At 47.0% G+C, this 60,948-nt stretch overlaps 1 protein-coding gene across 1 annotated transcript; it reads right to left on the bottom strand.

The window, feature by feature from the left end:
* Positions 1 to 745: 745 nt before the first annotated feature.
* On the bottom strand, positions 746 to 38,968 carry LOC144104973 (venom metalloproteinase BumaMPs1-like). Its single transcript, XM_077638197.1, has 14 exons — positions 38,819 to 38,968; positions 37,982 to 38,154; positions 32,537 to 32,629; positions 31,159 to 31,279; positions 30,443 to 30,502; positions 30,264 to 30,382; positions 30,116 to 30,187; positions 21,943 to 22,085; positions 20,347 to 20,396; positions 18,837 to 18,945; positions 16,660 to 16,830; positions 3,773 to 3,926; positions 3,556 to 3,678; positions 746 to 890 (listed from the first exon to the last, which is right to left on the bottom strand). The coding sequence occupies exons 1-14, from the start codon at positions 38,886 to 38,888 to the stop codon at positions 813 to 815; spliced, it is 1,536 nt and encodes a 511-aa protein (XP_077494323.1). The 5' UTR covers positions 38,889 to 38,968; the 3' UTR covers positions 746 to 812.
* Positions 38,969 to 60,948: the final 21,980 nt, after the last annotated feature.

Raw genomic sequence — 60,948 nt, 5'->3', positions numbered from 1 at the left:
GGTATATTGGTGGGCGCAGACTGAAAATAGCAGTGGACACATATTGCATAAATAATGTTATATCAATTATAAGTATATCCGTATAGAGTGACCACTTTTTATCAAGAAAGCCAAGTGCGCTAGAGCATACACTCTCAGTGGAGGCGGCAGTGCTTGTTCTTCTTTGTTCTTCTTTGAGGATCTTCCTTCTTCATATGAAAGGTTTCATAGGCGACTCTTGACTGTGCCAGAATCATCAAATCCCCTGCATGAGTTCTTTTCTTTATAAAAACTATTAATGAGGGCGAATGCAGGCGGCCTCACTGTTGCTGCCATAATACGTAAGGACTGCGAGCTTGCGTGACTTTCAAAGTGTGTCGTGCGCAGTGCACGCATTGAGCAGATGAGGACAACCAGGAGGAAACAGGGGACCGCGGATGAGACTCTGGCTAATTTCTAGTATCTCAGAATCACGGACAAAATCACTACTGCGCCTTGACCGAACTATTTCATTCTAGGAACAAAATTAAACTAATCGAATGCGCACAGGGCAGCAAAACAAAGGCATCAATTCTGACTTTATGTTGGCCTGCCTTGAAAACTCTGAGACTGTCCATGCATAACAAAGCTCCAAATCGCATTTACCTGTGCCGGAAATGGTTTTGCACAGAGCAAACACATTCGTAACCGATGAGCAGTATTTTTATTATAACACACATACTGTAGGTTGAGGTCTACAGAATAAGACCCCGTCTGCGCCACTAATGTGGTGCGAATGCTCGCCAGCCCCATTCGCCTTTAATAAACTCAAACAGGAATGGCTTTTGCAAGCTTTAAGACTGCTTTTGTCTTTTCGACGCTCCAGTATTGCGTCTTTTTCTTTTAAGCCTGCATTCTCCGTTTATGCATCCCTGTAAAGGAAGGACGACCAGTTTCAGATCAAAATATATCAAGCGGGAAAAAGAGGTAAATATTTTTTAACTGGCAGCCCGACAAATTTTGTACGACAAGTGCTTAATGTAATTCGAAATATTGCTTTAGGTTTCACTACTAAGAACTTTATCTTGCAAAGCGAATATGAGGCAATGCTCGCAAAACGCGCATTTGCTTTCAAACTACACATAATGACAGTTGACAAGGAGCCATATCAGCACACGCCTATGCCGCTCAGGCAATATTTCGAGCCATACATCCACAATGAGGTGGTGAAAGAAGTGCACTCAAAAGGCACAGTGCAGAAAGTAGAAACCCTTCACGAAGCATAGAAATATGTGGGTCTGTCACCTCATCTAGCTTTTCAGCATGCGGATGAAAGCACCATATGTATTACATCATCGCAACTCCACCCATAAAGTGCTCTTTGTGTTTCGCGTATTCATTTCCCTCAATGTGGCCTCTTGCTGCCCACTAGTCTGGTTCCTCACTTACTGCGAGGTAAAAATGTACGAACGTCTGGTACTGTTTACTCTCGTCAACGTACAAATTGCAGCACACGATACAATCCGTGCGTCGACGCCAGAACCATTGTTAATTTCGCTAGCATTCATCTTCCTTGCTAGCAGAAATCCAGTATCCGTCAATCTGATCCGTCCTCTGACGATGCTGATAACTCACTCGGACATGGTTTAGAGAGTCGTAGTCAGTATCTTCAACGTTACACCTACTATAGAAGAATGACCTACCCGCTAATATTAGAATATTTGTCTCTTACTTCCGCCACGGCCATATATATTCTGGAAATTTTCTTAACTTCTCAATGATTCTTTTCCCGATTTCGAGACCGTTGCACTTCATCTTGAACCCACTCTAACATTTGAACAAAGTCTCTCTTCTCTGTGTCATCTCACAGCCGAATAAAGCTCGCGCCGATCAGTCCTCGCTCTCTTAGTATTTTCTATGGCCACATCTAGTTATCTCTAGCGTCAAACCGGTGCCACTTTCATATTGCTTGCAAGATTCACTGCCAGTGAAAGCAAATTTTTCTTCCAGAGTACTGGACATTACATTTCTTCACATTCTTTTTGATGATAACGTTTCACACTGCGTGTTTATGTCCTCAACTGCGCACTGCAACTTCTTCCCTTATTTATTAAGCAGGACAATTTCATTTCCAGGCTGTTAGTATGTTCTCCGTTAAGTCCCATACTTAATGCATCCAAAACTGACCCTTAAGCGTACGTGCTTCTCGAAGCACGTGCGCAAGCCTTACATGCACCGATTCACGGAATATACCGTAAGCACTAGAAAAAAGCCAGTTTAGTCCAAGCCAAATAAACTGTTTAGAGCTGAAAGCGGGCCTAGTTGGTGATATTTAGATTCAAGGCACATGGGAACAAACGCTAAAGTCAAGGACAGAAGAGAGACGGACACCACTTACTTTAGGATGTGATCTTTTGTGCATATCTTTTGCCTATATTGAATGTGTCTGTCTGGAATAAAAACAATTCATGTCTAGCGTACGTGGTGTCCGTCTCCCCTCTGTCCATGTATTCAGCGCTAGTTACCATGTGCTTTTATTCCAAATAAACACGCGGAAGAAATTACAACTTCTGCGACCGTGCAATAAAGCGCTGGGGCATATAAAAAAAAAGGGCACTTTCCTTCCTCTAGTGCACCGTGGTGAAGGCGACCAAGCGCCTCAGGCAACAAGCCGAACGCGGAAGTTACACCGCAAGGGGTAATGGGGCGGCCGGTACAAAACGGCACAATGCTCGCCCCGGCTGAAAGCGGCAGAGGTAAGCGGGCTCTGCCTGTTGCAGCAACTCTTACACGCTCTGAAATGCCTAAGTGCTGCAGCGCATCTCGTTCAAAAGCACAAACCGAATCTAATCCACTCCAAACAACAACACGACGCAGCGCCGAACTCAACGCGATACCAAAGACGACACGACGCAGCGCCGAAATCAACGCGATACCAAATACGGGGCTCCGGGCGCCCGAGATCCACATGCCATATACCGCTTCTAATGCACGGGAAGACCACTTGCCTGAATGCATCGACTAGAAATACGTCAGAGATTGGGATGGGCTGGTGTAACCGCAATCTGCGACTTCGGTGCGGTCTCCAGCCATCCCCGTAAAAGAAAGTTAATTCCTCCTCTCCACTCTTTTTGTGTACTGTGTATGCTCTGCAATCTCTGTACAGTGTTTCCAGCATGTTTACGTAGGTTTACTCATACCTGGTCTACGCTTTGATGGTTTGACTCGTAATATTTCAACCGAATCAAATGCATTTTCGAGATAACAAGAATAGAGGTATAGTGGCTTTTATTTACTCTGCATTTCTCTATTATTTTCAACGCCACTTGCGGTCAACAGCATGCTTCATTAGTTGAAAAGTGGTGCCTCACAATTATTTTTACAATTACTTAATCCAATACCTTGTTATCATCAAAAAAGATTGTAATTGGTGTCTAGTTTTTTAGGTTATGATAATTTCTTGTGTTGAAAAATTGCATATTTCAATTCCTCCGCTATTTTACCCAAACGCTGTTTTCATTACCGCCCTTTCCTTTCATCAAATGTGTCCTCCTAAAGCACTCTTGAAAGACAAAAAATGAGCGTCTCGGCGCATACCCATTCTTTACGTTGGTCGCATGGAGTGCCATCTATCAGCAACATAGGCCAATGGTGGTCAGAGGCTTGGAACTGCCAGCCTGGAACATAGCACTGAGCTATGCAGCGACGGATTCCGAGTTCCTGCGTAGATAAAACGTATCGGGAGAAAATTATCGATTATAATTCAATAACGAAGCAATGTTTACTCTCAGCACGATCACCTGGAATTACTTACCTTCATGTAGTAAGTTTTTTTCAGAGTTGGATACGTAAGTTGACATTGCTTGTTAAGGCTTAGTATATCTCCTGGCAGTGGTACTACTTTCGGCCACTTAAACCCCTTTTTCGTTGTCGAGTCATTGCGATGCAAGCAAGCTGCCTCTCTTGACCTGCATATGCAAACGTGTCATAAGATCTACGTTCTCTGTACTGACCAAAATTAGCAACACAGTCTGCTCCAGTAGGTTGTCACATTTCGACAAAAATTTTTGATGTTCGCAGTTAAGCGCTTTTTGCAGAACTGATCACAGTCATTGTAAGTGATGTGTGAAAAGTGAAGAAAGCTTCTGTAGATAGAGGACGAATCCTTGTCACAGTGCTGAAGCGCAGATATACTTCTCGGTAGAACGGGGGATTAGCGTGTAAAAATGACATGCTGAGCGTGAAAAAAAAAGAAACCAAACGGTAATCAAAATAAAAAAGTCGTGATCAAATATGAACATGAACGTCTTCGTAACGGACGCCAACGTTAAAATTTTCATTTGTTACGCAACTCAAAATCTTCGGACAGGAAATGAAAGCTTTCAGTAGGCACCAATGCGACGGTAAAGGGAAAGAAATCAATATGCTTGTCCCTGATAGTGGCGAAGAGGGCAGGTTACATAATTTAAGATGTGCCGTTGGTACCTTAATAGTTTCGTTCAAATGCATATAGATACCCAGCTGCTGTGAATCAACAAGTTATGAAATAATATATATTGAACTTTCATAATATAGGTTCGGGCCCAACTACATCACGACAAAGGCCCCATCAATTAAACCTCTTCTGGGCAAGCCGCGTACATCCATTCCCCTAGAAGCTGCCTCACCGGCCCCCTGACTTCCTGTTGCCTCGTGGCTTGCTTTACTTCTGGTCAAGTTAATCTGCTGCTGTAATCGACCATTGGCCATCCTCTGTCGGCGCCACATTCAATTCCCGTCCAATTTCTCTCCTAGGCTGCCCCTAGGTTATCATTCGCTGAATTTTCTATGAAAACCCTCTGAGCACCCTTTCAGTTGACGCCACTCCTATCATATTACATCGAATAGCTCTGTGCAATATCTATAATTTATTTTATACGCTTTCTTTAAGCACGACGTTTTCGCACTATAGGTAAATAATAGACAGATATAATTGCCATATATTTTCCTTTCAAAGCATACCATTAATCTGCTGTTTATTACCTAAAAGTACTCGGCACATGGACACCAACTGATTCTTATTTTCATACATATTTTATTTTCATGGACAGGATCTGAGGTCCTACTTTACCGCTGATAATTCAATTGAGGTGAATGATTATAGGGGCTGTGGAATCCTTACTTATCTTTTCTAGCCCATTTACATATTTCTATTGCATTCAGCTCAAGCAATGTCTGCACTTCTGCCTGCGTTTCTATTACATCAAATGTTTGCTCTTAATTCGTTAGAGTTACACAGAGGCTAGTTATATTCCTGGTTCATGTTTTGAGTATTTGTGTTTTGAAATTCGGGAGACATTTCAAATTGCTTCTTTCAGAACCTGAAATGTTTTTTTTTTGAAAGAATGGTTTAGTTTTTTCTGGTGTTATATATTAGCACATTTGAGGTCAAACGCCGCGCGTACCTTGTCTTGTATTTTTTAAGAATGAATATTTGTTTTCCCTCAAATTAGCGTGCATATCATTGTATATCGAGCAGTGTTAGCTGTTGACATGCCGTTGCAAGTAATACGAAAAAAGAACAGCGTAGGAGTTAAGTGAATGGCCGTAAAGTGAAAGCATAAGTGGAAGTTAACATACCACTACTGTGTTGCGAAAACTCATATGAACGAAAGCAACGTGTGAGCAACACGCATGGTGGTACAGGTGCTTGTGAATCTTAGGCATGTGGCGCAAGACCACTTCACCTAGTCGCCTTCATGTCGAGATCACTTTGCGATAAGTTCACACGTATTTCATGTATGCAATTGACCAGTCACTGCTTCATTCACGTTGCTAACCATGAAGGAAAAAAAAGATTGACTTAGAAAAATCTCAAAATAGAAAGGAAGACAACGTTATCGGAGCAGAAATCAAGAATGCTACAGGACACAGCGCATCACGTGGTCCGCATGAGGACTCAACCCTCGCGGAAGCCAGGACATGACACTCTTTAGCGACGCTTGTTCATGGTTTCCAGTAAACGGTGGCTCGTTACGGTTCCAAACGTTTCAGTGTCTTACATGCAGTGCACAAGCCTGCTTAAAGGGGTATTTATTTTAAAATTAAGCTTGTGTGCTCTATGGATTAACCAATGCTACCGTTAAAGGCGCTACAGTTAGTCAAAACGGAGTTTTTACAAGGTACAACAATAGAGTTCCTTACTATTAACTAGAGGGAAAGCTGGCGGCGCTGCACCTCAGCCAACATGGGCGCTCAAAGCATCATGGGGCAACGAGCTACTTGTTGCGGGACAGTGGGTTCTTTTTTCGGGAATACACGATGGCGTTACTGAGATGTCCCATTCCGTCCATGGCACACCCCGCGCAGATTACTTCGGGGCAAACGTAGTGCGCAAAAGCAATAGTAGCGAAAACACAACAGCGTAAGACGCCAATAAAAAGTTTTTCTTTTGCGAATTGCCATTAAAAAACTCTTAAAGCGTTTAAGCGACAATAGTTTTCTGAACACATATTTCTTTCTAAAGGTGGGCCTGTGAAGCACGAAATATTGGCTTTCGTGGTCTGCAATACTTGGCCAATAGGAGAGCAAGGCATCCCATATTTTTGGAAAACTTTACATTTGCATGCTTTTCTGCTCGTTTGTTGCAATTTATAGACAGGATGTTGAATGTTAGCGCATTCTTGATTATCGAACAGCGTTTGTTTTTTTTTCATTATTTTAGGCCAAAAATTGTGGTTCTGCAGTCGGTAGCTCTCCGCCCCATGCTGCTTAGAGCGCCAATGGTGGCTCAGGTCACGTGGTCTTGAGGAAGCTCCATGCAAAATTCCATAGACGCAGGGCTCCAGCTTTCCCTCTAGTTAATAGTAAGAATCTCTATAGGTACAACAGAACAAAAACTAAAATACAGCTGTCGCTATCACCAACCGATTTCGCAAAAAAAAAGAACTTGGGTATGTGGACACAGTATTTCTGGCGTATATATATCCGAGAGGCTAGGCAACACTGCCCGTCACTGCCAAAGTATGATCCCGCACTCTTTTGCGGTGTATACACCACAAGTTTCATTTGAATGGAGGAAAAGTTTTACATTCTATTTTGTCAGGAAAAATGCGTCTTCTGCTGCCGTATAAACATTAACAAAGTTTTAAAGAGTCATAGAATCTATTTTTACTCGACACAAAAATTGGATGGAGTTACCCTCATTGTCATTTACTAAAGAAGCGGCTCTAATCGGGTGACGGAATTCTTTGCAAGCAGATGGAATTGTAGGCTAGCACATGAAACTCGCTGAAAAGAGGTAGCCTTACCGCCTGCGCCGCGGTGTGTCTAATATCGCACAGCTCAGCAATACCTCCAAAGGAGCAACAAAATATAGTTCGACTATACCTTTATCTCACTGACCTTCTGGCTCCCGCGCTTCGTTAATTAGTTATTGGTGGAACTCGTTTGCAACATCTAGCAAGCTGCTGTGTAAATATCAAGGGATAGTGGCCATTTTCAAGTTTAAGCCGACCTTCGAAAAATAGATTTCGTGTGCTGCTCCCGGTTTTTTTGGGGTTCAAACCAAAACAATCAGCCTCTAGTTGTATTCTCTCAAATTCTGTGTGAAATTATTCATTAAGGTTCTGTAAAAGCCCCAAAAAACTGTTCTCTTGAGCGAGCAGATGAAATTGGTGGCAGAGTGTGCATAACTGATGATGAAGATGCCATAGCTATAATTGAAAAATCAATAAATAAATGCGTGGAACAATGCCGATAAAGTGAATAAATTCCAAAAATAATTTACGTCATCATGTGAAGAATAGTACTGCATTATAAGAGCACCGAACAATGTGAAGCTGTTTTCCGAAACGCCTGGAGTAATGTTTTGCATGCTTCCTGTCGGAGTTCCCGGGTTTGAACCCGACCGCGGCGGCTGCGTTTTTATTCAAGAAAAACGCTAAGGCGCCCGTGTGCTGTGCGATGTCAGTGCACGTTATAGATCCCCAGGTGGTCGAAATTATTCCGGAGCCCTCCACTACGGCACCTCTCTCTTCATTTCTTCTTTCACTCCCCCCTTTATCCCTACCCTTACGGCGCGGTTCAGGTTTCCAACGATATATGAGACCGATACTGCGCCATTTCTTTTCCCCAAAAACCAATTTAAAAAAAATGCTTGCTGTTTCCTTGCCATTTGAATAAAGGACCAGCATACAACATTAGGCACTGAAATAAATCACGCGCGCTAGCAAAGTACTGCGACTGTCGAATACCTCGAGAGATTCGTTTACAATTAATAACGCTTCATTAACATTGATTTTATATAATCCTCATCACTCTTTCTGCTGGCCCTGGATGTACAGCATGGTTTCCCCTACAGCATTCCGGGGTGGGTGCGTGCTGTACGTTAACGACTGACAGGGCTAGAAGGGTCCTTGGAGTGTTGAAGGTGCAGACAGCAGAACTGCGCTATTGATCAGAAGAGGCGTGTGTGATCAATTAAACTCTGGATTTCTACTGAACACTTTTCAACAGTAAGGCACAAATCAATTGAGGAATTGCTACATAGAGACCTGCGTTTTCCTTATGCTCCAAAGAAGATGGGCTATTGGGAAGTAATCACGAAGGCATGAACTTTGGCGAATGGCTACGAATGGGAGAAATAAAATGGCTTACGAATTGGCTGAAGCCGGAATCGCTGGGCACACCAACAACCTAACTTTAGAGCAGCGTCCATGCAACAAGAACACGCAAGAGGGCGCTTTGTAGTCCATCTTGACTAATTAACACTTCCAGTCGTGCACATTCACCTCTTGCCATGTTTTCTCAGAAAAACCTCCTATTCAAGACCAAAGCACACTGTCGAACGGACTTATTTCGCGTTTATATTCTGTGCTTTTTGGCTGCACCTTCGAAAAAAATTATTAGGAGGCTTAAATCACTTTAAGAGTGCAATGCTATAGCGGTGTGTTGTGGATCCGTGACACTAAAAATGTCTACCACGAGAGTGAGATAGTCGTCGGTAGTTCTTTTCTACAATCAGTTCTATTTCTCAGTCAGTGATTGTATATGTAACTTCCCGACTGCTGATATTTGTTGACTACTGTTCCTTTGTGTTTTCTGCTCGTCATGTTTCCTTTATAGCGCTGTATTATCTGCCACGTTTAATCGTTTATTTGCTAGTCGCCGCATGTGTATTCTATCCCTGCCGTCTGTTAGTGCTGTTCCGTCCTTTCCTTCGAGGCGAACCCGCCAGAACGGCTCAGTCCACTTCTTGAATTCACTACGTGTTCATTGAATGTCATGTGCTTTTTTCTTCATTCTTCTTTTCGGATCATGATTTTTGTCTGCGTTCAGCCCTTGCGCCTGCCCCTTTTTAACCCCTTAGAGGACTTTAGCGTAAATAAATAAATAAAATAAATATATTAGCCGGAACAAACCGATGGGCGTTGCCAAGAACGTAAAAAGTGCCAGTAATTTCTTGATGGTCCGTAGGGTTCTTGGGAAAGGCTCAGACACTTCCAAACGTGGACTGTTCGGCGATCATTAAGCAAAATGGGCAGATGCCCAAGGTCGCAGAAGGATTATATGTACCTGAATATACAAGGGAAACCCGGACTGACAGAAGCAAGTTCACGCAGACAATCTAAGAAGACTGTAACTTAATGGGAAATTCTCACCCAGAGAAAGCACTCTAAATCATCTCACTTATCGCCCAAAGGTTAAAGCGAAGGTACTGTTACGTTTCGCCTACGACGCGCGGTATAGCCGGCGCGGATGCAACGGACACCGGGGCTTCGTTCAAAGTGGCGGTCATTTTGGGCCCGTTCAGTGCTGCCGTAACGCCTCCCGCCAAGCGCGTCCAGGCAGGTTTCAATGCCACGTGTCGTCGTGTGTGCGTGTGTGTGTGTGTGTGCATGTTGGTGCCCACGCTTGTCAAAGCGCGGCAGCCGGGGAGAGGAGCTCCCCAACTGGGAGGCGAGGAGGTCTGACCGGCGCCGGCCCGGCGGACGCGTCACTTCACGTCTCAACATGTCCGTGCGTCGCCGTCTCGTGCGACTCATCCCTAGCCGTTCCTTCTTGCCCTCGACTCCGAGGGTATAAAAAGCAGCTGCTTCGGACGCCAAAGAGAGACTTCGATTTCTTCCTTCGAGTAACGTGGTCGCCCTGACCGGCTGCTCTTTTGCGATGCCAGAATAAACAAGTTGTTCTGTTGCCAGTCGACTCATCCTTTGCCGGGACCTTCGGATGTTTCCAGCTGTGCCCCAGGCCGCCAGGCCAACGCTACCCTTGGGGCTTGCAACCCTTTTGCAACAACTGGTTGCCAGCGGTGAGATCCCGACAACGGAGGCCAGCAGCGAAGATATGCGGTCAACTGTATGCTGAGCAGCACAACGACCATCCGGGAGCAGTGCAACGAGCCCTGTGTGATGACTGGTTGCCTGCAGCGGAACGACTGCGCTGAATTCTTGGCTGCGAGGTTTGGTGAGTGTGGGACTTTCTTCTTCTGAGTTTTGCCAGGCTTTTGTTAGTGTCAGAAACAGAGCTGGTAATTGTGGTTGTCGTTGCTGCCGGGTTAGTTTGCGGCAAGACAATAGTAGGCAGTAGAGAAAGCAGCATTCGGAGCAGCCATGGATTTGAAGTCGTTGCGCAAACCGAAATTGCTGGAGCTTGCAAGAGAGTTGGGTCTGGATGTCTCAGACAAAGTCAGAAAACCAGAACTGCTAAGGGCTATTCTTGAGTTGGAGGCTGAGGATGACGAGCTGTCGGAATGCCTTGAGACCATTGAGGAGAGGGAGCAAAAAGAGAAAGACGAGCGCGAACGTAAAGAACAAAAAGATAAAGAGAAAGAAGAGCGCGACCGTCAACACGCTTTGGAAATGAAGCGTCTCGAGGTAGAGATGGAGCGCGCTCGTAATGGAAGTCAGGCACACGGTGCAGGAGAACGGGTATCGTTTAAAATGACTGACCTAATGCGGCCGTTTAAGCTTGGAGAGGACATTGGTTTGTTCCTGGTTAACTTTGAGCGAACGTGCGAGACGCAGGGGTTCTCTCGGGAAACGTGGCCACAGCGCTTGCTCACTTTGTTACCCGGCGAGGCGGCCGACATAGTCGCTCGCTTGAAGAGAGAGGAGGCAGAGGATTTCGACCAAGTGAAATCGAGTCTGTTAAAAACGTACAGGCTGTCAGCGGAGGCGTTCCGTCGGAAGTTTCGGGAAAATGAAAAAGGCAGAAGTGAGTCATATACAGAGTTTGCCTACAGGCTTATGTCAAACATGCAGGAGTGGCTCAAAGAAGAGAAAGCGTTTGGTGACCACGAGAAAATTCTGCAGTGTTTCGGGCTGGAACAGTTTTATAGTCGGTTACCTGAGAACGTGCGGTACTGGGTCTTGGATAGGCCAGACGTTAGTACAGTGGCTAAAGCCGCCGAGCTAGCCGAGGAGTTTGTGACGCGTCGGGCTCGCGGAGCTAAGGACGGTCAAGAGGGTGAATTTGGCTCCAAGTCTGAGAGGCCGAAGTTCAAACCCATGAGAGCAAGGGGGGACACACGTAGTGCGGATGCGAGTGAAAGCAGTCCGACCGAATGTAAGGAGACGGCGGCAGCCGAAGCCGAACGCAGAAAGCGGTTCGAGACGAGGCAAGCGCGCGTGTGTTATACGTGCCAGAAGCCGGGTCACTTTTCGGCGCAGTGTCCAGAAACAATAACAAAAGTCGTGTTTTTGTCATTATGCAGCACTGACGAGAAAATGAAGCTTCTCGAGCCTTACATGCGAGACTTCCTCGTGAACGGGAAAGAGTGCCGAGTGCTTCGTGATTCCGCAGCTACAATGGATGTAGTTCACCCCTCTTACGTAGAACCCGATATGTTCACGGGCGAGTGCGCATGGATCAAGCAAGCCGTGGAAGCTCATAGCGTGTGTCTGCCCGTAGCAAAAGTGCTTATTGAAGGACCTTTCGGAGCAATTGAGACGGAGGCCGCAGTGTCATCTATGCTGCCCCCCCAGTACCCATACCTATTTTCGAACAGGTCCGATCACCTCCTGTGCGAGAAGGGGCTTTTGTTTGGTGAGGCTAGCGTTCAGGCCTTAACCAGATCGAGAGTTCGGGAGCTCGCTGCAAAGGCGGTAGTTGCGGGGCCGACGTTGTCGAACAATGATAAAGGTTCGGAGGCGCAGCAAGCTGATACTCAGAGCACATCCGAACTGAATAAAATTGAGCCTGTAGCGTTGAAGGCACCAGGTACTGGAGAGGAAATGCCCGACACGGGAAAGTTAGAAGAGCTTCCGGTCGAGCTTCCGGGACTAAGCTCAGTGACGAACAGGGAAGACACCGATCAGGTCATTAGTGACTTAATCAGTAAAGCACCGCTGTCGCCTGAGCAGAAAACCGAACTACACCAACTCTTACAAGAGTTTCAAGGTCAGTTCTCTGAGAGGCCTGGTAGGACTTCTGTCCTTACTCATGATATAGAACTTACCTCCCCAGAGCCAGTATGATCCAAGGCGTACCGGGTGTCACCCCGCCAGCGCGATATTATGGAGGCTGAGGTAAAGAAAATGCTACAGCTCGGTGTTATTGAGGCGGTTGAGAGTGATTATACCTCCCCTTTGATTTTAGTTGAGGTACCGGGCAAGGAACCTAGTCCTTGCGTCGACTACCGCAGGCTTAATTCCATCATTAAGGATCAAATTTATCCGATCCCTAACATCGAGGAGCGCCTTGAGAAAGTTAGTAGCGCTCAGTTTATTTCCACCCTAGATCTTGTCAGGGGTTATTGGCAGGTTCCACTTACAGAAGAGGCTAGTAGGTATGCGGCGTTCATTTCACCAATGGGAACATTCCGTCCAAAAGTTTTGAGTTTTGGTTTGAAGAACGCGCCATACTGCTTTTCAAGCCTCATGGACAAAGTGTTGCGGGGACAGGAAGAATTCGCTTTACCGTATTTAGACGACGTAGCGATATTCTCCGCATCCTGGTCTGAGCATATGGCACACTTGCGGGCAGTGCTAACCCGCCTGCGCGAAGCGGGCTTGACAGTCAAGGCTCCCAAGTGCCAATTAGCACAGGCAGAGGTTGTCTACCTCGGTCACGTGATTGGACAGGGTCGTCGCCGCCCCTCTGAAATAAAGGTGGCCGCTGTGCGAGACTTCCCGCAACCGCGCACGAAGACCGATATTCGGTCGTTTTTAGGTGTCGCCGGCTACTATCAGAGGTACATCCCCAGGTACTCCGATATCGCGGCTCCCCTGACGGATGCTCTAAGAAAAACAGAGCCCCAAACAGTCGTCTGGAGCGAGACAAAGGAAAGAGCTTTTAGCGCCCTAAAGAGCGTTCTAACAAGCCAGCCTGTGCTACGATCGCCAGACTACAGAAAAGGGTTCGTTGTTCAGTGCGATGCTTGTGAGCGAGGCATGGGCGTAGTACTGTGCCAAAGGGAAAATGGAGAAGTGGAACACCCCGTCCTGTATGCTAGTCGTAAGCTGACCTGTCGTGAGCAGGCGTACAGCGCCACCGAGAAAGAGTGTGCGTGTCTGGTGTGGGCCGTTCAGAAACTGTCATGCTACCTAGCCGGCTCGAGGTTTATCATTGAGACGGATCACTGCCCTCTCCAATGGCTGCAGACCACCTCTCCCAAAAATGGCCGCCTCCTCCGCTGGAGCCTCGCTTTGCAACAATATTCCTTTGAGGTGCGTTACAAAAACGGGAGTCTCAACGGTAACGCCGATGGCTTAAGTCGAAGCCCCTAACGTAGGAATCCGCCTCAAAGTTGTTTGTTACTGATGTTTTCTTCCTGAGGCAGGATTTTTAACATATTGATTTTGTTTAGTGTTTCAAAGTGATTATGTGCTTTCTAGTACAATTTTCCAATTTGTGGACGCGTTCTGAGTGCTGCTTGACCACTGTAAGGAACTAGGCAGTAGTATAAAAGGGGAAAGAGCCTGGCAGAGCTTAGTGAGGGTTGTCTCGTGCTTGCTGACTGGGCGGTTGTGTTTCGGCGTAGTTCTAACGCTTGCTGGGAACGAACACAAAAATGGCAACTCTCCCGAAGTCACTTTGCAGTGTCCTGTGTGATCCTGAACCTGAGAACGAGGCCTTCTCTGTGCGCTGCGCTCAAGCAACATCGAGGGACGACCGGTTTCGATTACGAGCATCATCGAGCGACATCCCTCCGGACAGCGGATGCAGTCCCCTGACCACCGGGATCTCCTTCTCCCGGCGGGGCGGTCTGTTACGTTTCGCCTACGACGCGCGGTATAGCCGGCGCGGATGCAACGGACACCGGGGCTTCGTTCAAAGTGGCGGTCATTTTGGGCCCGTTCAGTGCTGCCGTAACGCCTCCCGCCAAGCGCGTCCAGGCAGGTTTCAATGCCACGTGTCGTCGTGTGTGCGTGTGTGTATGTGTGCATGTTGGTGCCCACGCTTGTCAAAGCGCGGCAGCCGGGGAGAGGAGCTCCCCAACTGGGAGGCGAGGAGTTCTGACCGGCGCCGGCCCGGCGGACGCGTCACTTCACGTCTCAACATGTCCGTGCGTCGCCGTCTCGTGCGACTCATCCCTAGCCGTTCCTTCTTGCCCTCGACTCCGAGGGTATAAAAAGCAGCTGCCCCGGACGCCAAAGAGAGACTTCGATTTCTTCCTTCGAGTAACGTGGTCGCCCTGACCGGCTGCTCTTTTGCGATGCCAGAATAAACAAGTTGTTCTGTTGCCAGTCGACTCATCCTTTGCCGGGACCTTCGGATGTTTCCAGCTGTGCCCCAGGCCGCCAGGCCAACGCTACCCTTGGGGCTTGCAACCCTTTTGCAACAGTACTTGTAGAAGTATGTTTCAAGCACGGAGTCATCACCCAGACTGCTGTCCATCTTATATTTTATACGTTTCGCAAATAAAGAAGTTACGGCGGCCATGTTCCGAGGTGCGTCCTAGACTTTGATTAAGCAGTGAAGCTTTATTTCAAAGCTTCTACAGTCACCGAAGGTTGGGCAACAACCTCGAACCCATGCCTACGCAAGAAAAAAAAAAGAAACACATCAAGAAAACATCCCGACCACCCTCTGCACCAGGACTCCTCGCCCTCTCCGCGTGATGTTCTCTCCCATTTAACTGTAAGTGCGTTCTCGCGTCCGGCTTGTCGCCGCCGCACCTGCGTGCCACTTCTTCAAGGATGACGAGTTCTTCTCGCTAACTGACAGGACGAGTAATTTGCTGGCTTAACACAGAAGCGTCGGGTGACGAAGGCAGGAAACGATCCCTTCGACGCTTTGGTGCTGGCATTAATGCCTGCAGACGAAAGGATTCCTGGCAAAACTCCTTTCAGGTCCGCATGTTTTCGCGGGAGTGGTACGCGGATTCTCTGGCTTGAGAGCGGATCGAGCAGCGCCGCCTGCCGCCTAGCGCCGTGTGTACGCGCCACGCGGGCTTTGTTGGGGCGCTGACGGATGCGCGCGTTTAATAATGCTAGGAGTCCCCGGATGTCACAACGGTGCTGTTAAGCCGCTAATGACTTTCGCGATTTTGTGTATGCTTGCGGCTCATGCGAGGGCGATTATCTCCGAGAACACTCCGCGTAGAGCGGACGCGTGCTGTGGCCTCAAGCTAAAGTATGTAAAAAGGTAACGAGGCATTAATGAAGCGCGGCCTTAAAGTATCGATAAATGAACGCATTAAATTTTGAATGACGTATCAACATGACAGCATTGAGCATCAAAGCAATACAGTAATTGTTGAAATTCGTATTGGATGTTCAACACAGACTTTGGAGCTTTTGTAGCTCAACGTAATAGCATTCAACAATCACAAAAAATCGGTGTACACAGCTCCGTCCATTAACACCTCACTCAGAGAGTGGCTATTAGTCTTTCGCCTGTAGCAAAACTTTCGCGCGCATTCTGCCTGCAGAGCTACTTTGTGGATACGAATGCCTGTGGGGCTCGTGTGGAACGCCAAGTTTAAGTTTGAGTGCAAGCCAGGTTCTTGTCACCGCAGTGCTTTCTACTCTAGCATAAACACTTATGCTGCGCAGAATTCGACCCTTCCTTCAAGAGCATTCTCAGGACGAATGCTCCATCAAGATGCCCGTCACTACGGTTACTCGATTACTCGAAGTGCCTAGTTAAAAGCGAATCCAATTACTTCAAAAGAAATTTTCCTTAAATTATCCCCATTCATGTTCGGACACAGTCAAAATGAAGATTTTTTTCCCCTCTCTGTAAGTTTCGTGAAGCGTAAATACAGCCAGCGCTACAGGGAGTTCAGAAAACTTGAGGAAAAGACTTAGGCACGCAATAATCTAAGTACTACTGGCTGGATCAAATCAAGTTGTTTTACTTCTAGTTCAATAAAGTCAGTAAGGCATCAGCCTAATGATAAGGCAGGCAATTGGTCAAAAGCACTGAACTTTAATACTGGTCTTTGTTAGCCAACCTGTCTCTTCTTGGTCCCATTAGCTCCCCAAGATACACATTAGGCTGAAATATTTAATGAAATCCAGCATTGGCATGTGTTAGCTTTTGTATTTTAGATATAAATGAAGCTGCTTAGAATTTTCTTGGGTTTCATTTCAAACATCTGCACCCAGTAGTTTGTACGGACCACGGACAAATTATTTTCAACAAATGGCTCAAAACAGCGTTTGATATAGGCCAGAGAACGACAAAAAAAGTGTCATGAAAAGAAAATACAAAGCTTTGCCTTCTCGAAATAAAAAAAAAGATAATATTATGCGCTTCAGAGCACGCTCATACCAGGTCATCTGAGAGACCATGTAGTTACAGCAGGAAGAAAACTGCATGCTTCTGCCATCTTCTTCAATGTAACTCATTATGTAGCCTTGTTCCCATGGACATCCCGTCGAGTCGGGCCGGAAGGCTTTAACGTAACCATCAATAGATGTGCCATCGTGGGGGCATCCCAATCTGAAAGAAAATAACAAAGTTCAATTATGCGGCGTTTCAAATCGCACGTCACGGTTTACGTCGATACAACTGGTATCCTGAGTCGAACAACCACTGGCTTCGTGACACAAAACGGTTTTTCGGAGTTCGTTCCGATGCAAGCGATTACATAGAGTACGCTTGCCCAAACATAGACGCTCACACAAAAACTTGCGGAGAAGATGAACATGATTAAGCTTACTTATTTCAAGTTGCCCCCGAGTTCCTAAATATTCTCGCAAACTGAAACAATTCCAAGCATTTTGTTCCATCCAGAATTTGTAGACATTCCATTTTATCATGTTTTCAAGGCATGCATTATTTAGAGTTCAAACTCGTCCGGCCACAAAAGCTTGCGTGTCGCTGTTTCATTTGCCGATAGCAGGCAGCTGTACTCAGCTATGGCTTGAAGAAAAAGAACAGCACTTATCGTAAACATTCCATTTATTCTGTGTCACACAACTTGCACCCCATATCCAATCCGGACAATTTCTCTGCTAAGTGTGACTGCAACCATGTGTTGCGCCCACATAACCTCTCTAATACAGCCCCAGGAAACAGGGTTCTTTATTTGCAACATGTTATACTGATTTCCATCATTGCATGATATGTACTTATATTATTTATATGTGATTTTGAATTTCGAATTTGCGTCCCTCAGAGCCTAAGCGGCTTTGGGACGTTAAGACCCCATAAACCATAAAAAAACAAATTTCCTGCGCCATCAAACAACTCATCTTGCCCCGAAAGCTTTGTAATGTTTGCTTTTTGTTGTTATTCGTTCAAAGCAGGCAGCAATAAGCCTCATCACTCTGTGTGCCAAACAAGAGGCGACCCGATTTCTCCGAAATTATTGCAGCACGCAGATGTGGTTTTACGTTCTTCGAGATTGTCATAGGCGTTACAAGTGCCCTAGCCCAAAAGTTTTTCAATCGCCACCTTTGAAGTATACAATTAAAAGATGAAGTCAGGAGCAGGGGTACCTAAAATGACTTCATTGACGCAAACCAGGGGACCAACGTATTTACAGGACTACATTGCTAAGGTCGACGGACTCGTAGAAGCCCGAAATAGGTTCCGTGGGCGCGCTTCCTGCTGCGGGAATGGGGCAAACTTGTCTGCAGAGAGATATCAAAAAGTAGCGACAAATGGGGCATTGAAATAACGCCCAGTTTTGCTTCTACTGCGATCGCAGTAAATGTTATAGCACGCAAAAATTTCTTGGCAATATGCCAAACATGCAGAGGCAAAACACGACTTCCTGCATACGCAGCGGAATATAGCATCCGATTGCAGTTCATAGTTTTCGAACAGAATGTAGTTCACATCTAATACTAGTTACTTCATGAACATTTCTAGCGCAGCTGCTCATATCAAAGGTGATATAGCCACTGCAAAAACATTCTTTCGTATTACAACACCATTTTTTGTTACTTCAGTCACACGGAGCTTCCGTAAATGGCGCCAGCTACACCATCGTCGGAGTGAAAGAATTGTTCAGCGAGCACCTCCTTCGGCCAATAAATTATTTAAGCCAACACGTTCAACGAGCGACACGAGTAAATTTCCTGGAGGCCATCATGCGGCTGAACAATTGGTTAGGTTTGTAAGTGTTAAACGTCCCACGGAAACTCAGGTAATGAGGGATGCCGTAGTGAAGGGCTCCGGAAATTTAGACCACCAGGGGTTCTTTAACGAGCACTGAGATGGCATAGTAAACGGGCCTCTGGCATTTCGCCTTCTACGAAATGCGACCGCCACAGTCAGGCACGAACCCGCGTCTTTCGGGACAGCAGTCGAGCACCACATCCGCTGAGCCACCGCGGCGGCGGGCAGCTGAACTATTGTCGGAGGGACATAGTTGCGGACGCTCCGGCCCTGTATTTTTCTCCTCATTGCCAAACATACGTCGACGTCCAGTCTAGAGTCGCACAGAATATGCAGACGGCCTATTGTGGTTGTTCTGCTGTCAAGAAAATAGCACTCACGTGTGTCCTACTTCGTGGGCCATTATGCGAATCCCCCGGTAAGAGTAAGCAGTGTCCTCGCCCAGCTGCTGCCGATGGTGTGTGCATGCCGATGCAACAAAGGCGTAGCCTGAAAGGGATAGACATCCGTATAATTATTTATTAGATTTGGCTCACTATAGTTATCGACCGACAAACATTTTCTGTACGTCTCAATAAGCGCGGTTTTCTGCACTACATAGCTGCTTTTTCTTCTAGTGTGGAATCTCGGATCGCGCACTGAAATCCTTTTCTCTGTGTCGTTGGTAGCAGCAACGGCAGTTGAATAACTTTATTTGATCGCTTTGTCCATAAATGTTAAGCAAACCAAATAAGCCGAGGGTCATGGGGGCAGCCTTTTGGGTGATTGGGAAGACAATATTATCAGTATAAGAGCTTTGCTCTAAGAAAAATTGTTGATGGTTTCTTTCGGTTCTCACTTCGCCTCACTTTACACAGCACAGTATATTTGGGGTCCGTAGTTTTAAGCATGCATTTCCTTTTCATTTTTTGCATATTATGTAGAGCAGGAAGTGCTCAGGCAAACAGCCTATCCAAAAACATGGCGGGTTTTGTCGAAGCCTTCCGCATACCTACGCTACCGCCGCGCACCACACCAGTACGGCCGAGTAATAGGGAACATAAACCGCCAAATGATCCCACATCCACCTGACAGTTCCTTATTCACGCCGGCGAAGTTGACCATGAGCGTCTAACGCGTGTTAAACCTTTTTTATTCGTCGTCGCTGCGGCGTGTCCACTCGTGAGGCTTGGGAAGGGGTGTGTTTGCGGATGAGTGGCAACATGGACGTTTCACTGCAAAAGCAGCGTCTCAGCACAATAGATTTTCAGCCGAAAGGCTGCAGGCGTAATTTGTTTTCGATTCCTGGCATAAACTTCGTTTTACTAGCGAAGTGTACGATGATGGTTAACTGCCACACTATGGAAGGAAGTCGTCGTATCTCTCAATGCTTCCTTAGGTTTCAAAATTAAGATACTTCACGTACAAGGTGGGTCATGCAGTCTCGGTCACATTAAAATTGGTTCAACTAATTGATTTGAAATAAGGCTGTTTAGCAAAATCCAGTTTAGCAAAGTAATACGCTCTTAACATGTTCAACACCTACCCACAATTCTTCAATAAAACAAATCTTTGGTGGCCCCATGTGGTCCTCGTGATACGAAGCCCAATGTTACGGGTCCAGCTACATCCGACCAGTTTACAGAACAGTTGGCCTTGGTAAGTTTGGCGCAGGATATCCTCGACGCCTGAAGGTACGTCCCAGTAAAGTCGTTTTTCTTTCTCTCGAAAGTTTTGAAGCTTTTCTACAGCCGTACAGTTTACCACAGGCTAAAAATACCGCATTCTGCTTCGGCCTTTCGCCAGCGACATTAGGAGAGCAGGCAAATGGGCTATCAGCGCAAATAGTGCAAATGGTACTGGTAGCACAGATGGAACGGGCTCAACAATCCGTCATTCATTTCCGCTCACCTGATAGACTGCTCTCCCTTCGGCCTCCTTGTATGGCAACCATATCGCATCTAGAACAAGTAGTTATTTTACTCAGTATGCGCCGTGTAGTTGTGCAGAAGAAGCAGAAGTGGGCGCAGAGGTAGGTGCAGAGGTCAAGGTAATGACATTCCTCTTGCTACATGGATAAATCCGATTTTCACCTCTATCTTGCATGTACTTTTGTTAATCCAGGTTGGCTTTTATGGGTCAAGGTTTATACAGCCGAGTTCGAATATATCGAACACGGGTATTTTCAACTTTTATCTCTATGAAAGGCACAAATTATCCCGCTGAAAATCCCGCGTAAACGAATAGAAAAGTCGCGTATTATATCGTACTCTAATATCCCCTGTCGTTTTATATATGGAACTGCGCGTAGCGCCCTTGCAACTGGCACTTCTCCTAACGACTCTCTTCGATCGCTTTCGAGCACGAAGAGGGGTCGGTTGCGCGGCTCTGGGCATTTGCAAACAGCGTTGGCGCTGTGAAACAACTTGGAGAGAATAACATGGAGCGTGCTTGAGGGGGTCTCTAACGCCCTCTTGCAGTCATTTTCCACGCAGTGATGTCAAACTTAAGCCAACATGGGGTCCTCGCCTGGCGGGCTTCGCTTCCGAAGGCGTTGTGCAGACCAACTCCTCTTCACTTTTATTTAAATTATTCTAACCGTATTGTACTTGTAAAAAAATCAGAAATCTTATAGTAGCCTGTGACTAGTTCCCACACCGTCCGCAGCTCCTTGAACGGGAAGGTCAGGCCTAACAACGCCTAGCAAGAGTTAGGCGCATCGCTGCAAGAAGTGCATCACTAAGTGGGTGGGATGCATTCTTGGTTCTAGTTAGTGGGAAGTCTTAGCTTTGCAATTTCTTATGTATCAAGTTATCGCTCTATCGACTTGTTCGCGATTCCCTTCGGGATTGATGTATTCGGGTTCCTCTGTAATAGCATCCTAGTTTAAAAAAATTCTTCTGCTCGCTACTGAAGCTGACGACAGCGCACTTCTGCAGCTATTTTGGGAGCTGGGTGTTACCGATGCCAAGAGCTGTTTTCTTGAGCACTTAAACCAGAAATCATAAACTTAAATATGCGCCAATTTTTAAGTGATTGCGAAAGTCTTACATCACAAACTTATTAAATCTTGTTGCTGTCGTCGCGCAGCATAAAATGCGCCTTCCATACACCCGTTAAAGGCAACAGTTACTCGAGGGTAATAAATCAGAGCTATATTTCATATCAGCGCCAATAATGATCACTCACAAAAAAAATATTGTTAAGCAGTTGTATTGTGCCGAAATGGTCTCCAATGAAGCTCATTTCCTGTTCGTTTGTACGTAAGAACTTGCGGCTTAACTGACCCTGCTCGTCTAGTTTGCAACTTTTCTCCAGGTACTGTTCATTTGGTTTCCGTAGCCGAAGTGATGCTTGTCACACGTAACTTATTCTATGCTGCTGTATGAACCAGTGCAGAAAAACGTAATTAAGCAAGAAGAAGGCATTAAAGGCGCTCTTTTGTTTGCCAGTCTATTGCATGAATGCAAAGATGCTTGAGAGAGAGCAAGGATTTTTTGCACTTACCCCGTTAGAAAGTAAACCATGTCATATGCCCCATAAGTCTCATTGTTGGCTCCTACAAACTTTACAATCTTATAAAGAGAATCGAGGGCGTCTATTTCCGCAGATGATGATAAGTAGGTGTAGTATTGTGCTTCCTGTCGATACTATAAACAAAGATTAAGTCATATACCAATCATTAAGTACAAAAGAGTCGTACCAAAAATTAGACGAAATTCTTTCTTGTACTCTCGTAAGGAGGAAGTTTTCTGCCGTATTGTAGTATTTTTTTATGAAATGATTGTATTTTTTTCCTTATCGCGCTACGACAAGCGACAGTGCAATAGCACACAAAATTTGATTGTTAGAAACGATTTCTCTTACTGCAGGGTCATGTTCGAAAGAACTCAGACATTTTTAGTGAGGAAGCAAAATTTCCTGCTATATTTTTCGATAGCGATCATGTCAGTCATATCTTACGAAGTTTATAAACGGGGACAAGAAATATGTATTATCAGCACAGACGGACACATGGACAGACAAGGACGAGCCTTCCACGTATTTATAAAAGGCATTGAATCAGGGCTATTGTCCAGAAGACATCCGTGAAAAAATAGTTTCCATAGCGTGCATCTTGGTCTCTCGGTATTTCCGTGTTGATCGCAGCGCTTCCAAAAATGACGTATATGCAAAAACTAGCTCGATCCATCATCCTTCCAGGTATAATAATGTTTTAGAACAGGGACTCTGTGATATTTCCTTCGCAATTACTTTATTGTGATTACGGCTTTCAATAAAGCGTTTGAATCTGTGCACGCAGTGATAGCACCCTGTTGCATCAAATAACTGACACTACGCAAATCACTGCAAAAGATGCAAAGATGGAGCCCTTTTCAATTTTCACCCACGTCTTTTAACATTGTGCTTGAAGTCTGGCATGAGAACGCGGCCGCGGTCTCCTATTGCGGCAACAATTTCTTTTATCAACATTAAACAAACAGCACAAACCTTTAACGGATGCAATAAAACCCACAGGACAAGAGTACAATACAATAGAATTAGTGTTATCTTATTTTTCACCTCCAGTCCAGCGTGTTTGTTTTGTTTGCTTTACGATCGCAGATTATCTGCACCCTGAAATAACCACTCTTCCCTGGGCTTTTCATTTCTGTGAAGATACCTTTTTTGTTTACTCTTGCCTTTTTTTATAGGCCAACCCTCAGCGGTATCTTAGATCTTATTCAATTCCATTGCTAAACCTAAGGTTCTCACTTCTTTACGGCCATGATGACTGCAGTTTTACGAAAGATACATGCGCAAATCCCCGTACTATTGATTGTAGTCTGCGTTAAAGAGCTTCAGGTGGTCGATGTTATTCACGAGCTCTCCACTATTACATGTGTCCGAGCCTCCACTGTTGCTGTGTAACGTAGAAGTTCATACATCAATCATTCAAAGGCGTTCAGAATTCTGCATCCTCCACTTAGTATGCCCAAAAAGTGAGTGCAGAAAATATGTATCCGATACTCTTGACAAGCGGACCAAGATCTGAGCATTTAATACTCAAATTCGATTGTTTTAAACAAAAAAGGACGCAAAACGGGGAAATAAATGCTCAAATTCGCATAAACTACCAGGGCGGATCATCTAATGTTTTCTAATGCAAAAAAAGTTCCCCACAGTTCTATGGTGCTCTTCGCTTCTTCTGTGTAGTTCAGTGCCGATTGCCAAGGGTAAGCCACACACTTCTGTCCCCACAAGGCTATTTGGTTCTTGTATGAGGTTTGACGTCCCAAAGCGGCTGGAGCGAGCAACACACGTCTATTACGTTTTTGTGAGATATTATATCTCGCATGAATCTATCATATGTTTTCAAGCAGTGTGTTTGTGTTTAGTCTGCATGCACACTACATTGTGTGCAATTTTGGCTGTTGGTGTCTTCGCCCGTTTGTCGGTGACATTTGGTGGAGGTGCAATGTCCGATCCATGTACGCTGACCTCGAAGACACTTTTGACGTCAGTTCTAAGCGCGTGGCTACAACACCAGTCCACAAGGCGAGCCGCCGCCTGCGAGGCCTACAACCAGAGTTCGGCCAACTCGCAAGACCAGCAAGGGCCATGGCGTCCGCTACGGCTAGCCAGACAAGTCAGCATTCTGGGAATTCCCCGCCGTTCGTCCTTCACACGCCTCGGTCGCCCCCATCATTCCACGGTGAGAGGTTTGAGAACGTCGAAGACTGGTTGGCCAGCTTTGACCGAGTGGCGGGTTTCAATGAGTGGGATGGCGAGCGCAAGTTGCGCAACGTCTACTTTGCGCTGCAGCACTTGGCCAAAGCGTAGTTTGAGAACCACGAAGCTTCCTTTACCACCTAGGGGGCTTTTCGTCGAGAGCTGCTGGCGACATTTACCAGCACAGAAAGAAAAGAGAAGGCTGAAACCGCCCTGCGCTCAAGATCACAGCAGCCGAACGAGAGCGTCGCGATGTTCATAGAGGGCATAACACGACTGTTCAATCGGGCCGACCCTGCTATGCCCGAAGCTCAGAAGGTACGCCACTTAATGTGTGGCGTAAAAGAGCAGCTATTTGCCGGACTGGTCTGTGACCCGCCACGAACAGTGTCCGACTTCTCCAAGGAGGAAATGGATATCGAGCGCTCTCTGCAGGAACGAGGCGCCCACTACAGACGTCAGGCTACTGTAGCAGCCGCTTCCCAGTACACGCCGACGTCGCTGCCCGCCGAGGATCTTCGGGAGGTTGTAAGAACCCTCGTGCGCGAGGAACTGGGGAAACTTCGCTTTGAAGCTCCACAGGTCAGCGTCGCTGCCGTAACGGACGTGGTCCGCGAAGAAATCCAGCGAGTTGTGCAGCCACCCCCCGCTCCACACCCGGCGCCCTCCGTTATGACATACAGCGAGGCGCTACGAAGTCCCGGGCCAGCGATGCGAGCCTTTTTCCCCGTCGCTCCTTTGCCATGCCTGCAGGAGCCAGTCGCAACTTTACCATCCGTGCCGCAGGAGCTCAGGTCACCCGTGAGCAAAGCGCACGTTTGGCGTACGCCAAACAATCGGCCGCTCTGTTACCACTGTGGGGAGCCCGGCCACATCCTCCGCCACTGCCCCTACCGCAGAATGAGTTTAAGGGGGTTTCCACCTGACGCACCTCGACCACGCTACAGTTAAAGACCACGTGATATCGAACAGTACTTGGCTGATAACGTGCAATCTTCGACCACGCAGCGACGCCAGTCCCGATCGCCATCCTCAAGGCGGTTCTCTTCACCCGGCCGCCCGTCATCCTCTAGCCAGTTCAGAGGCACGTCCCCACGTCGGGAAAACTGAAGACGGCGTCCTCCGGGGGTAGGGCTGCCGCTACAGGACCGAGTCAAGAGCCTCCATCCGACGAATTGCCGCGACGCTCCGAAAGACGACGACCTGAACCGACGACCTGGGCGACGCTCTGCGACCGACTGGTCTCCGCCGAAATACCGGTATCCGCCGACAACCACGACGTTACCGCACTAGTGGATACCGGCGCCGATTTTTCTGTAATGAGCAGACGGTTAGCCACGGCCTTGAGGAAGGTTCTGACCCCTTGGTCTGGGCCGCAGATCCGGACAGCTGGTGGCCACGTGGTAACTCCGATCGGTGTCTGCACTTCGCGAATCCAGATCCTCGGTGTTACTTTCCCTGGCTGCTTTGCTGTGTTGCCCGAGTGCTCCAAAGACCTCATACTCGGTTTGGATTTCCCTCAGGAGTACGGGGTCGTTATCAACCTCCCGGAGCTAATAGTGTCGTTTTCCACCCAAGGCCCTGTCGACGACAATACCGTGTCACGCCAGACTAAGTTACGCGTCTGTGACGACCACATATTGATCCCGTCCAGAGCCAGCATGTTTGTTACCGTCGAGTGTGATAACAGCCCCAGCACTCGCGGAATCGCTGAAACCAACATCTCTCTGCTCCTGGGTAGGCAAGTCTTTGTAGCTCGCGGAATTATTGAATTGAACAGTGAGTGAACCGAACTTTCAATGACCAATTTTGGTTCTGAACCACAGTGTTTGCCTGGCAAAACAGCTATAGCGTATTTCGAAGAGCTTAGCGAATTCGCGGGACAGCACTCGCTGTCCGAAGTCCCGGCATCAGAGGAGGCATGACCACTCCCATAAAAACCGACGTGAACCCGAACCTCCCGTCTAACCAGAAACACTGCCTCGAGAGCATTATCGAATCTTTCCTCGACTGTTTTGCCTCGACCTCCAAGGTTGGGCAGACTCCGCTCATAAAGCACCGCATTATAGTTGACGCAGGCCAGCTACCGTTATGCCAGCCGCCTTATCGGATCTCTTCGAAGGAACGGGATGCCATTCGCCGAATTCATGTACGAATTCTGGGTGCTTCCTTTCGGCCTGTGCTCGGCTCCTGCTACCTTTCAGCGGATGATGAACAGCGTGCTTGCCGATCTAAAGTGGCAGTCCTGCCTAGTGTACCTAGATGACGTAGTCATTTTCTCCGCCACGTTCGAAGTGCACCTGAGGCGCCTGCCCGCTGTGTTCGCAGCAATTCGTTCGGCCAGTCCTTCCCTCAAGCCCGAAAAGGGTCACTTCGCCTTCCAGGAGTTGAAGTTTCTCGGCCACATCGTGAGCGCTAAGGGAGTCAGCCCTGACCTCGATAAGACAGCCGCCGTCACTGCTTTTCCCGTGCCAACCGATAAGCGCAGTGTGCGCCGCTTTCTGGGTCTCTGCGCCTATTATCGGCGTTTTGTGCCGAACTTCTCCCAGATCTGTGAGCCCCTCACCTGCCTCACGAAAGATGCCGAACCGTTCCTCTGGGGCCAGGAGCAACTACAGGCCTTCGAAGACCTTCGCATTCGTCTCCAGAGTACGCCCATCCTTAGCAACTACGATGACTCAGCCGACACGGAACTGCACACCGACGCCAGCAACATCGGCCTGGGTGCGGTCCTTGTGCAGTTGCAGGATGGTATCGAACGTGTCATCGCGTACGCAAGCCGCACCTTGTCACGCTCGGAGGCGAACTATGCCCTTTTAGAGTCGTCAGTGATCACCATTCGCTTTGTTGGCTGGCGAACCTCAAAGATCCCTCGGGACGGCTTGCACGCTGGAGCCTTCACCTTCAAGAGTTCGATGTCACCATCGTTTATAAGTCCGGCAGGAAGCACAGTGATGCCGACTGTCTGTCCCGTGCTCCTATCGAGGATAACCGAGCTGATCCCGACGACGATTCTATTTTTCTCGGCGCCATCTCCACGTCCGTCCTCACTCAACACCAAAGGGACGACAGTGAACTACGGCCTCTCATTGAGTATCTTGAAGGAAGCGCTGTGTCGCCCCGCGAATCTTCTCACGTGGACTGTCACCATACTGTTTGCGCGATGGCGTTCTGTATAAGAAAAACTACAACCCGACGGAAGCTGCCTATCTGCTCGTCGTACCTGGGGCCTTGCGCGGCGAAGTCCTGCAGGCGTGCTATGATGACCCATCTTCTGGTCACCTCAGTTTTTCCCGCACTTTGGCGCGGATACGCCAAAAGTACTACTTGCCCAGAGTTGCTGCAATTGTCCAGCGTTACGTCCGAACTTGCCGCGAGCGCCAACGTTGCAAGACGCCGCCGACTAAGCCAGCGGGACTACTAAAGCCTATTGATCCGCCCCAAGTCTCCTTCCACCAAGTCGGCATGGACTTACTGGGCCCATTTCCGGAGTCCCCGATGGGTAACCGCTACGTTGAGGTCGCCACCGACTACCTCACCCGGTACTGTGAAACTAAAGCTCTCCCTCGTGGTACCGCTGACGAAATTGCGAACATTTTCGTTCAAAACATTGTGCTTCGTCACGGTTCACCCGCCATAGTTTGAACTGACAGAGGAACGGCGTTCACCTCGGCCCTTACGCAGGAGGTTATGCGCCTGAGTGGCACCAGTCACCGCAAGACAACAGCTTACCACCCTCAAACGAACGGCCTCACCGAACGGCTCAACAAAACGATCGCCGACATGATTGCCATGTATGTTGACGCAGACCACCGCAACTGGGACGCCATACTCCCTTACGTCACATTTGCCTATAACACTGCTCTACAAGAAACGACACGCTTCACTCCATTTCGTTTAGTGCACGGTCGCGAAGCCACAACCATGCTGGACGCCGCGTTGCTCCCGACTATTAGTACCTCATCTGTTATGAATGCTGCACGATTCGTTCGTCACGCCGGGGCCGCCCGCCAACTCGCCCGACAGCGCATCCGGAACCAGCAAGCCCTCGACGCTCGCCGCTATAACCTCCGCCACCGAGCTGCTAGGTACCCCAGCCCAGCGAACCAAGTCTAGGTGTGGAGCCCAATCCGCATGCGTGGGCGCTCCGAAAAGCTAAAGCTTCTGCGCCGATATTTTGGCCCCTACGAGGTACTCCGCCAAGTCAGTGAGGTCAACTATGAAGTTCTCCCCCAAGGAACAGTTCGCTCCTCTAGACGGCCAACCCCCGAAGTCATCCATGTCGCACGGATAAAGCCTTACCACGCCCGCTAGCGCTTCAGGCGTGTCTACACCAGCCGCCGGAACATCGCTGTCCCTTGCCTTCCTGCTTCTCATTGTTGCGGCACCGAGTCGTTGCCCTTCAGAGAGGGGGAGTAATGCCACAGTACGAAGCAATCCAGTGGCGCCATACCGCGGCCGAACTGTTTTAGATCGGACTTGCCTTGCATTGCGCACTCGAGAGGATAGGGGATTCGTCTTCTTCCTTGCTCGAGCTCCCTGCGGTCAGGAACTTCCAGCACGCCTAATTAAACCTGGTTTGAGTGCTTCGCCCGTTTGTTGGTGACAATATGTTTTCAAGCAATGTGGTTGTGTTTAGTCTACATGCACACTACATTGCACACTACATTGTGTGCAATTTTGGCTGTCGGTGTCGTTTCCTTTTACATGATCCAAACACTTTATGCGCTCCCACTATTATAGTGTTACTGTTAATATTGGCAATAAATGCTTTATTTTGCGCTTCAAGGCTTTCTTCTCAGAAAATTGTCGCTCAAATTAGGTAAAAAATATTTTCTGGCCTCACTTAATTGTGTGAAGATGTGGCACAGATTGTTCCTCTATAGGAAAAAAGTCCTCTGTGTTGTTATAAAAATTCCCCACCGTAGGCCATAATTTTTGCCCTTGTCTTTTACTTCCTGGCTAATTAAAACTGTCATTTAGGTGCTTGCAATACAAAATGTTCTATGATCTCTATGCACTTTACATTCAGCTTGCAGAGAGCATAATTCATACCTGGGCGCTGCTAGAGCAGAAATGAGATAAATAAAGATCCTCGAGGGGCGTCTAAGATCATCTGTGACTGAGCTAACGGTGATAATGATAAAATTAGATCTAACACTAATGTGCATATTTTTAGTGATAGATCATATTGATCCTCTTGGCAAGAAACCCCACAGGCTGAGCACAATATCTTGCCATACCTGATGGTGCGATGCTTCTTTCATTGCGCGTGAAAAGTAGTCTTAAATGTTAAGTCAAACGGTTTTGCAAGAAGCTAAAAAATCCGTGCATTATGTACAGTTGAGGACATGAGCGTTCATGCCGTGCCGACATCTTGAGAAGCGAACCGATGATTTACAAATCATATTTCTAAAAACACCAATTCCTTTGCCTCAAAGCGACGTCCGGTGTCCACATCTCCAGAAAATTCCTCTGCACCACACCGTGCGGCCTGCTTGATGTCAGTCCTGAGGAACTGCCGTTGACTCGCGTTCGCATACGAATCGCACTAAACAGGCGGCTGGCGAAAAAAGTAACTTAGGTGGGAGATTTATTTTTGGACGAGGCATGTTGCCAGCCTGTAATCTTTTTTTTTTGTCTGGCTCAGTCCGCTCTATGAATTGGCAGGGAACACGAACAGAGCCCCTTTTTATCGTCGATATCACAGATGCTACATAACCAGTGTCGACACTTTCTGCAGGAGAATGATCGCTAATATCGCTCTGATGCTTTTTGTAGCCTCAGTGCAACCCCCTCACAGCCTCTTTAACACATGCTATAGGAAGGTAACCTGTTGGGCACATAATTCCACTCAATAAGCACGACAAAGCAGTCCTAAGCTCTAAACCCACATCACTAAAGTCGAAAAATTTAGCCAGCTTTGCTAATCACTACATACGATCACATGAAACGAGCAAGTACTCACGTCGCTAAGCTCAACGCCTCGGAATATGAGTTTAATTCTGGGGTTCCTCACTGTTAGGTAACGTATGTTAACCTGAAAAGAAAACAAACGGTATTTATTTGCCGCAGTTTAATGGGATTTGCCTTCATAATACGAAATCGCAACTTACAACATTGAATTCGATAAATAAGTACTTCATCATAAGCTTTGTGCTATTGAACTGGGCTTGAAAACTTGAGTCCACAACAACAAACAGCTCAGGGTTTACTTCTGTTACGCTGTATTTATCTGAAATGATAGCGTCATGTCATGTGCACTGTGAGCTGGTACAATATAGAGTCTCGTTACCTGGATCAAAACCACTGGAACGCGCAGACACGAGCATTGGTCTTTCATCCGGAATTTTACCTGGAACGTGAAAGTACATATGGACTGTGACCGCTGCAATTGCTCCTCCTGTTGTCAATCGAAAAAAAATCTCAAAGAGTAGCTCAGAATCTCCGCGATTAGTCTCATTTCTACTTTTTTTTGCTTAGTGCAAGTCTCTGAGCAATACGGAGTAACTGACAATATAATACTATAATAAGGGAGTAATTACTCATTGGCATCTGCCCTAGCACATCCATACGGCTACAAAGGAAACTATACAGCTTTCTGATAAACTTCGTAGTTAAAGAAAAATTTGTCTGGGTCCGGAGTTTGGACCCAGGACCGCCGCTTCACAGGAGCAGTCGCTCTACCAACTGAGCTAATAACCTTAAGGGCACGCTTATGGTAAGGCCAGAGCGAATTGATCAATAACTCGAAGTGGGAACGGTGCTGGTCAATTGTATACGAGAATTCCTCAAAGTGGAGTAGATCTGTAATTATCCACCCCGCTTTGGTGGATGGCAATGAGTAATTGCTCTATTGTTACAAATATACTCCACTTTAAGAGATTCTCCTAAACATTTGACCAGTATAACACTGCTTATGGTTACCAGTTTGCTTAAAAGAATTGACAACCAAATTCTATCAAGAATAATCTTATAATCCACAAAACGTGAAGAATGGTTTGCACATACCGTAAACATTATCGGAACCGGAGTCTTCAATAGCTTCAAGCATATGCGGGTGCAAGCCATTTTCCGAGCGTTCCGCGCCGACTATGGGCTTGATCTTCAAATTCGGACCAACGACTCCTTCCTGCAGGAAGAACTATCGGATGAGTTCATGCTCTGTCTCTTTATATCATGGCAAAGACACCGGCCAGCGCGCCAGTAGCTTGTGGCTGAGCACAGAGAACTCGAATGCGGAATACGCGCACACTCTTTATTAAAGCAAGCACAATAATACAAACCTTGTGGATCTTGTCAAGACCTACAATTGAACGTGGAAAGATTGTAACCTGTTCCAAAGCGAAAAATTTCATCACGTTACACTTAATAGTAACGCAAATTTCAGACACCTGTGGTGCTGCAAAATTGTGACGCTAGTGGGAGTGATAATAAATTCTGAGCCGGGCTGCCGTGTAGTAAAACGGAGTTTGCGGAGGGATGTCAGGTAGGCGAGTGTCAGATACGCACGTGCGTCTTCGTGGTTTTGCGCGTCACGTATTGTCACACATGACCACTAATCCTTTTACGCCGAGTGTACGCGCGAAGACTAAGTAATTCCCTGAAGTGGACTGTTCAGGTTAAAACAACATTTCGTTCGCCATCTAACAACGGTTTTGACAGGCGTGATCAAATGAGCGAGATATCTTGATAATCAGGAAAAAGAGCTATAGTCTTCCTAGTAAATTTTGAAGTTCAGCAGTGCGCAAATTGGTTTCAGTTAGTGAATTGTAGTAGGCGATCAGGGCGTGCAATATCAAATTTTAGGTTCGGATTAATGGTATCCACAATGGTCTCTACTATCGCTGACCGCACTTTTCAGTCTCCGTATAACACTGATGGATACAATCTAATTGATTGATTTGTGCCACCCTGCACGAAAGCAGCAATGCCGATGCTGTGCGCTGATTTTTCTCAAAAGCAGCAAAGCGCGTTTTAGTTTCGCTGGAGGCCTTTTGAATGTTTTTCTTCTGCACTTATTCCATGCTGATGGGAGTGTACCCGACTCAAAGGGACGAATAACACTCACGTGGTTAGCTAAAGAACAACCAGTAGCAGACAAGCTCACGGCACACAAGCATATGTAGAATGCACTTTAATTAATTCCAAGGGACGCACCAGGGTGGCATGTCCATCACCAGTTCGTAACAATCTGAACTGGCAGCTCTGCCATTAGGCAGCATTAGCTACTGCGCGGAAGTTACAGATAAAGTTCTTGTACGAAAAGAAATAGTATCACTTATAACACTGCTCGTATCAAAATAGCTCTGTTCTTCAGTGTTTTCAGTAAACCGGAAGCGTAGCCAAGTACCACAAATAAAGCAAAAACCGTAGATTCACTTCGTACCACTTTAAGTGTGCCGTCTTCTTCGGACAGAAAAACAGCCGCCAGGCGTCTTTTGTCATGGGACAAATCTTCCTGCAAGGCTTCGACGTCATACTGAAGAAAATAAAAAAAAAACAATCTATATAGCTGACACGAAATGTGACATAAAACACACGCTGTGGACGAAATAAAGAAACATCCTGTGCAAGGCGGTACTTGGCAAAAGGAAGTTTCATTCGTCGCGAATACCACACACCATCATAACTATTAAAGCGTGTTTGATCGCCAAGATTTTATTAGTCGTTCTTAAATCAAGGGCTTCCACTACCGTTGTACCGCGGACACCCATGCAGCAGTTCTTCGGCACAGAGAAGCGTAACTAGCGCCAGCGCTGAATAATAATGGACAACCCATCACAGTATCAAAATTTTGAGCACGAGACACGCGGCAGCTACTGACTAATGGCGTGCTAGGCATGCAGCCATAAGAGGCGAAGTATGCTGTACACTTGAAAAGGCCGAGGGGAGAACTTATGTTTTTGGTCAAGGATATTTGAGCACGGGACAAGCATTTTAAGAACATCTGCACAACCAAGTTTAATAAACTGTGCTTTCTGCGCTGAAAATAAAAAGTTCACCGTTAGGGGGCTAAACTGGAAGCACACCGCACTGTAGTTCGCCAAGTCTTTAAGTGCGCCTCTGCGCCATGGGACCCACACTATGTTACCGGAAATTGCTCAAGTAGAGCTTATTCAAAGACATGCTGCTAGATTTAATGCATCACACTGCAGATCTTATCCTTTGTTTCCTATATGCTGCAGCGACTGATTCGAGCCCTGTCAGTTTACGCCGAAAGATTGCCATGCTAAAATTGCTTTAACTGAGCTATCAGAACGGATTTGTTTTGCCGAGCAAATGTCATCTTTCCTCTCACAACACAGGCTATGTAGAATCAACCACTCGATCATTACTAGCCCCTACTTTGCGTGGACTAGGACATTTCATAAGCCTTTTTTGCTCTCCCAATTTGTTTATGGTTTATGGGGGTTTAACGTCCCAAAACGACTCCGGCTATGAGAGACACCGTAGTGAAGGGCTCCGGAAATTTTGACCACCTGGGGTTCCTTAACATGCACTGACATCACACAGCCCACGGGCCTCTAGAATTTCGCCTCCATCGAAATTCGAACGCTGCTGCCGGGATCGAACCCGCATCTTTCGGGCCGACGCTCCCAATTAAAGAGGGGAACTATCTGAAAGTGTCGGTTGTCGATTTTACTTTTGTAAATCCTGTTGTGAATTTATTGCCACTTAACTCGATGTAGCCATCTCTTGCTTGGGCAGCACTGCTGTCAGCAGCATTTCGATATAAGAAACAAACGAAGAAACAGAGCTAATTAAGACCTTGATATATCAGGCGAATTATTTACACAGCAATGTGGATGATCTATAGAATTGAAACTATGAAATATTTCCTGTTTTAAGCTTAGTTGATAAAAAGCCATGAGACAGTGTCCTCTTGAACACACGAAGAATAATTGTCAGGACGAAACTTAAGTGTCTTAAATGGACACCGTGTTTGCGTCTTCAAAGGAATGACTAAGCACTCTCTTATTTGAACATTGTGTTATTAAAAGAAAGAGAAGATACCTAGAAAAACGTTGAGTTTTAATGGCTTGTCGTACATTGTGTTTTTAGGTTTACTGCAACATGAGATATAAAAAACGAGCTCCGGCCCGTATCAGCTCCATAAGCGATGGTCAGCACATTCAAAATCGTGCAGCAAACAAACCATGGCGCCGATAAAATTGTTGTCAACAGGTGCTGGCGTGAAAGAAACAAAATCAGTATTTTTTCCAGATTTCAAGCTGTGATGTCTTTTCAGTTAATGAAGCTTTCCGGGGGAAACATCTGTTGTGGTGGTGTGGGTTTTGATGGTGGTCTGGGTTTTGATTTTATGAGGCTTACATCCCAAAGCGACCTAGGCTGTGAGGGACGCCATTGTGGAGGACGGCGAATAATTTTCACCATCCACGGTTCTTTAATGAGCCCTGACATTAAAGGCCACTGATGTGGCCCGTGATTCATTGTTCTTTAGCGTTTCGCCTATATTGAAATGCGACCCCTGCGGCCGGGTTCGAGCCTACATATTTCGGGTCAGCAGTCAAGCACCATAAGCACCGAGCTTCCGCGGCGGATTTCCGACATGATGGAAACAAACTTCTGAGCTTGCCGGCTTTCAAGAGTCTGAGGCACAGTGTCGTGGCTCAGCCCGTCAATTTATAATTGCGGTCTTCTCATGGCAACACTTCTGAGCGTAAAAACAGGTCGTGTATTGTCGGGGCAGCATTTTTGCTCATTTATTCGTCTTTAAGACATATTGAACTAGAGATGATTGCCGTAATGTTTTCATTTTATTATGTAGACTTGAAACTAAGACAATACATCGTACAATAGTGCTCCGATTTGTCATTCCCCTAATTTTCCAGCCAGTGCGCTACAGTCCAATGCAAACATATATTATGGGCTTCGAGGAAGGCTATTTCGCTTCGTCATCGTCAGAGGACCATGGTCAGTTCATATGAAACTACAAAGTTTCTCAGAAAGGTGTATAGCTTTCTTACGTAGCCGTATGACTCCTCTTGAGTGGATTCTAATGGGTAATTACTGCCTTACTGAAAATGTACTCCGCCTTGGGGATTACCATAAACATTGGATTAGAACCAGCATATACGTATTCGCAATGTCAGTAGACCACCGCGCCACTTGGCGGAGAGACAGAGAAACGCCAAGAAGAGGGTACAGCGGGCGAACGGACAGCAGCTCAACCCCATTTCACGCTTAGCCAGCGGTGTACGCTCCTCCATTTTCCTTTCTAAAAACATGGAGACGAAAAACGAAATCAAACAACTGCGTTGGTGCTTCAGTAAGCCGACCGAGTTGTCTACAACCATGTATTCTTCAATTCTAGCAAGTGTGTATTCATCAGAAGTATGGACAGGTTACGATGCTCCATACTGGTATGCGTGTCGCCCGTGAATGTCTTCAGTGCAGGTTTCACTGCCAGGGATTTGCTCTCAAGTATTGCGGTTAATCAAAACGCAGTTGTTTGGCCTGCTAAGGCAAAACGCTCATCATTTTGCTACAAGGTCTTAGCGACGCCTTCCAAAAGGACTGGTCCTGGAAGCGCAAAAGCCAGGTGGTCTACAAAAGTGTGATTTTTGTTTGCAAAACAACTTTTTTGAAGCATGGAACTAATAATGTGTGGGACCATCATCATCATCATCAGCCTGACTCCACCCACTTCAGGGCAAAGGCCTCTCCGATGTCTCTCCAATTAACCCTGCCCAATGAGTGGAATGGCGGTTATATTCTAAAAACCAGCAGAATCATATAAAACGATCTAGCATGGCGTGATATCTACCGCGGCCTCGACGACTTCTCTAATGTGCAGCGGGTGACGAATTCCGTTAATAATTTTCTCGTTAAGCTGCCAACTCTTGCGAGCACTACACTCAGGCTACATGAAACTATTTGGTCAAAATCCTCTTATTCGGCCGTCACTTACGCGATCGAATGCGTTTTTACGATCTTTGTGTTGCGCTTGAGCCACCAGACTGTGGTGTCCGGCGAGAGAATAAACCAGCATGCAAGCACCTCTAAATGTATACGATCCTCCGGAAGTTTTCGAAACGCAGAGTCAGTAAAAAAGCTGATTTTTTTTATCAACCAGAAGCTGCGGACTACAGCGTAAAGGGCATGCGCTGCGCGGGTCGCGCCGGGAACCACTCTATTAACTTCACAGCTACATGCTTAGACCGTTAAAAAATGTTTTCCCGTAGTATCCATGTTCGGAAGACTGCTGCGTGCGCCTGTGCATGAAAGGCATTTTTTAATGTGCTTAATCCAATTTTCATGCGCCAACACTGATAGAAGTTAAACATATAAAAGTGTTCCCTTAGAAACACTCTGCGCACCAAATGCTTGCCATACGTACTCGATCACGCGACACCGCGGCGTTCATGGACTAAGCGGGGCGATGTATGTTACAGTCAAACAAGGCAAGCTGAAATACCTTAACAGAGAAGTATGCGCAGCACTACTGTATGCACCTAACCGGTCGAAATCAGCTTTCGTCCCTCAGCAAATCATGCTATGTACGCACAATCTGCACTTCTCCGCCTTCAATTAAACATCAAGCCTCGGTCTGCCCTGCCTCAATGAGCCTCATTACATTTCCTGAGTGGCCATGTCAATTACAGTGGCACATGGTTGCTTACCAAATTCGGAGCACGTACACCATCAGCATTATGCTACAGCGCACATAGGTGAAACGGCGTTGCACTCTTCCAGGCAGCCATCTTTGATTTTGTCGTGTCCCCTATAGGCCAAGGAGATCGCGAATACTCTCCCGCGGAAATAAAGCGTATTCTTACAGTCCGTTGATGGTGGTATTTAGCACCTAGCATCCCAAAGCTGCACGGGGGATGTGCGAAAGACTAATTGGAAACGCCCGGAATTATACCGACCGCCAGGGCTCACTCAAAGTTTGCACGCTTCGCAGAGGATAGGAGTTCTTCTGCATTTCGCCTCCACCCGCCGCGGTGGCTCAGTGGTTAGGGTGCTCGACTACTGATCCGGAGTTCCCGGGTTCGAACCCGACCGCGGCGGCTGCCTTTTTATGGAGAAAAAACGCTAAGGCGCCCGTATGCTGTGCGATGTCAGTGCACGTTAAAGATCGCCAGGTGGTCGAAATTATACCGGAGCCCTCCACTACGGCACCTCTTTCTTCTTTTCTTCTTTCACTCCCTCCTTTATCCCTTTCATTGCGGCGTGGTTCAGGTGCCCAAGGATATATGAGACAGATACTGCGGCACTTCCTTTCCCCCAAACCAATTATTATTATTATTTCGCCTCCAGATAAATGCGACCAGCCCAGCCGGTGTTTCACCTCGCGGACTTCGGCTTAGCAGCAAAACCTCGAACCGCTGATGCACCGCGATGGGTGCAGCAGTAGATTCACTTGGCTCTAGAGTAATAAACAAAGGTTGTGCTTTAACATTCGTCGTGCAATATACCTTAGTAGAGTATCATACTGTGTTTGGGGTGTCAAGGTTCAAGTCTTCTTGGAAAAAATTTTTGGCACGCCTGTGACAGGTGACATTTTGCGGTTTCATATTTTTAAACATGCACCTTACGCTCGCGGCTCTCGTTCAATTCCTGTTATTTCAGTTTAGAGCGGTTTTTGCGTCTTCATCCCTTACTATAATGAAATACTAATGTCCAAAGCTGCTTTGTTTCTCAACGAGGTCACTACCATGGCCAACTCCTCTCGAATTCTTGTCATGTCGCAGCTACAGTTAATTTGTTCGAAATGTAGTAAGATGGCGAGAATATTTATCTTCGCCAGGCGGGAAAACCTTCTTTCACGCTTCTGCACTTTCAAGGAGGAGAAAAAATTCCTTACGTATGTATGCTGAGGAACGCCTTGGCGATACGTTCGTATGAAGAAGTCTTCGTGGAGGACAGAGCTCTGTTCCAGGTTGAGAGTTAAGTCCTCATTTATCTTCAGGACTCTAACACCTTCGTCTTTGCGTTCATCGAACAATTCCGGATAAACGATTGACTGATATGTCGGCACTGGAAGATATAGGTACAAGGCAAAGCAGATATAAACACTTCTGCAGGGGTTGTCTTATGATTACAGGTGACCTTGGTACTGCAGTGCATAAAGAGAGGGTTGAAAATAAAATTCATTAAAGAATACCTAACCTTTTGCGCTTCCAGCGTTTCAGTGATCATGCTAATATCTAAGCAAGGAATATGATTAGTACTCGATTGTTTCTCCTCATGGCATGCGCTATAAAAAAAAGTCAACATTGCGAAAACCCCCCCTCTGAAGAGTTATCGCAGTTATTTGCCACGCACAACATCTAAGCTGCAGTAATCCGCTCATAATATTGCGCAGTTCACGTAATATTTCTAAAACGAAGTGCACTCCCGCAAAGGCTATATTCTTATGCAACAAAACACACAGGCAGAAAATTTTAAACAAAATTATAACCTCCTACCTAGCCTCCGGACTCTCATCACCCTTACCTTGACGAGCACTAAACTAAGAACCCACCATACCCTCATCTGTCTTACCTGTCTGTTTATTCTACCTGAGTAAAGCCACATTTTCCTTGTGCATAATGCCCTTCGATGCCTTGCTTGCTGGCATGCTTCCTAATGTGACTATTCTTTCAATCTTAAGTAGGAACAATAATAGGGAAAATTTTTCGCTTGCAGCATCAATACTCACATCCGGCACCAAGGGACGCTATAAGCAGACACAAAAAATATGCAACAGAGGCTAAACCTAGATATTCCATTACTTATTTTATACGGAGCTGATTTCGCAGTGGCTTGCGGGGCAATACTGCACTGTGAGTAGTCAGCTGACGCTTGCGAAGAACCTGAAGATATGTTACGCTTGTGGATTATATATCTTGTTACTGCTTTTGTCATTGTGCAACCGGCCATTCGTCATCACATAAACGAGGCAGGAAAGGTTCAGTGTGATGACGTGCACGACTGATATTTTTCTTTTTGAAGGTAGTACATTGCCCCCCCCCCCCCCCCCCCCCCCGCAGGTTGAGCATCTAAAATAACGCATGAAATTTTCGAATAGCCTTTTTCTTTCATATAGGTAAAAGTAGAAAAATAAAAGCTGCAATTGAAGAAACTACTGCCATGCCTTCTGAAAGCAAGTTTGACTTGCCACACACTTTTGTTCTCGTGGTTCAATTGCCGCTCGAGAACTTTTACAAAAGGTGCAAATTTTTAATGAAGCGCTGGTGTGAACTGCTGACGTCTACTTCGCCCGACTACACCAATTACGACCTTCCTCGCACTGCTCAGTCCGTTGGTACGTTTCAGTGGTCAATTCGCCCTTAGCGAGGGACATCATTATCAAGAGCAGCACAGTTACTTCCACTGCAAGACAAAAGTCCTCTCAGGAATCACCTATTAGCCCCCCTCCTTTAGTGTCCAGCTGCAGTCACTGCATCTCTGCATATTTGCTAATCAAATCTCGCCACTTCAGTCTCCGTCGTTCTCGACTAAAGTTTTCTTTTCAGCGAGAACATCCCGCTACCATTAGGAACAGTCCGTCATCTCTTCGTGACATTATATGTCCCATTCGCTCTCATTTCCTTTTCATTCCAACCATCCCATCATTATTCTGTGGGTGTTCCCCAAATGACAGTCCTGTTTTCCTGACTGAAAATATTATCCAAACATTTTTTCCTGTACCTCGATGTCTAATTTAATGTTCTAAGTTGTTATTTGCAAACATATCAATTAGCCTCCCCGCCACTGCTCCACGTGTGTGTACAAAGTACAATTGCTATTCTAACGTACAGGCGCTATTCATGTACTGAGAGCGTCTGCCACAAATATTTCACCCTTCTTATTAGAGAGCTATTTATTTCTCCTGGTAAACACGTGCAGTCACTCCTTGCACCGAACAGATGGCCTCTTTTACACCTTCAGTACTTGGCCTTCGATGGTTGGTGAATTGCCGTTCTCTTACGAGACTCGTCACCATGACTAGTTTTCTTCGAAATAAATCTAATCACCCGTTATACTTGGCGTGCCGCCTTCTTAATTACGATGCTCACTTTAGCTAACCGCTATGTATGGGATGTTTCTATCAAAGCAATCAAACAACCTAAGGCACTCAGTGATAGCATAGCCTGGTAATATTTTAATGTTTTTAGATAGACTTCTTTCTCAAAAAGGTATAGTAGTGTGTAGAAATTTTCCGGAGCCCTCCACTACGGTGTCCCTCATAGCCAGATAGATAGATAGATAGATAGATAGATAGATAGATAGATAGATAGATAGATAGATAGATAGATAGATAGATAGATAGATAGATAGATAGATAGATAGATAGATAGATAGATAGATAGATAGATAGATAGATAGATAGATAGATAGATAGATAGATAGATAGATAGATAGATAGATAGATAGATAGATAGATAGATAGATAGATAGATAGATAGATAGATAGATAGATAGATAGATAGATAGATAGATAGATAGATAGATAGATAGATAGATAGATAGATAGATAGATAGATAGATAGATAGATAGATAGATAGATAGATAGATAGATAGATAGATAGATAGATAGATAGATAGATAGATAGATAGATAGATAGATAGATAGATAGATAGATAGATAGATAGATAGATAGATAGATAGATAGATAGATAGATAGATAGATAGATAGATAGATAGATAGATAGATAGATAGATAGATAGATAGATAGATAGATAGATAGATAGATAGATAGATAGATAGATAGATAGATAGATAGATAGATAGATAGATAGATAGATAGATAGATAGATAGATAGACAGACAGACAGACAGACAGACAGACAGACAGACAGACAGACAGACAGACAGACAGACAGACAGACAGACAGACAGACAGACAGACAGACAGACAGACAGACAGACAGACAGACAGACAGACAGACAGACAGACAGACAGACAGACAGACAGACAGACAGACAGACAGACAGACAGACAGACAGACAGACAGACAGACAGACAGACAGACAGACAGACAGACAGACAGACAGACAGACAGACAGACAGACAGACAGACAGACAGACAGACAGACAGACAGACAGACAGACAGACAGACAGACAGACAGACAGACAGACAGACAGACAGACAGACAGACAGACAGACAGACAGACAGACAGACAGACAGACAGACAGACAGACAGACAGACAGGCAGGCAGGCAGGCAGGCAGACAGACAGACAGACAGACAGACAGACAGACAGACAGACAGACAGACAGACAGACAGACAGACAGACAGACAGACAGACAGACAGACAGACAGACAGACAGACAGACAGACAGACAGATAAAGAGGAGGAGGGAAAGGCAGGGATATTAACCAGAAAGGGGTTCCGGCAGGCTACCCTGCACTGGGGAAGAGTAATTAGGAGACTGAAAGGAGGAAGAGAGAAGGAAAAAAGGCATAACGCACACACACAACGCTGTCACAATTTGTCACTCAATCCAGTCGCTCTCAAGTAGGCAAAGAGTGCCTTGTATGCCTTGAGGGCAGTCGACTGCTGCAGCCACAGACCGAGGATCTTTTGCTCTGTTAATGGGCGAGGATCGAGGCGGTCCAGGGAACAACACAGCGTATGACTTGCACTCGCAAATGCAGGGCACTCACAGAGATGAGCGGTGGTCTCCTTATAACCACAGCTTTCACAGGCAGGGCTGTCGGCCATCCCCATCCGGAAAGCATAGTAGTTCGTAAAAGCAACACCGATCCATAAACGGCATAACACTGTTGCTTCGCGACGTGCTAAGTTACGTGGAAGACGAAGGCGCAGTCCAGAGTCCAGTGCCTTGAGGCGGAGGTTGCAAAACTCTCCCGTGTTCCAAGCTGAAAGTACGAGCTTCAGCGCCAAAGGACGAAGGCCACATGCAACGTCAGGTCTTGATATTGGGATCCTCACTGGAAGTCCATCGTTGTGAGCAGAACGCGCAGCCGCATCGGCCTGGTGATTACCGTTAATGCCACAGTGTCCTGGCAGTCATTGAAAAATGATGTCATGACCTTTGGATACGGCGCCATGGTACAGTAGACGGATCTCAGCAACAATTTGTTCCGGCGACCCGCGGCGTAGCGCAGCTTAAAGGGCTGCTTTAGAGTCGGTGAAAGCCGTCCAGTCATGTGGAGGTTCTTGACTGATGAACTCTACCGCAGCCTGTAAGGCTGCGAGCTCCGCACCATTTGAAAATGTTGGATAGGTCGTCTTCACTTTCATGAAGATGGATCTGGCCGGTATCACCACCGACCCTGCAGAACTGGTCGAGTGAACTGATCGATCTGTGTAAACATGTATGCGGTGACTGTGGTAAGAAGGCAGGTGGTTCAAAGTCAGTTGTTTGAGAGCGGGCAGTGATAAACCAGCTTTCATCGTAATGCCAGGAATGTAGAGGTGAACTCGAGGTTCATGAAGACTCCATAAGGTTGAGCACGGACTTGACGCAGGGGTGAACTCCGATGGAAGATATGCGCGATGGGATTAAATGACTTTAGCGAATGCAGTATGCGGCCTAATTATTGGGAGTGTTGCGAGGTGAGGACAGGGAACCCGTGTGAGGTGCCAAGTATGTGTTCTCATGGTGTCAACAGCAATGTATGTAGTAACCGGATTTTCCCAGGCAGCAAGAACAGTTGCTGCTGTTGATGCACATTTAGGCAGTCCAAGGCAGACACGGAGAGCTTGCGCTTGCACACTTTCAAGAGTCTTGATATTTGTCTTTCGAATGAAACTGAATATCGGAAGACTGTACCACATGTAGCCCAGAAATAGGGAACGGTACAGTTGTAGCATCGAGCGCACAGATGCGCCCCAGGACTTTCCTCCGAGGAAGGAGAGGCCGTGGACAATCGCAATTAGTCTCCTCATGTCGTAGATATGTGGACTCCACGAGAGGTTCTTGTCGATGACAACACCAAGGAAGCAGTGGCTTCTCTCATAGGGAATGGCTTCGCCATTGATGCGAATGGTGTAACGTGGTGGCCGGAATTGCTTTAGGACGTTAAACCCCATAAACCATTAACTAGTTGCGAAGAAGGAATGGAGTGCAGGACTCCGAAGTAATTTCAACAATCTTGTGCCCTTTCATATACACTCACATCATATCACACAAGCAATTTACCATTCAACTTCTATGAAAATGCGGCCAACTCGTCTAATAGCATTTCACGAATCCGCGCTGAGCCGCCGAACCTCTCAGACCCAGCGGCGGATTCCAGAACTGAGCATCATCAAGAGGTTAAAAGCTGCAAATGCCAAGCGAATGTGAAGAGCCATATCTTTCACTTCTTTATGTACAAACTGACTAAAATGCCGAATTTGCACGTGTTTAGACTGAAGCACATAACTGATTTTCGAGCAACACTATTACTTCGGACTGATCTATAATCCATAGGGTTTCTCAGAGAACTGTACATTATAAATATCAAAAGCATGAGAAGAACAAACAACACACTTTGGCAATGTTATTTCGTTTTCGTGAGAAACTTTCCATAGTTTAGGTTTTCGGACATTCCCAGTATTATTATTCTGACAACTGTTTGAATCATCTCCAAGTTATTTTGTACAGGGGATCCGCTTTTAGTCGTTAACTATGGCATTTATTTTTTCGTTTCGATCTGTATTTATCAAATAAATGGCTAATAATTTTCTATCGCGAATCTGATTCTTGTGTCTGCGTGGGTGCAACGATACACACCATGCATAGGCGCAGTGAGAAACTTGTGGTTGTCTTTTGGGATTATGTTCAACAAATCGGCCTGTGTATCATTCGTCTCAACGAAATATCAGTACACACAACAAGCCAGGAAACTAATGCGCTAGCTATGAGCCTAGAATACTGCTTTCAGTCTTTTAGTAATGAGCAGGCAATTCGCCAAAACTTAGTCGCCGCCAGGAACAAACTGAGCAGGGGGTGTATATAAATCTGTCATACTGAATAAAGCGGTTCTTGTAGGTTGATTTGAATTGGCTTAAGCGGCGAAAGCTGAGAGTATGGTGCTGGAGATTGAAGTGCAGCATAACTTTGGCAATTGCAACGCCTGCTCAGTTTCCGATACCAGCTATTCGAGCAATGATATTTACAATCAGGGCATATTATAATATACTGTTGTTAGGTATGGATTAATATCTCGGTGCGAGATAGCTGCTGAATCATCAAGGAGAGCGGCAGCACAAAGCAACAAGGACGAAAGAGAGAGAGTGCGCTTCAGCGCTTTTCCTGTGTTGTCGTGTCTCTCTGTCGTCCTTGTTTCTTCGTGCTGCCGCTCTCCTTGATGTTGTTATGTAGCGTGCATAACTTTTCATAACTTTTTTTAGAATAATGAAACTCAAGCACGTTGTACGAAACCAAGAATCCTCACGTTCCGACAGTTTGTAAGATCCGGCCATAGACTTAAAAATAACCTTAGGCAAACTGATAGGCGTACATGTAGATTTTCTAATCTTAGGTGCCAAAAACTATTTCACTTGCCTTTGCATCATTATTTTCTTTGGATATTTGTCAATAAACTCCTCCCTGGAAAAATACTAGGTGATAATTGTGCTAATCACACTCCTTCCTCAAAAACGCGCTTAACCTTGAGAGGGGGGAGGGAATGATGCCCTTAAAACTATGCATAAACTTCGCATGCACTTCAAGTTGAACAATTTTCTTTCGTGCTACCATGAACCGGATGGACATCCTCGACAGCTTAGTTCACATTGCGACTGCCCAAGATAGGGAGCGGTGCCAGGTTCGATTCCCAGACGAGGACAAATTTTACTTCAGCTACAAGGTTCCCGCAAAAGCTGCATTAGTTTTACTTGTAACCGTATGGCTGCGCTTGAACCGATGCTAATGACTAATTGCTCCTTTGTTATTAGATTCCACCGTGTGAAGTTGCTACGAGGAACGCCTCCGTATGAATGAATAATAATAATAATAATAATTGGTTTTTGGAGGGAAAGGAAATGGCGCAGTATCTGTCTCATATATCGTTGGACACCTGAACCGCGCCGTAAGGGAAGGGTAAAAGAGGGAGTGAAAGAAGAAAGGAAGAGAGAGGTGCCGTAGTGGAGGACTCCGGAATAATTTCGACCACCTGGGGATCTTTAACGTGCACTGACATCGCACAGCACACGGGCGCCTTAGCGTTTTTCCTCCATAAAAACGCAGCCGCCGCGGTCGGGTTCGAACCCGGAATGAATGCAGTACTCACCTTAAACATAATTCTTCGCTTAAGAAGATCGAAGAGATATTAGCATTTTTTTCGATGCTACATCCACACAACACTTCCCGCCGTAGCTTTAAGCGCCCGGTTCTTGCCCCCATGCTAGCGCGTTATCTCCGACGAGTTTTAAGCCCGGCCGTCACGCTATTTTTTTGAAATTGCTAAATCTGCGTGTGCGTCAAGCACAGGCGATGCCCTACCGAGCAGATGTCCTTTTAGCAATAAATTGTGAATTTATTCTACACCTTTAAACTTCTAGCTATTACTCCTTCTTCGATGTGATGAGAGAACGCCGCATAATGATGTGGCGTCATGTTCAGATGAAGCACTTGAGAGTCCACGGTCATTGCGCCAGGACTCTACAACAGGAATCTGTCAAGACTTCACGGCTGGAGAAGTTCCAATTAGGTGCTGTCAGAAGCGGTACAAAGAACTGTCAAGCAAGCTTGCAGCGAACACAAGCAGCACGACACATAAACTTATTCGCCAGTTTTTGAATTGCATGAACCTAGGGTCATCATCATCAGCCTGACTATACCCACTGCAGGGCAAAGGTATCTCCCATGTTTCTCCAATTAACCCGGTCCTTTGCACGCTGCGCCCACCCTTTGCCAGCAAACTTCCTAATCTCATCCGCCCACCTAACCTTCTGCCGCCCCCTGCTACGCCTGCCTTCTCTTAGAATCCACTCCGTTACCTTTAAGCACCCACGGTGCCCTGCCCAAGCCCATTTCTTGCTCTTGATTTTGATTAGGATGTCATTAACACGCGTTTGTTCCCTCACCCACTCTGGCCCCTTCCGGTCCCTTAACGTTACACCTATCATTTTTCTTTCCATGGCTCGCAGCGTTGTCCTTAACTTTAGCGGGACCCTTTTCGTTAGCCTCCATTTTTTTCCCCCGTAGATGAGTACCGGTAAGATACAGCTGCTGTACACTTTTCTCTTGAGGGATATTGGTAACCTGCTATTCATGATCTGAGAGAACCTGCCATATGCACTCCACCCCATTCTTATCCTTCTGGTTATTACCCTCTCATGATCCGGATCAGCTGTCACTACCTGCCCTCTTTTACCACTTCCACCACTTCGCTACCAGTTGTGAACTCCTGTTCTCTTGCTAGAATGTTGGACATTGCTTTGGTTTTCTGCATGATAATTTTTACATCCACCGTTCTGCTCTGTCTAAGTCATTGATCATGATTTGCATTTCAACTACTAAGTGACTCAGCAAGGCAATGTCATCAGCAAATCGCAGGTTAAGAACTCTTCATTAAATATCATCCCAAATTGCTCCCAATACAGGCCTCGGAATACCTCCTGCAAACAGGCCGTGAATAGCATTGGCGAGATCGTGTCTCCTTGCCTCACGGCCTTTCTTATTGGAATTTTATTGCTGACTTCATGGAGGACTATGGTAGCTGTTTAGGTGCTATATATATCTTCCAGTATTTTGACATAAGGCTCTTTTACACACTGATTCCTCAATGCCTGTAGGACTGCTGAGGTTTCTATTGAGTCAAATGCTTGCTCGTAATCAATGAAGGCTATATATACGGGTTGGTTATATTCTGCGCATTTCTCTATCACCTGATTGATAGTAGTATAGCGTAATATCTTTTGAACCATTCATATGTCTACGTAAGTTTCAGCGCGTGTATTGGCACCTAACAATTCTGACGAAATCAGGTTGCTTGAATCCTGACATGTTTAAGCTATCAAAATATTGTCACGAGGTGGTGACGGGAACTCCGCCGCGGTCACGTAGCACCGACTGGGGTCCGGTCTTGAGGAAGGCACAGAGCAGCTCGTAAGAGAATACTTTAATAGGCTGGCTTACGCCCACTAAGAACAGCTCTGAAAACTCAGCGGCGGTGATAGCAGCGAACGTGCTCGGCGGTCGTCGACTAACAGAATGCCCGCCGCTCTTAGCCATGCTCGATTTTAAAGGCGGCAAGGAAAGTTCCAGAACATAGTAGGCACACTTGCGCGAGGCTAGGAAAAATCGAGATAACTCTGGTCGCGTCTCGCGTCCCAGAAAATTGATAATGCGGCGTGCCTGCCGCGATAAGATGATCCCCCAAGCGAAGCAGCGCCGGGGGGTGACTGAGCCAAAAGTTCGCCCCGCGAGCGAGAGCAGCAGGTTCCAGACAAAAAGCAAGCTTCGCGGCATTACTCCCCCCTTGAAGAAGCATCGACCCGATGCTTAAAAACAGGGATAACGGACATAAAGATACAGAGCATACAAAATAAATACTCATAATGTAAGCACAAAGAGTCATTAGCGCGAATTGTAAGGCTTCAGACGGGCGACGTGGACAACTTCTGAGAGTGTGCAGCGTCTCTGGGATGCTGTAACTCCGTCAGGGACGACTTCATAGTCCAGATTACCCAGTCTGCGAAGAATCTTGTACGGGCCGAAATAGCGGCGCAGAAGTTTTTCACTCAGTCCGCGGCAGCGAATCGGCGTCCAAACCCAAACTCTATCGCCTGGCTTGTATTGCACTGCGCGTCTTCGAAGATTGTAGCGTCAGGCGTCGGTGCGCTGCTGGTCTTGTATTCTCTCACGGGCAAGTCGTCGAGCTTGTTCTGCGATCTGCAGGTAGGCGGCGACGTCGAGGTTACTTTCGTCGGTAACGTCGGGCAGCATGGCGTCGAGTGTGGTCGTGGCCTCCCTCCCGTGGACGAGACTAAATGGTGTAATTTGGGTGGTCTCTTGCACAGCGGTGTTGTAGGCGAACACCACATAGGGAAGAATGACGTCCCATGTCTTGAGTTCTGCGTCTACGTACATAGAAAGCATATCGGCGATGGTCTTGTTGAGGCGTTCTGTAAGCCCGTTTGTCTGCGGATGGTGCGCAGTTGTTCTCCGGTGACTTGTATGGCTGTGCTGCAGAATGGCCTGGGTTAGCTCCGCCGTGAACGCTGTCCCCCTGTCTGTTATCAGTATTTTGGGGGCGCCGTGTCGTAAAAGAATGGATTCGACGAAGAATTTGGCGACTTCTGCTGCTGTGCCGTTCGGGAGGGCCTTTGCTTCGGCGTACCTGGTGAGATAATCGGTCGCCACAATAATCCACTTGTTGCCCGTCGTTGATGTTGGGAAGGGGCCAAGTAGGTCCATACCGACCTCCTGGAAAGGTCTTGATGGCGGTCGAATCGGCTGCAGGAACCCTGCTGGTCTTTTCGGTGGCGTTTTCCGGCGTTGGCATTCACGACAACTCTTAACGTAGTGCGCGACGTCGGAGGATAGACGAGGCCAGTAATCTCTCTCTTGGATTCGGCGGAGGGTGCGAGTAAACCCGAGGTGGCCAGCCATTGGTTCGTCATGCGAAGCCTGCAAAATTTCCTCCCGAAGGCTCTTCGGGACGACGAGAAGGTAGGCGGCCTTGTTCGGCGAGAAATTCTTCTTCACGACGATTCCCTGTTGCAGACAGTAGGACGATAGTCCACGCCTGAAGAAGGCAGGAGGTGAAGGAGACTTCCCCTCAAGATACTCGTACAGGCGCTGTAGGTCAGGATCAGATTGCTGCTGTCGTGCGAAGTCGCTGGAACTTAGCAGTCCAAGGAAAGCGTCGTCATCGTCTTTTGGCGGCGTGTCGACAGGGGCTCGTGACAGGCAGTCAGCGTCGGAGTGCTTTCGCCCAGACTTGGAGACCACCGTGACGTCGAATTCTTGGAGGCGCAAGCTCCATCGAGCGAGACGGCCAGAGGGGTCCTTCAAGTTAGCCAGCCAGCACAATGCATGGTGGTCGCTCACAACCTTGAACGGGCGTCCATACAAGTAGGGACGGAACTTCGATGTAGCCCAGACGATCGCAAGGCACTCCTTTTCAGTGGTCGAATAGTTCGCTTCTGCTTTCGACAATGAACGACTTGCATATGCTATTACTTTTTCGACTCCTTCGTTTTTCTGGACGAGCACGGCGCCTAGACCAAAGCTGCTTGCGTCGGTATGGATTTCTGTCTCGGCGTTTTCGTCAAAGTGCCCTAGCACCGGTGGAGACTGCAGGAGACGCTGAAGTTCGTTGAACGGTTCCGCTTGTGCCGAATTCCATGTGAATGGTACGTCTGCCTTGGAGAGCTTGGTCAGAGGTTCCACGACGCGCGAAGAATTCCTCACAAAGCGTCTGTAATAAGCACACAATCCCAGAAATCTGCGGACCGCCTTCTTGTCATGAGGCTGCGGGAAATTGGCAATGGCGGCTGTCTTCTGCGGGTCGGGGCGCACGCCGTCCTTGCTGATGATGTGGCCGAGAAACAATAGTTCGTGGTAGGCAAACCTGCACTTTTCAGGCTTCAGGGTAAGTCCGGATAACTTGATTGCGTCGAGTACTGCCTTCAGCCTCCGGAGGTGTTCCTCGAAGCTCGCTGCGAAGACTACAACGTCGTCTAGATAGACGAGACAGGTTTGCCATTTGAGGCCTGCCAACACTGTGTCCATTACCCTTTGGAAAGTTGCGGGTGCGGAGCAAAGCCCAAATGGCATGACTTTGAACTCGTACAGTCCGTCCGGTGTGATGAAGGCAGTCTTTTCCCGGTCTCTTTCGTCGACTTCAATCTGCCAATATCCACTCTTGAGATCCATCGACGAGAAATACTTGGCGTGGCAGAGCCTGTCCAGAGTGTCGTCGATCCTCGGGAGGGGGTAGACGTCTTTTTTCGTAATCTTGTTCAGTCGCCGATAATCGACGCAGAATCGAAGAGCACCGTCTTTCTTTCTCACTAGAACGACCGGTGCCGCCCATGGGCTCCTCGAAGGTTGGATGACGTCGTCGCGAAGCATTTCCCCTACTTGGTCCCGGATGGCCTGTCGTTCTCGCGGCGACACACGGTAAGGGCTTTGGCGGAGAGGTCTGGTTTGTTCGTCGGTTATAATTCGATGTTTGGCTATCGTCGTTTGTCGCACCTTTGATGACGAGGCGAAACATTCGCTGTAACTTTGAAGAAGAAGGTTGATTTTCTCTTGTCGGTCCCGGGGTAATGCTGGGTTGATGGCGAACGTGGGAGCATGGTCTTGCTTTAGGCTGTCATTTGCAGGTTCGTCGGAGATGATGAAGGCGTCCAGTAAATCAGTTGCTTCGTCCAAGAACGCAATTGTAGTGCCTCTGTTGAGGTGTCGGTATTCTTCGCTGAAGTTCGTGACCAGTACTTCGGCTTTTCCATGCCGCAAATGAGCGATGCCTCTTGCGACGCCAAGTCGTCTGTCTAAGAGCAACTGCGTGTTTCCCTCGATGATGCCTTCTGCGTCTTCGAAATTTCTTGCACAGATGGGGACGATGACGCTGGACCGGGGTGGGATGGTTAGTTCTTCATCGAGAACACTGAGGGCCTTTGACTGCTCTGGGGTCGTTTTCGGAGGTAAAGCTTCGTCCGTCGAAAGCGTGATGGACTTGGACTTGAGGTCGATGACTGCGCGGTGCTGTGTCAAGAAGTCCATCCCCAGAATGACGTCACGGGAACATTTCTGGAGTACGACGAATACTGTCGGATATGTGTGTCCGTTGACAGTCAGTCTCGCAGTGCACCTTCCTGATGGCGTGATGAGGTGTCCGCCTGCTGTGCGTATCTGCGGGCCATCCCAAGTCGTCGTCACTTTCTTGATCCGGTCGGCGAAGGAACCACTCAGCACGGAATAGTCAGCTCCCGTGTCGATTAGAGCAGTAACGTTTCGGCCGTCGACAGTCACCTCTAGATCGGAAGTCCTTGCTCTTGCGTTGCACGTAACTTTCGGCGTCGGGTCACGGCTTGGTCGGTGATTGCGACTGCGCCTGCAGGGGCTTGTCGATGTCGGTGGCCTGGGGGTCTCTAAGTTGCGTCGTGTCGTCGTCGGTGCGGCGTCGCCGTGAGTTCTCGTCGTTGGAGGGTCTTCGTTTTTTTGCCGGGAAGCAACCTCACCTCCTAAGGTTGCTGTTTTCAGTTTCCCCTGCGGGGGCTGGGGGACCTTCCTCGCACAGCCGCTGCGTAGCTGTGGCAGGGCGACGTGAAGCGCGAGGCTCGCGGCGAGGGTGAACGGGAAAATCGGCTCGACACGTATTCGTCGCGGCGCAGGTAGTCGTCGATTTCTTGTGGATGTTGGCCGAAGCGTGGTCGTGGTGCGTCAACGGCGAATCCGCGAAGACCGATGCGTCGGAACGGGCAGTGACGCAGGACGTGACCGGCTTCACCGCAGTGGAAGCACAGCGGACGGTTGTCACGGGTTCTCCAGGTGTCGCATTTCCTTGGGCGCGAACGTTGTTCGTAGGTCGGGTGGGCGGGGCCCGGAGGGCGGCGGTCCAGCACTGCTGGCTCACGTCGAATAGGGCTTGGGGTGGCACGTCGAGGCGCGGGCTTGCGTACTGCAGCGACGTAACTCATGGCTGGAGCTTGAGGTTCAGTCGTCGCAGAAGGGGAGCCAAGCGCATGCCGCACTTCTTCACGGACGACTTCCATCAGGCTCGCTACTTGAGGTTGTGAAGATGATGGCAGCAGCAGGCGTAGTTCTTCGCGGGCGATTTCACGGATGATCTCCCGCAAGTCGCTGGTTGTAGTCGTCGTGTCCGGAAAGCTGGAGCAGACCTGCGGTGGTCGGTTGTACTGCCTTGTGCGGGCGTCCAGGGTCTTCTCAATCGTTGACGCTTCTTCGGCGAATTCGGCGACAGTCTTGGGCGGATTTCGTACGAGGCCAGCGAAAAGAGACTCCTTTACGCCCCGCATTAGATATCCGGTTTTCTTCTCCTCCGTCATATTCGGGTCAGCTCGGCGGAAAAGACGCTGCATTTCTTCGACGTACATGCTGACAGTTTCATTTGGGTGCTGCATCCGCGAGTCCAGCAGCATCTGCGCCTTTTCCTTCCGGAGAATGTTGGTAAACGCCTTCACGACTTCAGACTTGAATAATTTCCAGGTCTTCAAGGTAGTCTCGTGGTTTTCGTCCCACGTTCTTGCAGGACCGTCAAGGGAAAGAAAACATAGCGGAGCTTCATGTCATCTTCCCACCTGTTAAATGTAGCCACGCGCTCAAAGTTGTCTATCCAATCTTCCGGGTCGTCGCCAGGGTAGCCGTGGAAGGTTGGAGGCACCCGTGGCTGGTGGAGCATGACAGGGGTGGACGTCGCTGGCTCGGTCATGGTGGGCGCTGGAGCTTGTTGTCGTTGTCGAGTAGGATCCGGTAGTAATCCGTGCTGAGCTTGCAGGCCTTGAAGACGGCGGCTGTGTCGTACCTCGGGATCTTCTTGGCTCTCGTTCTCTACGGTTGATCTTCCCGGTTGGGTTGGGTGCATGTACCCCGCACCTCCACCAGATGTCACGAGGTGGTGACGGGAACTCCGCCGGGGTCACGTAGCACCGACTGGGGTCCGGTCTTGAGGAAGGCACAGAGCAGCTCGTAAGAGAATACTTTAATAGGCTGGCTTACGCCCACTAAGAACAGCTCTGAAAACTCAGCGGCGGCGATAGCAGCGAACGTGCTCGGCGGTCGTCGACTAACAGAATGCCCGCCGCTCTTAGCCGTGCTCGATTTTAAAGGCGGCAAGGAAAGTTCCAGAACATAGTAGGCACACTTGCGCGAGGCTAGGAAAAATCGAGATAACTCTGGTCGCGTCTCGTGTCCCAGAAAATTGATAATGCGGCGTGCCTGCCGCGATAAGATGATCCCCCAAGCGAAGCAGCGCCGGGGGGTGACTGAGCCAAAAGTTCGCCCCGCGAGCGAGAGCAGCAGGTTCCAGACAAAAAGCAAGCTTCGCGGCAATATAATTTGTCGTGTCTCGTTACTCACCAAATGCCGGTAGCACCCAATTTCTTACTGGCAGCCCATCAAACGCCGACTGTTGTGAAATCAGTCGTGTTTAGGTGATTTCACTAGGACACCATCCACAACTTTTCAGAAAGCAGCCTTCAATATCCTCCTTAGCAAAGTGAGATCCCTGAGCAGGAAAGAGACCGTGCCAAAGAGGGAAGTTTACATCACAGCGATCAACCTCCACTTGTCAAACTGGCGTGGCCACTGCAACGCACGTTGGTGAAAAGACCCTGCATAGACATTGAATAACCGAAGATATTCTCTTGCCTTGCCCTCAGGCTCCTTCGCTGCATGTGGTAATAGGGAGATATTCTTTGTTCGGCGTCTTCGTCGTATGCTTTAGTTTAACGCTCTGTTCACGTATGCATATGTCAGAAGAAGCAAGGTTGGCCAACTCAAGCGACAGTTAGGCATCACAAATATTGTTGGAAGACGCCTGATTTTTAATTACAAAACAGTAGCTGGCCATATTGCTTCTGCTTTAAATTACGGCAACAACCAAGTCCTTAGACTATGTTGTGCTGGTTTCGACCTCTCTTATCAATTCTCTTGCATTGAACACATCGCACCAGCGAATAACACTGACAGTGGAACATCGTTGCAAAGGTTCAAATTCATTAAAGTTTTTTTTTGCATAATTCACTACGTACCAGTTAAAAACTAAGAAAACAAATAAACATCACCCGTGGATAAATCGCTACATGATTCATGCCAAGTGAAAAGTCAAGCGGCTCAAAAAAATTTGAAAAACAAAACCCAGTATCAAAGTAGGTTCTGTTCTCTCCGTTGCAATCAGTAAAATTAAATCAGAAGTAAAAGCCCCCAAAGTCAACTATTTTCCTTGGAAACTTGTTAGCTCCCTCAAAAGTTCCTCAAACGCACATAAAACCTAAACAACAAAATACGAAGATAGTCAGCACCAACGAAAGGAAATCCACATCCAACTAACTAAATTATTACTATCAATCAATCTTCACTACTGATGGTGGAAACATACTACACCTAACAGTTCCCAACACGTGTCTTGAGCCCCTTACAGTTGTCGAGGCTGGTGTGCTCAAGCTCTTGCTAAAATTAGATACTGGAATCGGATCTGGACCCGACAATATATGACGAAACCATTTCTAGCAGCATAAGCGGAATGGATAGCGAAGTACTTATTCCTTATTTTTAACAAATTTTAACCTTCACCTTCTCTTCCAGTAGACTGGAAATGGGCAAAAATAATTGCTGTTAAGAAATTGGGAGATAAAGATCGTCTGCAATTTTAGGCCAATTTCACTAACAAGTTCCGCATGTAGCCTACCGGAACAAATAATACTGAAACATATAATAACTTTCCTCGAATGCAAACAAACTGTGTCGCCGTTTCCACACTAATTTTGCAAAAAACTGTCTACCGTCACTCAACTTTTCGAACTAATATATGACATTTCGCAAGGCATCGGCCACCAAAAGTAAATTGACCTCATTTTACTGGACTTCACTAAAGCATTCGATCGTGTATCACATAAATAATTCTAACGTTAGAATCTACACTAGGCGAAGCATCAATGATTCACTAGATCAAAAGGCAGTTAACCAATCTCCGGAATAGCTGAAGATATGTCTGGTGTACCTCAGCGCTGCGTTCTCGCTCCTGTTTTCTTCATTATCTTCATCAATGATTTACCTGCTAGCATTCCAGTTTATATGAGGCGTTTTGCTGATAATTGCATTATTGCACCGTAAAATTAATTCGCCTGATGACCATGTAGCACTTAACAAAGCATTACAATCGATATCTGAATGTCGCACTAAATGGCAAATGAGTCTTAATATTGAAAAACCAGCCCTGTTACGAATTACAAGGACGCATAATGTGTCCGACTTTTCCTACAAAATGACAATATTCCGCTTCCCTAGTCACACAGCACAGATACCTTTGTGTAATTTTATCCTCTCATCTTAAATGGAACTCGCACGTCAACTGCATTAAATCATCAGCACTAAAACAACTTTTCTTTCTCGAGACGCGCGTCCAAGACGTGCTCTCAGAAGTAAATTACTTCCCTACATAAGTTTTGTAAGACCCGTACATGAATATGCGAATAGCCTGGTTTCCCTTTAAGGGCCTCTCACACTAGCCCAACATGACGGCGACGCAGACACGGCAACGACACCGATGATCGGCCGACCGGGTCGGGAGATCGTGTCTGTGGCAGACCACGCTGTCACACTATAGGCCGTAAACGACACCGACGCGACCGACGACCAGATGTCTTCGCAGTGTGACATGCTTTCACATCCGTGGCGCCGACAAAACCAATCTGTCGACAGTGCCTTCGCGAGGTCGGCCGCCTACAAAAAAAACATTCACCAGACACGCTGCAGCATCGATGCGAAACCGGCTAGGCTTAGCGACGACCAGGGCAGCCGGGAAACAGCGCAGTTCGTCGCTCGGCGCTCCCGCAGGCGGCGTCGTTGCCGAAAGCGCGGCTGTTGCGCAGGCATGCTATCGTTGCTCGAATATAGCAGGTAGCCTTTCTGGTAGCATGGCTGTTTTGTCTTTTTAGGTATGAACGTGAAATAAACCGAGCCTGCTCGCCTGCCGGCCAGGCTGGATCCCGTCCGCCGGCATAATAAAAATCAACTGAGGATAGTTTTTGACGCAAATCAGAAACGCTGGGATGGAGAAATGTGACAAATATATAATTTCTGAGTATCTTTGATCAACAACGAGTTGCTGGTTGAAGTGACAACTTTGATAAAAGCAAACTTTCTCGCCATAATCGCCTCGCAGCTGCCGCTGGCCCGCCGTTGCGGTCGGCTTGCTTGGCGCCCGCGTTTGTCCGCTAGCTCCGCAGCCGAACGCGTCGCGGAAATTGACCATAATTTGTTTATTGTGGTGAGATGATTCTGTTAACAGCAAAGCGATATTAAGAGTTGACGTTTTATTTTAGCGCAGGCTAACTGCGAAGCGGCGTCCGCTGCGGTTTCAATGCGAAAGAAGCTATAGGCCTAGCGACGACCAGGGCAACTATGCATCAGCGCTGTTCGTCGCCTTGTGTGACCGCGGGCGGCACCGTTGCCGAACGCTCGCTACTAGCGATAAGCATGCTTTGTCGCTGCTCAAGTATAGCAGGTGGCCTTTCTTATAATATGGCTATTTTGTCTTTTCTGGTGCGAACTTCAACACCAAGCCAAGTAGCTGTGGTCACTGCTGCGCGGTGGCAAAGGGTACGCTTTGAGCTCTAGTGCTTGAGGCGAGCGGCGCAGCGATGGTTGCTGCTCCGTGTGTCCCTGCTTGCATTGGGGCTGCATGTAGTTGGCTAGCGGTGAGCGGTGCAGCGCGCCGGCAGAGTTTTCGCACATGTCACCTGCTTGACTTCTATCGTGAGTGTCACACTTCTGACTGTTTTTCATATCCACTTCCGAAGCCAGCGAATCGCTCTGTTCTCGATGGCGTCAATGCTATAGCAGTAGGTTCTCGATCCGGAGGTCCCTAGTTCGAATCCGCGCTGTGGAGAGTTTATTATTATTTTAGCCTTAAATAATCCCTCCAGTCTTGTTTACACGTGAAAGACGAGATTTATTTTTCATGTCATGCCTTTCTGACCCAGCAATCAGTGCCGATAAGTAATAGGCTGCACTCAATCTATGTTCATAATCACGATTGTTATCGAGTTTGTTTTACTATGGTGGTATTTATATAAAAGTGTAAAAATGAAGTGGTCCCGGCCCATGACTTTCACGCAGCAGGAAATGTCAAACGAAAATTGAGAACGAGAAGGGGCCAAGTCGGCGGGAGGTCTCGCACGTTGTCTCGCTAGTGTGACAGGAGAGTTGGCGGACCATCGACCAACTGCCGTCTTGTGGGAAACCTTAAGCTGACGACGACACTCGGTCGACGGTTTGGTTGTCGCAGTGTGACATAGAGCCAGACATCCCGACGACGCGTTTTTGGCGGACCGAATCGGCCGACTGTTGGCCTAGTGTGATAGGCCCATTACAGAAAAAAGAATAACCAAACTACTAATTAACAAAGTAGCGAACGCTGAGAGGAAAGCTGTAAGACTTAGCTGTAACAAATGCAGGCAGAATGACTCGCCCACAAAACTGATAAACAACGCTGGAATACTAGCGTTGCAAAACCGCGCCAGGCTTGCACGACAAAAACTACTTTATCAACAAATACATAACATGGTGAACACAGATAGGGCAAGGTATATTTCAAAATCAGGAACAAGAATAACGCGACATGAGCGCTCGCAATCACAGGAATAATCTCGATTGACCAGGCTGTCTTAGACATTCAATTTTTCAGTTAGCCGTTAGAGAATAAAATAACCTACCATCGTGTATAGCTAGCTCATCTTTAAAAAAACATTTCAGAGACATATGAAGCACACCTGCTAGTTGTGCAATGGGACATACCCAACAATTCTGTACAAAAGCATTTTTGAGCGGGAAACCCTTTATGAAAGCAAGTTTTTTATGCAATGGAAGATTTCACTGTAACAATCAATATATCCGCAGATGACCCGACGTCAGTTATGTATATCTTATAACGTTTTGTAGCGATGGCTACATTACGGCAGCATTTCGAGCCTTCAGCTGGCGGCGCCGTGGTGGTGGCGGCGCCGCCACGCTGTCATGCGGTTGGTCACGTGGTGCGGAGCAGCTGCCGGCAGCGTGGCGCCATGGCTGATCACGTGGTTCGTCACCTGGTTGTTCATGTGACCAGCCACGTGGTGCGTAGCAGCTGCTGCTGCCGGCGGCGCGACGCGCCAGCGAAACCGAACTGCAACAGCTTTGCGTATGCGCCGTGTCAAGTGGGAAGGAGGTGAAGAAGGAACGCCCTGCGAAACGGCGCGGAAAAAACTGACTTTGCAATTCAACTGAGCTAGTTCCACTCAGCCAGCTGTAGATATCGCGTAACTCCAGGTTTAACGACAGCTAAACCACCGTCAACTTTTTTGCTATCGTGTAAACCGTTCCTCGTTGATTTTCTATGGCACTCTTAATTGTTCGATGCGATTGATTGAAACACTTCAAAAGAAATATTTTGCTACATATCAGAATGTACGATTACATTCAAGATTTACATAAAAGAGCCTTTCAATTTTTCAAATTTAAAAAAAAAATTTCCTGAGACTGTTGGACATGTTCATCATATGCAGTGGTCTATCTTTAAAAAATAAAAAAAGATTATTTTCTTATGTAAAATGCATCATGCTGTTTTTTGACATATTTACTTGTTACATCCATGTTATTCGTCACCAGTTATTATTATTGCTATTAACTGAACAGCCTCTTTCACATTCTGTTGAACTGCTGTGTATTATGTACATGAAGACCAGAACACTTTATTTTCACATGTGCGGAATAGGCAACCCGCCAAAAGCTATAAAAATGTCTTGAAAATGGCGGTGGCCTTTATAAAAGCCACTTGAAAAAATACGACATATGCAGCGAGGGCAGGTCGTACACGAGCGCACTGGTGGCCAATTATGGGCAAAAAGAAGAAGTAAATATCCTCGTGCAGGAGTACAACAAACGTGAGGAATTATGAACTACATAGAAAACACTTTAGGGGCAAAAAATAAAGGCACACAATTAAAGTGTCACACGCCAACGCCAGTTCTTCCCCCATGGAAGTTTGTACAGCTCAGCGACAACAAGCCAACAGATAATCGCCGGCCAACATCTGCTAATTCGGCATCGTTGCTTCGCCATAAATTTGAGGAACAAGATGCTTGCCTGCCTGATGGATCCATTGTTGTCTACGTAGACGCAAGAATACAAGACTGCCCGGGCAGACCAGCCCAGAATCAAACCTCTCGGTTTCAGCTTACGGAACCCCCTTCGTCTCTTTGTGCTGAGCTCGTTGCAGTTCAGGAAGCACTCTGCTCCGTGGCCAACATAACTATGCTCCCTGCGGCCCGCGTTGTCATCCGCACTGACGCCCTTCAAGTTGTCCGGTTGCTACGACGTGTTAGCCGCTGTCCAACGATATGTCATAACATCCACCGGCTCGCAGCACGCATCCTGCAGCCAGTACGCACTGAGTGGTTCCCACGGGATCTGCTGACCTATCAAAGCCAGGCAGATTTAGCCACCCGCCTTGCGAATACAAACTCATCACCGCCTCGGCTCCTTCATTTGGACAATTTTACCCTCCTATCATCAAGAAAGGAACTCCTCCGGGGCCGCACACGTGCTCTCATCCCTCCGTGTGCGGTAACCCTCCCCAGCGGTCTTACCCGGGCAGAGGAGGTTCCCCTTAGGAGGATCCGGGTCGGGGTTGCCCTCGCACCCGCCATAACTCGGAAGTGGCCTCAGTACTGAGAATTGCTTCCTCGGCCAGGGTGCCCGATATGTAAACACGAGGACATTGAGGCCGACATTCATCACTTACTGTGGGACTGCCCAGCTCTCAAGCCTACAAGGATCCGGCACCTGACGGTAGCAGGTCTTTCACCAAGCAACCCTGCTTCATACATTGCCTGGACGCAGGGACCGTACCATCTTTCTCTACTGAACTTCATCAAATCAGCTAACCTTTCTTCCATTCATTTCATGTCTACTACATCATTCATCGCACCTTCAACCATCATTGGTGCCCTGGGACAATAAATTTCGCTTAAAGAAAGTGTCACACGCTTACAAAGTACAATTCGAAATCATGTCTCGGTAGGTTACACAAACTTAGTCGGCTATATTCGTACCTGATAAGAACGTAAAATATTAAATGTTTGCTTACTGTAATTTGTTCCTGTGCATGGAAGTGACCATTTCTCAGTGGATCGGGTTTGTACATAATTTTCCTTCGGCTTTTACATTGCGGTATTAAGCAAACTGTTACAAATAAATTGCGAAAAAAATTGTAGGTAGTATAATAGACGACACTAGTCAAAAACATTTGCGCGGATAACTTGGAATTTGGTGAACAAATCAGATGTATGGGCAGTAAAACTAGCACCTGCGATAAACCTGCTAGCTTCTTTTCAAGAATTACAATGTTCTGAAGATTCGTTTTAGAAGAGACTAATTGCTTGGCTGGAGATGGTCCAAAATAATGGCGGGCGTTTTATTTTATCTAACTTTAATTGTGGCGCAATCGTAACGAGCATGAAAACTTACCTCTTTTTCCAGGCTTCGGCATGCGCCACAAAACAATTCCTCTGAGTGATTTTCATAAACTGTACCATCATTCCACTCTACAGAACGCACTCACTGCTCGACACTACTACGTTTCAAACCGCAGCGATCGTAGCCACAGGGTCGAAATTCCAATATTTAACACCTTATCAGAATTTCAGTGATGCCAACATTTTCGCAACGCACTAGCTGACATTGCATAAAAAAAATTTTCTAACGCTCATTGTTCTTGTTTATACATTTCTTGTTTGTAACAACTCCCTCTCTTAACACCTCAAGCCCTCAGGGTACAATAAATAAAATAAATAAATGTGGTGGCCCTATCTAGGTGGCAGTAGTTAAGATGTGACTGAAATAGGGCCTGATAAATTATTAGTTTTAGACATGGACGAAATACAGTTGCTTTGTTGTATTGTATATTTTGCCCTTCCTAAAACGACCCCAACTGGGATTGTCAGTATTTATGAATAACTAAAATAAATTTTTGGATAACATATATTTATACGAATGTTTGGAAAAACACCATAACTTTCTTTAAAAAGATAGGGATGAGGTCATGCCTTTCTTGATTTAGACAAGTTCGCTTTTTTTAATAAAAAATCATCCACCTTGTACAAAAGTCATGTTATCAGCCGATTCAAGATATGCATTAACATTTCGCT

The sequence above is a fragment of the Amblyomma americanum genome, chromosome 9 (assembly GCF_052857255.1).
Source record: "Amblyomma americanum isolate KBUSLIRL-KWMA chromosome 9, ASM5285725v1, whole genome shotgun sequence".
NCBI classification, from domain to species: Eukaryota; Metazoa; Arthropoda; class Arachnida; order Ixodida; family Ixodidae; genus Amblyomma; species Amblyomma americanum.
Note: the sequence above shows the minus strand (reverse complement) of the source record. Positions and strands in the feature narration are given on the sequence as shown.

Excerpts from the sequence above, each read along its gene's own strand:
- LOC144104973 (XM_077638197.1), bottom strand. The coding sequence starts at position 38,888 with ATGGAATATCTAGGTTTAGCCTCTGTTGCATATTTTTTGTGTCTGCTT. Across the intron at positions 30,503-31,158 it reads CGGTTCCGATAATGTTTACG|GTAAAATTCCGGATGAAAGA; the intron begins GTATGTGCAAAC and ends TTCACGTTCCAG. Across the intron at positions 22,086-30,115 it reads GAGGCGTTGAGCTTAGCGAC|TATCGACAGGAAGCACAATA; the intron begins GTGAGTACTTGC and ends CTTTGTTTATAG.